At 49.2% G+C, this 60948-nt stretch overlaps 1 protein-coding gene and 1 long non-coding RNA gene across 4 annotated transcripts; both read left to right on the top strand.

Moving 5' to 3' along the window:
• Positions 1-13152: 13152 nt before the first annotated feature.
• Positions 13153-19301, top strand: LOC142909408 (uncharacterized). Of its 2 annotated transcripts, none has more exons than XR_012932322.1 (6): positions 13153-13320; positions 14157-14181; positions 16809-16918; positions 17663-17737; positions 18526-18659; positions 18989-19301. It is a non-coding gene; the product is annotated as an uncharacterized LOC142909408 (long non-coding RNA). The 2 variants fall into 2 exon arrangements; XR_012932321.1 differs by having other exon boundaries at positions 13154-13320; positions 14157-14290.
• Positions 19302-22720: 3419 nt separating this feature from the next.
• On the top strand, positions 22721-29334 carry LOC142909403 (cyclin-J-like). Of its 2 annotated transcripts, none has more exons than XM_076059720.1 (7): positions 22721-22916; positions 24427-24550; positions 25065-25275; positions 25390-25502; positions 26515-26686; positions 27239-27398; positions 29039-29334. In XM_076059720.1, exons 2-7 carry the CDS (start codon positions 24485-24487, stop codon positions 29274-29276), a joined length of 960 nt encoding a protein of 319 aa, XP_075915835.1. In that variant the 5' UTR covers positions 22721-22916; positions 24427-24484; the 3' UTR covers positions 29277-29334. The 2 variants fall into 2 exon arrangements, with proteins under 2 accessions (XP_075915835.1, XP_075915836.1); XM_076059721.1 differs by having other exon boundaries at positions 26515-26741; positions 29039-29124.
• The last annotated feature ends 31614 nt before the right edge of the window (positions 29335-60948 follow it).

Here is a 60948-nt window from a genome sequence, read left to right as displayed (position 1 = left end):
GAGCAGGCTGGCCATGTGGCCAGATGACAAAGGTGTCATCAACGTACCTCTTCCATAAGGTCGGGCGTAGAGTGGCAGTCTGGATGGCGTCAGTTTCAAATTTTTCCATGAATACGTTGGCTACAACCGGAGATAGGGGGGAGCCCATTGGGGTGCCCTCAGTTTGTTTGTAGAAAGTTCCATTCCAGGTGAAGTATGTGTTGGTTAAGCAGTGTCTCACCAGGGGGGGTACATCAGTATGCAGTCCTTGATGAACCAGATCTGCAATGATAGCGATGGTGTCAGGTACCGGGACAATCAAAGGCATTTCCCTGTCCCCAGACGACCTGCTTGTCAGGTTTGATGTGGTGTCCTTGTTCACCAAAGTCCCGGTACCTGACACGATGCATCTTCGCTCTTGATACGGGCAGCCTCGAACCTCGTGAGGAGGCTGCTTATATGGGCCTCGGCGTGCCCGGGCCCCGCCCCGGCCACGCCTCCCTTCGAGAACCCTCTCGAAGCCCCCCTGCTGTCCACGTGCCCTCCGAGGTGCCCCCTAGGCCCCCCCGGCCCCCACTGGGGTCCAGTCATGTGTCCAGCCGGGGTCACAGAGAGTGCCACGGCCTCACACCACCCTCGTGGCCTCCCGAGCCCAGAACCGGCCCTGACGTCATTCCCGCCTCCAGCCGGGATGACGTCATGCATGTGTGTAGACCCGCGTGGACATGACGCTTCCCCGCATAGTGACGTCACGCTTGTGCGTGTGTACACAGTGATGCTACCATCACTACACATACACTGTACACACACACGGTGTACACACACAGTGTACATACACAGTGTACACACACACGGTGTACACACACACACAGTGTACACACACACAGTGTACACACAAAGTGTATACACACAGTGTACACAGTGTACACACACAGTGTATACACAGTGTACACACACACAGTGTACACACAATGTACACACAGTGTACACAGACAGTGTACACACACAATGTACACAGAGTGTACACACACAGTGTACACACTGTATACACATGGTGTACAAACAGTGTACACACCCAGTGTATACAATGTACAAACAGTATACACAAACACAGTGTACACACACACAGTGTACACACAGTGTACACACATACAGTGTACATAGAGTGCACACACAGTGTACATATAGGGTACACACTGTGTATACACACAGTGTACACACACACAGTGTATACACAATAATGTCCATGTTGTTGCTGAGCTCACACACCCAAGGGAGCAATGGAAAATGAATCTAAATAAACTTCAACTCTGTGACGTCACCACTTTGCATTACCTCATCGGCGTGAAACGCCAGGGGGAGGTCTACCTCGCTCGTGACGTCATGTCACCAAGGTATTCACCCCTCCCCCGTCCACCGCGCTCTTGAGCGTGACGTCACCTCCGCTCGGGTCACTGCCGATATCGTTCCAGTGGCAATCCTTATTTGGGCAAAGCTACGCCCAGTGACTGGTGGCTCATTAACATAATGTGTTCGTTAAAGCCGTCGCGAGTTTATTGCGACGGGTTCAGCGCCCACGCCCCCATCGCTCGACATATGGGCCGGCCTCATTAACATAATTTATTTAGTTACAGAGCCGCTCGTGGGAGGGAAGTGACGTCATACTACTTCCTGCTGTCGCGAGGCAACAGGAAGCTGCCGTGTGCGCGCTCGCACTGAAATCCGAGGTGAGAAATTCTCATCGTTGTGGTGGTGGTGGTCGTTGTTGTTTACCAAGGTAGAGCCTCGCTCTCTCGTAGGGATGTCAGTTGAGTAGCAGCGAGCATGGGAATCGATGTCCAGGTTGGAACTTTACAACGCGGGGCCTAGCCACGCGGGGCCTTGCCTCCTGCCCTCGCCTGATTGCGTTCACTTTAATTATCTCACTTAAGTTTAATTTGTCTTCACCCGGCTCGCCACTTTGTAACTTTGTTTTATTGTAAATATTCACGCAGTTTTCATTTTCATTTTTTTCACCAGGCCAAGCCCGCTTGAGCTGCTATACCGCTCTTGTTATCAGAAGCGACCTGCCCACAACAACACAAGGTGAGGCTTTGTCAACGTGTGTGAATGTTTTGACTTAAAACTTTGGTGACTGCAGGAATTAATATTCTTGGTTCTTTCGGTAAAGTCACGTAGATAGAAAATAAAATAAAAATAACAGATAATAATTTATCTTTTTTTTAAATGAAGCAAAACACCCCACAACGTTTCTACGGCAACATTAATGTTGAAGATGCGAGGGCTTACAGGAATGTTTGACATTTGCCCTCTCATTGCGTGCCATGACAGTGCTGTTTGCACAGTCACACATAGTCACTGTAAGATGTTTTTCTTGGTCGTGTTTTTGTTTTGTTGCTTGTTGTGGTTGCACCCGATTCAAGAGCCGAATGGCTCACGGGACTATAACCAAAATAAATCAAACTGAAAATCAAAAAAACTGAAACCGCGTGATGAATTTTGGGAAAGTTTTTCACTGCATCTCCAAATATATATAAAAGGCAAAGTTGTGATTGTGTGTGTCTGTTCAAAATGTTTAGCGTACTTCCCGACATGCAACAAACTGGAAATTTGCCATGTGGGTACTTTCCAGACTGTACACCGTGCAAACATACAAATACACTTTTGTGTTTTGTTAAGGGGGGGGGAGGGGAGCTCAATAATGCATTTATTTTTTACACGGCAAGTGAGCTGTGACGTCAAATCTGTCACGTGACCCTCGCATGTGGAAGCGTCACTCATTGTAGTGTAGCGGTTAGCGTTGTCTGTGTGTGTGTCTGTGTGTGTGTGTCTGTGTGTGTCTGTGTTTGCGTCTGTGTGTGTATGTGTGTGTCTGTGTGTGTGTGGAAGCGTAACGCATTGTAGTGTAGTGGTTAGCGCTACGCTACGAACCCGGCGACCCGAGTTGGATTCCCGCTCACGGCCACCACCGGTGACGATTATTTCAACCGCTTCTGGGCCTCCCCTGGTCGACTCAGCCTCAAACGAGTAACTGTTGTGGTGTGAACATCGCCACTGGGGAGACAAAGGCGGCCGAACGTGGTGAATCCAAGTCCCGGGCGAAGCCGGGTAGTACAGCTAGTCGTGAATATATGAATGAATATAGACATGTAAGTCACGTGTGACTGTATATATTCATTCCTCCATGGCTCGATACTGACGTGTAGATGGTGTGGATATTCTTATTTTCTGTCTGCAGCTGACGCTGGTCTGATGGAGCAACGGCCCTCAGCACACCAGCGCGGTACGACAATTCAACAATGCGACCAGCGTGCATACAGCACGGATCGGACTGGAAATTTGACACAGCACCAGAGAACTCGCACAGGAGAGAAACCCTTCAAGTGCACTGTGTGTGACAAGGCATTTGCATGGCCATCAGTTCTTGAGACCCACCAGATAACACACACAGGAGAGAAACCCTTCATGTGCAGTGTGTGTGGGAAGGCATTTCCAGATTCATCTAATATAAAAAAACACCAGAGAACACACACGGGAGAGAAACCCTTCATGTGCAGTGTGTGTGGGAAGGCATTTCCAGATTCATCTAATATTAAAACGCACCAGAGAACACACACGGGAGAGAAACCCTTCAAGTGCAGTGTGTGTGGGACGGCATTTTCATGGTCGTCTGCTCTTAAAACACACCAGAGAACACACACGGGAGAGAAACCCTTCAAGTGCAGTGTGTGCGGGAAGACATTTGCACATTCATAAAATCTTCAAGTACACCAGAGAACACAGAAGCATCAGAAGATCCTCAAGGAGTCGGAGTCTGAAATCAGCTTGTGAAAGTCAAAGTGCTGCAATGAGCCCATCCCTCATGAAACACGAACCAGAAGAAATTCCCAGCTTTGACACTGTAAAGGAACCGAGGTGAAATATGAAGAGGTGATGGTGAAATGTGAAGAAGTGATGGTGAATAGCGAAGAAGTGAAGGTAAAATGTTAAAATGAAGATTCAACTCCAAAATGGGACCTTCATATCGATGGAGGCAACGTGAAGCAGAAGGTGAATTCTGACTGAGGCAGAGCGAGGCAACTCCCAGCAGTTTGTGGAAGTGGAGGTGTGGGTGGACTTGCTCCTAGATAATACAAAGTCAAGTGGAGACCCGGTAGATGTGTAAGCCAGAGATGATGTCGCTACAATAGATGCATCTTTGTCACAGGCATTTAATGACAAGAACGTGAAGTTGGACACTCAGTTCCTTGGTTCAACCTGCAGGGTAAGAGCGGCCAGTCTTTGTGGACCTGTGGGTTGGGTAGAACTTTAACCAGGAGCGAGAGACAATAAGCCCCCAAGCATTCACTATGTTATAATAATTGCATTTACACGGTGCTTGCTTAACCGCCTCAGCAACTCGGAGTTTTGTGTCGTACCTCGTCTGAAACACTCGAAGAGCATCCCTAAGTAGCAGCTGCCCCTGTGTGGCACCAGGTGGTGGCCCTGCACCAGCTTGCATGTGGACAAGAGCCTGTCAGTAGGGGGAGATGATTGATGCGTCATCTCAGTTGTGTAGTTTGTAGGCAAACTTGATTCGAAGCTTTCGTGACTGCAGGAATCCACACTCTTGAGTTCTTTCGGTAAAGTCACCACGTGGGTAGAAACATAACAGATCACGGCGTTTAGATCACAGCAGGAACAATCGTCATCAGGTGGGACAACCACAGCAAGAGAAACTGCTGAAGTAGTAGGCGCCTACTCCAGTAGTTTCTTCTTCTAGCTGCTGTGCTTGTCCCACCTGATGACGATTGCTTGTGTTGCCATCGAAACGCCGTGATCTATTTGTAGCGTAATGTTTTAAATTTGCTACATTTTGACCCAGACGCCAGCATGCAACGGCCTACTCGTTTTGAATGACGCAACAATAGTACGTTGTACATACACTGTTAAGCAGACGGTGCGTGTTTGTTAAATAACTTCTTGTTAATACGATGTAACGTGATGCAGTCAATTTCGCTGCAGTAATTCAATGTTAATATGCCCGTCAATGATTTAGAATGAATACTTGTCTGATTGTGTGCGTACGTGTAACATTTTGTATGAGGAACAAACATTGAATAAGTGATGTTAGGACAAAGTGTGTGTGTGCGTTTGGAAGTAACCTGTACAGAGAACTCGGGTGAGACCCGTTATTCTTGTGATGCAGGTCAAAGGGTACTTTTGTGTTTCACGAAGCGTCTCCCTCTGGAGCAACTCATCATCTTTGAAATAGGGAGCACGCTCGGATCATTCATCAGTTACAAGGCGTACCACTTAAAAGTGACACGTATAGGAGGAGGTACATTCTCTACAACACGAATTGTAGTTTTGTCTTACGTTTAACACGTAGGCTTTCGCGACCAATATTATTCATAATAAAGGTTTTTGGGTTAGATCGCGTTTATTTATAAATGTGTCGTAACCCTCCACCACCCGACACGGCCAATCAGCCAAAAAAGTGTCACGTTGACAAAAGACAAATAATTCACTACTTTAGCCCACCGGTGTGTTGAAGAGTGAATTATTTGTCTTTTGTCAACGTGACACTTTTTTTGCTGATTGGCCGTGTCGGGTGGTGGAGGGTTACGACACATTTATAAATAAACGCGATCTAACCCAAAAACCTTTATTATGAATTTGCCTTACGTGTTGACGTAGATTTTGTCTAACTGGGACTAGAAATGCTCCTTGCTGATTCACGTCTGGATGTTCGTAACCATCGGTTGAAGCAAACCCCACTGCTGTTGTTGAGACACTGTGCACCATTTAATGGTCCAACACATTGACGGCCTTCAGGCCAGGAAAGTCACAACATTTGCACACGAAGGACGCATTCACGCAAGTACCCCATGCTCCGTTTTGAAGTTTTAAAATGAAACATCTTTGACTTGTGTTGTGTTTTGAATTAGATTATTTTATTTACTCATTAAAAGCTTGTATCAATTTACATCTGGAAGACTTCATTGAAAAGGAGATTTCGTGTGAATTTTCTCTCAACGTTAAGTAGATGGCCTTGCCGGGGGTTCGGTTCAATGCGGACGCAAACAGTGTACACACACACACAGTGTACACACACACAGTGTACACACACAGTGTACACACACACAGTGTATACACACATAGTGTACATACACAGTGTACATACACAGTGTACACACACACAGTATACACACACAGTGTACACACACAGTGTACACACACACAGTGTACACACAGTGTACACACACACAGTACACACACACAGTGTACACACACACAGTGTACACACACAATGTACACCCACACAATGTACACACAGTGTATACACACATTTTATACAGTGTACACACAATGTACACACAGTGTACACAGTGTACACACACACAGTGTACACACACACAGTGACACACACACAGTGACACACAGTGACACAGAGCGACACACAGTGACACACAGTGTATACACAGTGTACACACACACAGTATACACACAGTGTATACAGACATAGTGTACACACACACAGTGTATACACACAGTGTACACACACAGTGTATACACAGTGTACACGCACAGTGTACACACACAGTGTATACACAATAATGTCCACGTTGTTTTAGCTGGGCTCACACACCCAAGGGAGGGAGCAATGAAAAATGAATCTAAATCAACTTAAACTCCAACTCTATGACGTCACCACTCTGCAATACCTCATCGGCGTGAAACGCCAGGGTGAGGTGTACCTCGCTAGTGACATCATGTCACCAAGGTATTCACCCCTCCCCCGTCCACAGCGCTCTTGAGCGTGACGTGACCTCCGCTTGTGTCACTGCCGATATCGGTCCAGTGGCAATCCTTATTTGGGCAAAGCTACGCCCAGTGACTGGTGGCTCATTAACATAATGTATCCGTTAAAGCCGTCGCGAGTTTATTGCGACGGGTTCAGCGCCCAGCCCCTACCCCTCGACATATGGGCCGGTCTCATTAACATAATTTATTCAGTTAGTGAGCCGCTGGTGGGAGGGAAGTGACGTCATACTACTTCCTGCTGTCGCGAGGCAACAGGAAGCTGCCGTGTGCGCGCTTGCACTGAAATCCGAGGTGAGAAATTCTCATCGTTGTGGTGGTGGTGGTCGTTGTGGTGGTGGTGGTTGTTGTTGTTTACCAAGGTAGAGCCTCGCTCTCTCTCTCGTAGGGATGTCAGTTGAGTAGCAGCGAGCATGGGAATCGATGTCCAGGTTGGAACTTTACAACGCGGGGCCTAGCCACGCGGGGCCTTGCCTCCTGCCCTCGCCTGATTGCGTTCACTTTAATTATCTCACTTAAGTTTAATTTGTCTTCACCCGGCTCGCCACTTTGTAACTTTGTTTTATTGTAAATATTCACACAGTTTTCATTTTCTTTTGTTAGCAGGCCAAGCCCGCTTGAGCTGCTATACCGCTCTTGTTATCAGAAGCGACCTGCCCACAACAACACAAGGTGAGGCTTTGTCAACGTGTGTGAATGTTTTTACTTAAAACTTTGGTGACTGCAGGAATTAATATTCTTGGTTCTTTCGGTAAAGTCACGTAGATAGAAAATTAAATGAAAATAACAAGAAAAATAAATAAATGTAAATAAAGCAAAAAAAACTCACGTCGTTTTGATCGCAACACAAGTGGTCTTTATTTAATGTAATTGTATTATCAATTATTGTTATTTTCTATCTACGTAACTTTACTGAAAGAAACAAGAATACGTGTGTCAATGTCTATCGGCCTGGTATACTTCCTGTATACCAGGTGAGGTAGTTAACATCTCACCACGGAGAGAGACACGCAAACTCCAGTTAGCCTCGGCTATGTTCGTTGATCCTCAATTAATTACTTGGTGGAGTGAGGAAGCATTCATGCCAAGCAGATGAAGGTGGCCAGGCATGATTCTAGACAGGCCACCGCCTGTTTACCCAGTGACAGTGTACAGTTTGTGTTTGCATTAACGTCTATTAACTCTGTTGAACACGGAGGTTATATCGTAACAATAGTTTATTTTTGTTTTCCTCTGGAACTCTTTATATGAATGGAAACAGGAAGTTAACACAGCACACACATTCAGCTGAAGTCGGAACTGTTCATCCCAGCATTCAAGGACATCTGAGCCTGGATTCACACCTCTAAGTTGCGATTGAACATTAATTTATGCATTTCTGCCTAACACAAATAGTATTGTTTTCAACACCCTTTGCTATGTCAGCTGAATTTAGCTCTCATAAATATTCCTTTTGTAGTCAGACAGCTGAAATTGTGTGCTTGGAGTTTTGAGTTAACATTCATTTTGAAGATACGAGGTCTTCCAGGCATGTTTATAACCATTTGCCCTCTCATTGTGTGCCATCACAGCCCGTGTGATGCATTTGGGACACTTTTTCACTACATCATGAATATATGAATGAGTATAGACGTGTAAGTCACGTGTTACTGTGTATATATGCATTCCTCTGTGCATCGATAGTGACGTGTCGATGGTGTGGATATTATTTTTTTCATCTGCAGCTGACGCTGTTCTGATGGAGCAAAGGCAGTCGGCGCAGCTCTGTACGACAAGTCAACAATGCGACCGGTGTGCATACAGCACGGATTGGGCTGGAAATTTGACACAGCACCAGAGAACTCGCACGGGAGAGAAACACTTCAAGTGCAGTGTGTGTGTCAAGGCATTTGCACGGCCATCTGCTCTTAAAATGCACCAGAGAACACACACGGGAGAGAAACCTTTCAAGTGCAGTGTGTGTGTGAAGGCATTTTCACAGTCATCTGCTCTTGTAACACACCAGAGAACACACACGGGAGATAAACCCTTCAAGTGCAGTGTGTGTGTGAAGGCATTTTCACAGTCATCTGCTCTTGTAACACACCAGAGAACTCACACGGGAGAGAAACCCTTCAAGTGCAGTGTGTGTGTGAAGGCATTTTCGCAGTCGGTTGCTCTTGTAACACACCAGAGAACACACACGGGAGAGAAACCCTTCAAGTGCAGTGTGTGCGGGAAGGCGTTTGCACAGTCAGCTGCTCTTATAGTACACCAGAGAACACACACGGGAGAGAAACCCTTCAAGTGTACTCTGTGCAGGCAGATGTTTGCAACTTCATCAAATCTTCAAGTACACCAGAGAACACAGAAGCATCGGAAGATCTGCAAGGAGTGGAGTCTGAAATCAGCTTGTGAAAGTCAAAGTGCCGCAATGAGCCCATCCCTCATGAAACAAGAATCGGAGGAAAATCCCAGCTTTGACACTTAAAGGTATCGAGGTGAAATGTGAAGAGGTGATGGTGAAGAGCGAAGAAGTGAAGGTAAAATGTGAAGATGAAGATTCAACTCCAAAATGGGATCTTCATATCGATGGAGGCAACGTGAAGCAGGAGGTGAATTCTGTGAGGCAGAGCGAGGCAACTCCCAGCAGTTTGTGGAAGTGGAGGTGTGGGTGGACTTCCTAGACAATACAAAGTCAAGTGGAGACCCGGTAGATGTGTAAGCTTGAGATGATGTCGCTCCAATAGATGCACCTTTGTCACAGGCCTTTAATGACAAGAACGTGAAGATGGACACTCAGTTCCTTGGTTCAACCTGCAGGGTAAGAGCGGCCTGTCTTTGTGGACCTGTGGGTTGGGTAGATCTTTAACCAGGAGCGAGAGACAATAAGCTCCCAAGCATTCACTATGTTATAATAATTGCATTTACACGGTGCTTGCTTTATCGCCTCGGCAACTCGGAGTTTTGTGTCGTACCTCGTCTGAAACACTCGAAGAGCATCCCCAAGTAGCAGCTGCCCCTGTGTGGTACAAGGTGGTGGCCCTGCACCTGCCTGCATGTGGACAAGAGCCTGTCAGTAGGGGGCGATGATTGATGCGTCATCTCAGTTGTGTAGTTTGTAGGTAATGTTTAGAATTTGCTAAATTTTCACTCAGATGCCAGCATGCAATGGCCTACTCGTTTTGAATGACACAATAGTATGTTTTACACTGTGAAGCAGACTGTGCAACTTTTTTTAAAAGCTTCTTGTTAATACGATGTAACGTGATGCAGTCAATTTCGCTGCAGTAATTCAATGTTGTTAAAATGCCCGTCAATGATTTAGAATGAATACCGTGTCTGATTGTGCGCGTGCATGTAACATTTTGTCTGAGGGTCACACATTGAATAAGTGATGTTAGGACAAAGTGTTTGTGTGTGTGTTTTGGAAGTAACCTGTACAGAGAACTCAGGTGAGACCCGTTGTTCTTGTGATACAGGTCAAAGGGTACTTTTGTGTTTCACGAAGCGTCTGCTTCTGGAGCAACTCATCGTCTTTGAAATATGGAGCACGCTCGGATCATTCATCAGTTACAAGGCATACCACTTGAAAGTTACACGTATAGGAGGAGGTACATTCTCTACAACACGAATTGTAGTTTTGTCTTACGTGTTGACGTAGATTTTGTCTAACTGGGACTAGAAATGCTCCTTGCTGATTAACGTCTGGATGTTCGTACCTATCGGTTGAAGCAAACCCCACTGCTGTTGTTGAGACGCTGTGCACCAATAAGGGACCAACACATTGACGGCCTTCAGGCCAGGAAAGTCACAACATTTGCACACGAAGGACGCATTCACGCAAGTACCCCATGCTCCGTTTTTAAGTTTTAAAATGAAACATCTTTGAATTGTGTTGTGTTTTGAATTAGATGATTTTTATTTCTTCATTAAAAGCTTGTATCCATTTACATCTGGAAGACTTCATTGAAAAGGACATTTCTTGTGAATTTTCTGTCGTCATTAAGTAGACAGCCTTGCCGGGGGTTCGGTTCAATGCGAACACAAACAGTGTACACACACAAAGTGTACACACACACAGTGTACACGCACACAGTGACACAGTGACACACACAGTGTACTCTGTGTGTGTACACTGTGTGTACGCACACAGTGTACACACACAGTGACACAGTGACGCACACACACAGTGACAGTGTACAACAACAACCGCCATTCGCCACTAAGTGACGGTGACGTCACCACGACGCTTGTGCCAAGCACAGTGACACACACAGTGACACTGACACACAGCGACACACAGTGACACAGTGTATACACACAGTGTACACACACACAGTGTATACAAACAGTGTACACACACAGTGTACACACACACTGTACATACACAGTGTGCACACACAGTGTACACACAGTGTACACACACAATGTACACACACAGTGTACACACACAGTGTACACATACACAGTGTATACACAGTGTACACACACAGTGTACACACACACAGGGTATACACAGTGTACACACACAGTGTACACACGGTGTACATACAGTGTACACACACAGGGTACACACAGTGTATATATACACACACACAGTGTACACACAGTGACACACAGGGTATACACAGTGTACACACACACAGTGTATACAGTGTACACACACACAGTGTACACACACAATGTACACACAATGTACACACACAGTGTACACACACAATGTACACACACAGTGTACACACACACAGTGTACACACACAGTGTACACACACACAGTGTACACACACAATTTATACACAGTGTACACATACGCAGTGTACACACACACAGTGTATACACATAGTGTATACACACAGCGTACACACACAGTGTACACACACACAGTGTATACACATAGTGTACACACACAGTGTACACACACAGTGTATACACAATGTACACAATGTACACACACAGTGTACACACACACAGTGTACACACACACAGTGTACACACACACAGTGTACACACACAATTTATACACAGTGTACACATACGCAGTGTACACACACACAGTGTATACACATAGTGTACACACACAGCGTACACACATAGGGTACACACACAGTGTATACACACACAGTGTACACACACACAGTGTATACACATAGTGTACACACACAGTGTACACACACAGTGTATACACAATGTACACAATGTACACACACAGTGTACACACACAGTGTACACACACACAGTGTACACACACAATTTATACACAGTGTACACATACGCAGTGTACACACACACAGTGTATACACATAGTGTACACACACAGCGTACACACATAGGGTACACACACAGTGTATACACACACAGTGTACACACACACAGTGTACACACACACACAGTGTACACAGAGTGTACACACACAGTGTACACTGTACACACAGTGTACACACAGGGTGTACACAGTGTACATACACACAGTGTACACACACAAAGTGTACACACAGACAGTGACACAGTGACACACAGTGTACACACAGTGACACACACAGTGTATACACACACAGTGTACACACACACAGTGTATACACACACAGTGTACACACACACTGTATACAGTGTACACACACAGTGCACACACACAGTGTATACAAACAGTGTACACACACACACTGTACACATAGACACCTGGGAGCCAGAAATCTTTCTGATGGGTCAAATACTCATTTCACTCATTAAAATGCAAATCAATTTATAACATTTTTGACATGCGTTTCTCTGGATTTTTGTTGTTATTCTGTCTCTCACTGTTCAAATAAATCTACCATTAAAATTATAGACTGATCATTTCCTTGTCAGTGGGCAAACGTACAAAATCAGCAGGGGATCAAAATATTTTTTTATTATTTTATTGTTTCCATTCTACGTGGTGACTTTACCGAAATAACCAAGAAGATGAATCCCTGCAGTCACGAAAGCTTTAAATCGAAATTTGAATTGCAAGTGCTTTGAGTGTGTGCACGTGCCGTGTGGAAACAAATTGTACAATACGCTTATGTTGGATATGATTATGTAATATCGTAGTATCGCCATATCGCGATAACTTTCGGAGTTAAATGTTGTACAATTCTGCAAGAGCGTTCCGAACTTTGATCGCGTTGTGTGAACGTCATCATTTGGAACGAACCAACTTACCGCTTTAAATAGGGGGGGGGGTCGCAGACGCAGTAATATTTTTTTAAAATATATATATACATCTCCAACAGCAATACAATGACTGAGCGACCGTGACTATCACAGTAGATTATTCAGCATATATTGTTTGAGTAAATACGATTCAAATTATGTGATGGAAGTGAAAGTATAAGATTGATAGTTTGAGCGTCAACCCTTGGCTGGGAGTGGTAGCTCCCAAGTGCCAATGGCTGACGCCTCTAGCCCGGCTCCCAGGACGCTTCTAAACTGTTCGGAACATAACGACTCACCACCCCCACCCACCCCTAAACTTGCACGAACAATTCCTCTCGCCCCTTAAAACTCTGAGCAGGATTGAACTCACGCGAACCGGTAAGTGGGTAAGTGGGTGTTTTGGTTTAAAAATTTTGACCACAAAAAAATCCGGTGTTGTGTGACCCCCGTTGCGGCGGTGACACCGCAGGCTGTGGTTGCTCCCCGCCGGGGAAGGCGTCTCCTTCTCGGTAGGCAATCCAGGCCATTCAGGCCCTCCCTGGCGTCTCGGGCCTAGTCTGTCACAAAGAAAATAAAGAATTAGACATGCTTTGTGGAACTGTTTTCACAGTAAGATACACAGGCAGCAGTCGTAAGAAGAAAGGCTGAAATACAATCGTCAGTAACAGAGGCGTTATGAAAAAGGGCCATTGCCCGATTATGCACCACAGAATTTACACTTAAGGGCAGTGTTATTGGTAAATATGTAGGGGTTTTTTTCTCTCGTGATATACCCGTCTTTGTATTTGTCCTCATGCTTTGGGTTTCGGGCTGTTCCACGCGAGTTTGAAGCCTTTGGTTAAACGAGGTAACACAACCACGGGTCAAGTTATCTTTTGATGCATCACAGCTGTCATAACCCGTACGGTTTACCCCGTATTCTTGTACAGAGACATTGAGTTTTCACGCCCATACGGGGTACAGCCGTTTCAATACGGGCAAAAAAACATGCTTTGGTAACAGTATTGTCTATTTGTGTTTCTACATTGTGATGGGACTTCGCAGGACGAACGTTGATATTCATAAAGACACGTGGTGGCCGATATGGTCTGAATTGATCTGTAATAAGGTAGGGGCACTGATAGAGGTTGACAGCTACGTGGTGGTGAGTGTACTCGAAGTGAATCTCTATTTGTGTGTTTCTCCCTTGTGATGGGACTTTGTTGTTGTTTTAGGCGGCTGCGGGACTGTGCAACGTTGGTGAGTGGCATAGGAGCGGTGGGGGCAACATCCATTGTAGAGTACAATGTCACTACGCTCCCACGTCTACGCTACCCTCCTCCACCAAGCCGCCACACGGACGAGCGTGGTGAAGTATGGTCAAATCATGACCCGGGGCGGCGTGGGGAGACCCTCGTCCGGCAATGGATTAACAAATTGGCTCTTACTGTTTATCTCCATATATATAAAAATATGCAAGGTTGTGATTGTGTGTGTTGTCTGTTCAAAATGTTTAGCGTACTTCCCGACATGCAACAAACTGGAAATTTGCCATGTGGGTATTTCCCAGACTGTACACCGTGCAAACATTATACAAATACACTTTTGTGTTTTTTTTAGGGGTGGGGAGGGGAGCTCAATAATGCCTAGATTTTATGCACGGCAAGTGAGCTGTGACGTCAAAGCTGTCACGTGACCCGTGCATGTGGAAGCGTCACGCATTGTAGTGTAGCGGTTAGCGTTGTCTGTGTGTGTGTGTTGTGGGGAGCGATAGTGTAGCGGTTAGCGCGCTGCGCTATGAACCTGGCGACCCAGGTTCGATTCCTGCTCACGGCCAACACCAGTGACGATTATCTGAACCGGTCCCGGGCCTCCCCTAGGTCGACTCAGCCTCAAATGAGTACCTGGTGCGGTGTGTAAACATTGCCACTAGGAAGACAAAGGCGGTCGAGCGTGGTGCTGGCCACCCACCCCCTCGTGTACCGTCCCGGCCTTCATAGGTGCTCGCTAACAGCACTTGCTCCTACAGTCTGTTAAGGCTATATGGGGGATCTTTTTGTGTCTGTGTGTGTCTGTGTGTGTGTCTGTGTGTTTGTGTCTGTGTGTGGAAGCCTAATGCATTGTAGTGTAGTGGTTAGCGCTACGCCGCGCTACGAACCCGGCGACCCGAGTTCGATTCCCGCTCACGGCCACCACCGGTGACGATTATTTGAACCGGTCCTGGGCCTCCCCTAGGTCGACTCAGCCTCTAACGACTAACTGTTGTGGTGTGAACATCGCCACTGGGGAGACAAAGGCGGCCGGGTGTGGTGAATTCAAGCCTGGGTAGTACAGCTAGTCCTGTATATACCTACACAGCCTACATACAACAGAATAAGTAGTATCTCTTGGCCCTGTAGTTGTATCTACTGACTGTACAGTAGTATCTACTGAGCCAGTAGTAGCTACTGACTGTTTAGTAGTATTTACTGACTGTAGTAACTACTGACCGTAGTAGTATTTACTGGCCCTACAGTAGTGTCTACCGACTCTATAGTAGTAACGACTAACTGTATAGTAGTATCTGCTGACTCTATAGGAGTATTCACTGACTATAGTAGTAACTACTAACTCTATATCAGTATCTACTCACTCTATAGTAGTGCCTACTGACTCTAGTAGCTACTGACCGTAGTTGTATCTGCTGACTGTAGCAGTATTTGCTGACTGTAGTGGTATAGTCTGACTGTTTTAGTATCTACTAACTCTATATAGCGGTATGTACCAACTCGATAGCATTATTTACTATTACTACAGCAGTGCATACCGACTGTGGTGGATCCTGCTCTCACTACAGCAGTGCATACTTACTGTGGTGGTAACTGCTATCACTACAGCAGTGCATACTGACTGTGGCGGTACTTGCTATCACTACAGACCAATTTACTCTGACAGAGACCCACAGACTCACACAGAGACCCATAGACTCACACAGAGACAAATTTACTCTGACAGAGACCCACAGACTCACACAGAGACCCATAGACTGATAGACTCACACAGATACCAATTTACTCTGACAGAGGCCCACAGACTCACACAGAGACCCATAGACTCACACAAATACCAATTTACTCTGACAGAGGCCCACAGATTCACACAGAGACCCATAGACCCACACAGAGACCAGTTTACTCTGACAGAGACCCACAGACTCACACAGAGCCCCATAGACTCACACAGAGACAAATTTACTCTGACAGAGACCCACAGACTCACACAGAGACCCATAGACTCACACAGATACCAATTTACTCTGATAGAGGCCCACAGACTCACACAGATACCCATAGACTCACACAGATACCAATTTACTCTGACAGAGGCCCAAAGACTCACACAGATACCCATAAGCCCACAGACTCACACAGAGACCCATAGACTCACGACACAGGCGGTCCCCACGAGGTGGTCGTCAGCCGTGCCCGGCGGCTGAGCATTACTCACCCCCCCCCCCCCCACCACGTCGCTGTCTCCACAGCTGCCGTGATGAGTGTCGCTGTCTTCCTGCTGTCTCCACAGCTGCTGTGACGAGTGTCGCTGTCTTCCTGCTGTCTCCACAGCTGCCGTGACGAGTGTCGCTGTCTTCCTGCTGTCTCACAGCTACCGTGACGAGTGTCGCTGTCTTTCTGCTGTCTCCACAGCTACCGTGACGAGTGTCGCTGTCTTCCTGCTGTCTCCACAGCTGCCGTGACGAGTGTCGCTGTCTTCCTGCTGTCTCCACAGCTGCCGTGACGAGTGTCGCTGTCTTCCTGCTGTCTCTACAGCTGCCGTGACGAGTGTCGCTGTCTTCCTGCTGTCTCACAGCTGCCGTGACGAGTGTCGCTGTCTTCCTGCTGTCTCCACAGCTGCCGTAATTAGTGCCGGTGACTCCAGGTTGTCTCTGGCCGCTGCCGTGATGAGTGCCGGTGACTCCAGGTTGTCTCTGGCCGCTGCTGGAGCTCACAGGAACATTCTGGTGAGTCGCTTTTAGGGGGGCTCACCGGTGCTCTGTGTACTACTATACACTGTACACCACTATACACTGTACGCTATACTATACACTGTACGCTATACTATACACTGTACACTATACACTGTACACTATACTATACACTGTACACTATACTATACACTGTACGCTATACTATACACTGTACACTATACTATACACAACTATACACTACATTACTATACACTACACAACTATACACTGTACACTATACACAACTATACACTACATTACTATACACTACACAACTATACACTGTACACTATACACAACTATACACTACAATTACTATACACTACACTACTATGCACTACATTACTATACACTACACTACTATACACTACACTATACCCTACACTACTATAAACTACAGTACTATACGCTACTATACACTATGCACTACTATACACTACAATGTAATATACACTACTATACACTACAATCGGTCCTGGGCCTCCCCTAGGTTGACTCAAAAGAGTAGCTGGTGTAGCGGTGTGTCGTAGTAAACAAAGCCACTGGGGAGACAAAGGCGGTTCGGCGTGGTGCTGGCCACCCACCCCCTCATGTGCCACAGTGCCGGCAGCCTTGATAGGTGCTTCTCTTCGCTAACAGCACTTGCCCCTATAGCCTGCCGTGGCTACACGGGGGACCTTTGTGTCTGTGTGAGTGATGACATGTGGCTCCGTGATGCCTCTGTCCGCTGGGATGCAGCTGAAGCCGGTGCCTGCGATGCTTCGTCTGCTGCAGTCGGTCGGTGTCGAGGGCGACACATTCACGTGGGAGCAGGTGGGTCCCATCACGACCACCAACACCATCATCATCTGCGTGGCTAGGAGATGTTGACTACCTCGCCTGGTGTACAGGAGGTCGTGGGACCCACCATCATCATTATCAGGGTGGCTAGGAGATGTTGACTACCTCGCCTGGTGTACAGGAGGTCGTGGATTCCATCGCGAACCTGACACCTGCTGTATAATTTGGATTTGCAGGATTATCACACATGGCTACGTGCGGTGCGAAAGAAGTTCAACATAGTACAGACGTTACACTCACCCACCCACTCACCCAACCACTCGTCCACCCACTCATTCACTGACCTACTCACTCAGCCACCCACTCACCCAACCACTCACCCACTCCATTTACCCACACACTAACACTCACTCATCCAACCACTCACTCATCCACTCACTCACCCAACCACTCACTCGACTCACCCTCTAACCCATCCACTCACCCTCTAACCCATCCACTCACTGACTAGTCCATCTCTTCCGCCCATGCCACTAAATCACTGATCCACCCACCCACTCACTGATTCTCTCACTGATCCACACACCCACTCACTCACCTACTCACTCACCTACCCACCCACTCACCCACTCAATCACTCAACCACCCACTCACCTACCCACCCACTCACCCACTCAATCACTCAACCACCCACTCACTAACTCATCCACTCACTCACCCACTCACTCACCCACCCACCTACTCACCCACTCAGTCACCCACTCGTGTGTGTGCATGCATGCGTGTGTGCATGTGTGTGTGTGTGTGTGCGTTCCACGTAGGCGCACCACTACGTGGGACAATACATCAAGCGAAGACAACTTTACGATGTAGAGAGGCCGTACCTGGTGAGGTGTGGCGGGGACCCCCTGGGGGAGGTGTTTGGTGTGGAGGGATTCTCACTCAGAGATCCCAGGTGAGGGAGATACAAAGAGGGTGGAGAGAGAGTGGGTGGGTGAGTGAGTGTGGGTGAGCGGATGAGTTATTTAGTGAGTGAGTGGGAAGGCGAGTGGGGGCGTGAATTATTGAGTGGATGGGTGAGCTGTTTAGTGAGTGGGCGAGTGATTGAGTGGGTGAATATTCTTTGGTTCTTTCACTAAAGTCACGTAGATAGAAAAATTATAATAAAGAAAGTGAAATAAAAATAAACAAGCACAAGAGAGAGAGGGGTGGAGAGAGAGAGAGGGGCGGGAGATAGAGCCTGCATCCAAACGCAGCCTGGATCTCCCTGTCTCTCTCTTCCAGACACTCGGTGGCAGCGCTGTTCGTGAAGTCATTCTCCATAGTGACGGCCGACAGCAGGCGAGATGAAGTTCCCCTCCCTCCTCCTCACTCCCTCCCTCCTTCTCACTCCCTCCCCGGGTTCATAGCGCGACGTAGCACTAACTACTACTACACTACCGCTACCCATATACAGTCACACACTCACACACTCACACATTCACTCACTCACTCTCTTCTTTTTCTTCCCCTTCAGCCGGTGCCAACGTCACCACCACCTCCACCACTTCCTCTCCATCTTGCGCTCCAACCGGTGGCGGTGCTGTTGGTGTGGGTGGTGGTGGTGGTGGTGTGCGTGGTGGTGTGGGTGGTTGTGGTGGTGGTAGTGGTGTGGGTGGTGGTGGCGGTGGTGTGGGTGGTGGTTGTGATGGTGGTGGTGTGGGTGGTGGTGGTGGTGTTGGTGTGGTTGGTGGTGTTGGTGTGGGTGGTGGTGTTGGTGTGGGTGGTGGTGGCAGTGGTGGTGGCGGTGGTGTGGGTGGTGGTGTTGGTGTGGGTGATGGTGGTGGTGTGGGTGGTGGTGTTGGTGTGGGTGGTAGTGTTGGTGTTGTTGGTGTGGTTGGTGGTGTGGGTGGTGCTGGTGGTGTGGGTGGTGCTGGTGGTGTTATCGTGGGTGAGTGCGTGGTATGCCGGAGTGAGCCGCGTAGCTGCACGTTAGTTCACGGCGACAGCGGTCACCTTGCCACGTGCCGCCGCTGCGCCTTGGAGCTGCAGCGGCGTGGCATGGCCTGCCCACTCTGCCGCAGGGAGATCCACTCTGTGGTGCACACGTTCCTGTCCTGACACGACACACAACAGACACACACAGACACACACACAGACACAACAACAACAACCGCCATTCGCCACTAAGTGGCGGTGACGTCACCACGACGCTTGTGCCAGGCTATGTGTACCCTGAGGCAACGTGAAGTGCAGAACGTCCGCTGGCAGGTCACAGGGCAGACCCAGGTGCCACGGGTCGACTGACTGAGATGACTGGCTGATGCACCACCTGTGCCTCCTACTGTGCCAACCTGCTGTGCTTTAGCCACCCGGCGCTCCGCTCGTTCTGAGCGTCGCTCCTCCGCCCTCCGTTGTTGTTGGAGTGCGACTACCTCTAACTGCCCAGTAGCATCCTTCACGAGCCTCCTCCACAGAGGCCGATCTTGGCACCGCTGGTACCAGTCATCGGCAAGTCCACTCAGCTCCACGTCCTCCTGTACCACATCACTCCATCTCTTCTCTAGCCCGTGCCGCGCCCGCTTAGCCCCCTCAATCCGGCCAAACAAAAGCTGTTTCGGCATGCGGTGGCTGGGCATGCGGGCTACATGACCCAGCCATCGCAGCCTTGCCTGCCGGAGGAGCTCACCGATGGGACCCTGCCCAGATCTTTCAAGGATTTGTGAGCTCCTCACACAATCCAGTCTGGTTAAACCCAGGATGGATCGTAGGCAGGCCAGCCTAAATGTTTCCAACCGGCGAAGATGTTCCATTAGGGGGGTCCACGTTTCGCAAGCGTAAAGAAGGGAGGGAATGACCGTGGCCGAGAAAACCTGAAGCTTATTGCGGAGCGACAGACCAGGTAGCTTCCACACAGCGTTACGCAACCGATGAAAAGATATTGCCGCTCGACTGATTCGGAGTGAGACCTCTGCTGTTAAACTGGAGCCAGTCATAAGCACACTGCCCAGGTATGGGAAACTCTCCACTCTCTCCACAACTGCCCCATCACCGATTGGGAGTTGTGGGGGTGGAGTGTCCGATGGTACAAAATACACAGACATACACACACAGACACGCACACACACAGACATGCACAACAATAACAACAACTGCCATTCGCCACTAAGTGGCGAATCGCGTCACCACGACGCTTGTGCCAGGACATGTGCACCTTGAGGCCACGTGAAGTGTCGAACGACCGCTGGCAGGAGGTCACGGGGCAGACCCAGGTGCCACGGGTCGACTGACTGAGATGAGATACACACAAAGAGATACAGAGAGACAGATACACAGACACAGATACACACAGACACACACAGACACAGATACACAGAGAGACAGAGAGAGACAGATAGATACACAGAGAGCGTTTGTTAATTTATGTCTCCTTAAGGACAATTTAATGTTCATGTTTTTACCTCAGAATGTAAAAAAAATGTTCCTCGTAATGTTCAAAATATTTTTTTGTCTACCTCAGAATGTTTATAAAAAAAATTAACCTCAGAATGTTATTTTTTTACCTCAATGTAAAAAAGATTTGCTTTTACCTCAGAATAAAAAAATGTTTACCTCAATGTAGAAATTCTATTTTTTTACCTCACTCGCACTCTTGAATGCGTTTATTGCCGTTTAATATATTAAACTTTTGCACATTTTACCTCATCGTTTCCTGTCATCACTTTACGAGTTCACCGTGTGTGCACTGTGTGTGTGGGGAGCGTTGGTGCGGCAAAGCAAACCCCTCCAGTGAAGGCCCCCCGTGTGGCATCTAACAGACTGTAGGGGCAAGTGTCTCTTAGCAGCTCGCAGCAGCTGCGACCACCGTCACGACAAAATTATCTTACATCCACGTCCACCCTCTGTGAATATTCACACGCATGTGGGAGACGCGCTAACCCATCCCTAGCGATCCGAGCGGTGCGTCTTAAGAGTGCGAGGATTATTCTCCTGGCCGCTCTAACGCCGTTCCCACGTGACGAGCGACCTGACGGAGCTGCTTTCACTTGGTGCAGGGCAGGCCGCTCGCGTGGACCAAGATTGGCACAGCAGCTCAGTGAGGGGCCCCCTTACACCCTGGTGGCAATACACTTAGTTTAGTTTTACTTAGGGTCTCTGTTAGTGTGGGTCTCTGTGGGTATCTGTGTGGGTCTCTATGGGTCTCTGTGGGTCTCTATGAGTATGGGTCTCTGTGGGTATGGGTCTCTGTGGGTCTGTGTGGGTCTCTATGAGTATGGGTCTCTGTGGGCCTGTGTGGGTCTCTATGAGTGTGGGTCTCTGTGAGTCTATGTGGGTCTCTGTGAGTCTGTGTGGGTCTCTATGAGTATGGGTCTCTGTGAGTGTGTGTGGGTCTCTATGGGTCTCTGTGGGTCTATGTGGGTCTCTATGAGTATGGGTCTCTGTGGGTGTCTGTGTGGGTCTCTATGAGTATGGGTCTCTGTGGGTGTCTCTGTGGGTCTGTGTGGGTCTCTATGAGTATGGGTCTGTGGGTCTATGTGAGTGTGGGTGTCTGTGGGTCTCTGTGAGTCTATGTGGGTCTCTATGAGTCTCTTTGGGTGTCTGTGCGTCTCTATGAGTCTCTGTGGGTGTCTCTGTGGGTCTCTATGAGTCTCTGTGGGTGTCTCTGTGGGTCTCTATGAGTCTCTGTGGGTGTCTCTGTTGGTCTGTGTGGGTCTCTGTGAGTCTGTGTGGGTCTCTATGAGTATTGGTCTCTATGAGTCTGTGAGTCTGTGTGGGTCTCTGTGGGTCTCTGTGGGTCTCTATGAGTCTCTATGGGTCTGTGTGGGTCTCTATGAGTATGGGTCTCTGTGAGTATGGGTCTCTGTGGGTCTCTATGGGTCTGTGTGGGTCTTTCCCTCCCCCCTCTTTATCCCCTGGCCGTCGCCTCCCCCTCGGGTGCGGCCACGCCCACACCTCATCCAATCAGGAGTCTCTGGCTCACGGATGACGCGTCACCTCCGGCTTCCGGCGCTCAGCAGCACTTCCGGGGGCGTGGAGAGTCCTGGGAGTCGGCGGCTGCGTCACGTGACGACTCCCACGTGGCTGCGTGCTGCCCGCTCCGTCCGTAGTTACCGTGAAAGACTTGAGACTTGCTGTATTTAGACTATATCGTGACATATTGAGGCGTTTAAACAATCACGGTTTGTTACTTGAACGATTTCCCTTCCCGCCGTGTAATAATGGACAGTGTTTGGTAAGACTTTGTTTTATTTTTCATCATAACGGGACACATTTTTTACATTATTCCACATGCATAGCGGGGGGTAGGGTGTGAGCTTGAGACGTTTGGAAGCCGGTTTAGCATGAGCACTTTTAAGATTTCGTCAATAATGTAATCGGTGTTGCTCAAGCAAATGCATTATGAAGTTTGCACACGTGTCAATAACAAATTGCATTTATTTTTTACACATGGGAAAATGTGTTCATTTTTTTTTGCAGAAAATTGCAAATGTAGTTTCTTTTCCAAGTGTTGTGAAAATTCTGCCTTTATTCTTAATGCTCTGTTGAGCACGAAGTGCCCGTGGCGTAACCTGTGGTAATCTCCATATATATGAAAGGCAAAGTTGTGATTGTGTGTGTTGTCTGTACTTCTCCACATGCAACAAACTGGAAATTTGCCATGTGGGTACTTTCCAGACTGTACACCATGCACAAATTATGAAAATACACTTTTGTATATTTTTTTAGGGGGGGGGGCTCAATAATGTATTTATTTTTTGCACGGCAAGTGAGCTGTGACGTCAAATCTGTCACGTGACCACTTGTGTGCACCCAGCACGTGCCTGTCCGAGTAATAAACTCCACTTGTGAACACTTGTGTGTACCCAGCACGTGCCTGCCCAAGTAATAAACTCCACTTGTGTGTACCCAGCACGTGCCTGCCCGAGTAATAAACTCCACACGTGAACACTTGTGTGTACCCAGCACGTGCCTGCCCGAGTAATAAACTCCACACGTGAACACTTGTGTGTGTACCCAGCACGTGCCTGTCCGAGTAATAAACTCCACTCGTGAACACTTGTGTGAACCCAGCACGTGCCTGTCCGAGTAATAAACTCCACTCGTGAACACTTGTGTGAACCCAGCACGTGCCTGTCCGAGTAATAAACTCCACTCGTTAACACTTGTGTGTGTACCCAGCACGTGCCTGTCCAAGTAATAAACTCCACTCGTTAACACTTGTGTGTACCCAGCACGTGCCTGTCCAAGTAATAAACTCCACTCGTTAACACTTGTGTGCGCCCAGCACGTGCCTGTCCAAGTAATAAACTCCACTCGTGAACACTTGTGTGAACCCAGCACGTGCCTGTCCGAGTAATAAACTCCACTCGTTAACACTTGTGTGTACCCAGCACGTGCCTGTCCGAGTAATAAACTCCACTCGTGAACACTTGTGTGAACCCAGCACGTGCCTGTCTGAGTAATAAACTCCACTCGTGAACACTTGTGTGTACCCAGCACGTGCCTTTCTGAGTAATAAACTCCACTCGTGAACACTTGTGTGTACCCAGCACGTGCCTGTCCGAGTAATAAACTCCACTTGTGTGTACCCAGCACGTGCCTGTCCAAGTAATACACTCCACTCGTGAACACTTGTGTGTACCCAGCACGTGCCTGTCCGAGTAATAAACTCCACTTGTGTGTACCCAGCACGTGCCTGTCCAAGTAATAAAATCCACACGTGAACACTTGTGTGTACCCAGCACGTGCCTGCCCAAGTAATAAACTCCTGAGCACGAGGCGCGAGCGACTAGCCAAGACATGGACAGAAGCGAGTGGTGGCAAGGCGAGTTGGCAGACGACGTCTACCGCGTCCTTCGAGAGAAGGTATCCGCCTCTCTCATTAATAGGCCTCCTACACGCAGACGCAAATCCCACGAACTGATTTACACGGCACGTACGTTTGAGTGCTCGACTCGCAGTGGGAAAGTTGCAAGTTCAATCCTGGCCAGCGGGTCGACCCGGCCCCCTATCTCTCCGGGGACTATAACACGAGCGATATGGTACCTTGTGGAAGAATAAAAGTGGCTGTGCTTTGGAGGTACGGATCTCCACACCTTATGGTTTTTTTTCATCATAGGCTGAGGACTACCGAATGAGTTCTTCGCCATCTTTCACTCGCTTGAACAGGGAGACAATTTGGCCCGTGGCTTTTGTCACTCTTGGTTTGCGTGACGGCGAAAATTAACTGCTGTGGCCCACCGTAACCGGGCACGTCGCCTCCTTAGACCCCCAGAATAATCTATTATCGTTTAAAAACACCTCTTGACCTCTTGACCCAACTCTACAGCGTCCCAACTGCTCTCCCAACCCCGTGTCCTCTGTTTTTTCCCCCTCGCAGGAGCTGTCGCTGCCTCGGTTTTGCGCACGCTCGCCCCAGCTGCACCTCCGTCGCCACTTCGTCGACCTCCTGGCAACTCTGAGCGAGCAGCTGCAGCTGGGTGTGGCCACGCACCACCTGGCCATCCCGATGTTAGACGTGTTCATGGACCGCCACAACATCACCGTCCGCTGCCTCTACACCTGCTCAATCTGCTACCTCATTATAGCAGGTCGGTCAATCGCTCACGTGACCCACCCACCCACCCGATCACTCGCTCATCTCTCGCTCGCACGCTTGGTCGCTTGTTCACCGTCGGCATGCGTGTCCCTGACACCCTGCGCAGCCAAGTTCGAGGAGATGGGTGAGCAGGTGCCGCGACTGGACTGGGTGAACCGGCTGGAGGTGATGACCAAGCAAGGGCTGAGTCTGTCCAAGGAGGAATTGCAGCAGACGGAGGTAGCTGCATGCCCATATTAATTTGGCATGCAATGTTTCACCCCAGAACCGTTCCGTGCATTGTCATGATTCAAGGTCGCGATTTGATTCAAGAAACCAATTGTTTTGTCTTGTTACTTTACAATCTTACTCTTTGGGTCTGTCGGTAAAGTCACGTAGATAGAAAAATAATTTTAAAAATCTCGACGTTTCGATGGCAACACAAGCAGTCGTCCTCAGGTGATTGCTTTTGTTGCGATCGAAACGTCAAAGACCCAAAGAATATGAACACATCATCTCTGTTTCATGCCAACTAATTATTCTGTAGACAATTTGAATGTACAGCCCGAATTTGAATATAGAAGCGTGTCTTCTTACTAGATAACAGGAAGGCAAAAGCTGCAGAATAACATTACCACAGCAGACCTGACGAATGAACGTGGAGTGGTGCTCATTTATTTGTATGGCACTGGAACAAGTGCAGGAAATTCTCCCATCCTATGGTGGGGCTCAGTCTCTCCATAAAACAATCACCCCGTGACGATTTGCTTGCGATGCGATGGAAACGTCGTGATATTTTTTTATTAATTTTTCAAATCTACGCGGCTTTACCGACAGACCCAAAAGAATATGATGGTCTTCTTTGGTTCTTTCGGTAAAGTCACATAGAATGAGAATAAAATAATAACTCGATAAAATAAAATAACACAATAATGAGAATATTATTGTGTTATTTTATCAATTTATTATTTTATTCTCATTCTACGTGACTTTACCAAAAGAACCAAAGAAGATGAATCCTTGCAAGTCACGAAAGCTTCAAATCGAAATTTAATATGATGGTCATTGCATTTACCCGTGCAGACGAAGGGCCGAGTTGACTCCTTGACCAGACATTTGAACTGTTTTGCGAGCCATGCACCAAATAAACCCTCCAGGCAACACGCAGCAGCGTGGCGGACTGAATGCTTCACGGAGTGGTGGCAGCTGTGCCGTGCCAGCCCACTCTCCCGTCTGCCTCCCCCCTGCACAGTTCCTGCTGCTGCGTACACTCGACTGGAACCTGTGCACGCCCACAGCGGCGCACTTCGTGGACCACTTCCTGTGGCTGTCGCGGCGTGAGGACGCCCCGGCTGGAGGCTCGTCCTACCGGCACGCGTACACCATCAAGTACACGGCCCACTTCCTTCAGCTCGCCCTGCAAGGTGCTCGCAGAGCTGTAGAGGAGCGCTTCGTAGGCACCGGCCTTGCAGCGCTAAGGTGACCGGCGACAGAAGGGGCAGTGCCTGAAACGTCACCGAATATATATATTTTTGTCCAACGTCGGAATGTTTGTTCAAATGTTCAGGGTGCCGTTGGCCCAACGTTCCTCATTCACTGGGTGCTTGTGCGTTTAAGCGTCTGTGTGCCTGCCTGTCATTCCTGTGTGCAGGGTAGAGGTGGCGTAGCGGTTAGCGCTACGCTGCAGCTACGACCCTGGACACCCTGGTCCAACGCCCGCTCACGGCTATCACCGGTGACGATTATCTGAACCGGTCCTGGGCCTCCCCTAGGTCGACTCGGCCTCAAATGAGTAACTCAATGCGGTGTGTAAACATCGCCAGCACTGGGGAGACAAAGGCGGCCGGGCGTGGTGCTGACCGCCCACCCCCTCGTGTGTCGTGCCGACCTTCATAGGTGCTGCTACTCGCTAGCAGCACTTGCCCCAACAGTCTGTTAAGGCTAAACGGAGGGTTATTGTCTTTGTGTGTATGCAGACCACGTATTCCTGAGTTTCCGTCCATCCGTGGTGGCGGCTGCAAGCATAGCATTGGCCCGTATAGAAGTGAAGCTGCCCTCTGCGTGGACTCTGTACATGCAACACTTCACTGGCCTTGCCTGGGAGATGATCCTGCCATGCGCGGAGCAGCTGATTTGGTGATTTGCACGACAAACAACACAAAGCTCTCCTAAGTGACCGTTTAAGAGACCTATTAAGGCTGAGTTGTGGCTCACGAGGCAGCAACGTGCTCTTTTCTCTCCACAATTTATGTTTACAAACCATACCGGTTACCCGTTAAAGCCGAATTTACCCAAGGGAAATTGAATACAGGTTATGCATCGCTGCCCAAACCATCACTGCTGCCCAAACCATCACTGCTTTAAGATTAACTGTTAGTCACAGGAAGGTGAAAGTGCCTCCCAGATCAACTGAGCAATGTCGGTGGGACCAAGGTAGTCATGTCGATTCAACATTCACACGGTGGAGGCCAGTATCTCCAGAGGACAAATACTGTTGTCAAGTTGGCATGACGAGAGACTACTAAAAAAACCAACGAGTATGCCATTGTGCAACAGATGGCAAATATTTTAAACAATATCCATGACGACTAAATGAAGCTGATATGTGGATTCCTGTGCGTGCGAATTTCACGTCCTAGTCCATCACGGATGCCCTGAGACTCGGTGAGGGGCCCCAGCATTACCCATGGTGCCTTGTGACTCATTGGTAGATGGGCCCTTATGGTTGAGGTTTCTCATCACCTTGCTGAATTAAATAAGCAGATGAACGCTAAACGAGTAGACATTCTTACGGTGCTGTTGCTGGCTTCTTAGCATTTTGGGCCTGTGCTTAGCGACCGTTATTTAAACTTAACAACATTAAGTTGCACACTCTTAATTTTTAGAGATTGGGAAGTATGCTTTTCAGATTTTGCCCCAGGGTTTTTTCCACTTATGCTATATTGAGGACAAACTACTACAAACGACAGTACTATGCAGTGGTGTTAATTACTGCAGTACATCCCATGTGTTTTTATTGATGTCAAATTATTATATTGCTGTCAAGGGCACGGTGTGATATTGGGTTCAAGGATTACAAGATGGCTTGAACCTAACATGATTAGACACACAGGCATGGACCTGTGTGTGTCAAGATGGGCTTGAACCTAATATGATTAGACACACAGGCATGGACCTGTGTGTGTCAAGATGGGCATGAACCTAACATGATTAGACCCACAGGCATGGACCTGTGTGCGTCAAGATGGGCTTGAACCTAACATGATTAGACACACAGGCATGGACCTGTGTGTGTCAAGATGGGCTTGAACCTAACATGATTAGACACACAGGCATGGACCTGTGTGTGTCAAGATGGGCTTGAACCTAACATGATTAGACCCACAGGCATGGACCTGTGTGTGTCAAGATGGGCTTGAACCTAACATGATTAGACACACAGGCATGGACCTGTGTGTGTCAAGATGGGCTTGAACCTAACATGATTAGACCCACAGGCATGGACCTGTGTGTGTCAAGATGGGCTTGAACCTAACATGATTAGACCCACAGGCATGGACCTGTGTGTGTCAAGATGGGCTTGAACCTAACATGATTAGACACACAGGCATGGACCTGTGTGTGTCAAGATGGGCTTGAACCTAACATGATTAGACACACAGGCATGGACCTGTGTGTGTCAAGATGGGCTTGAACCTAACATGATGAGACCCACAGGCATGGACCTGTGTGTCTGTTCTAACTCTACGTCCTCCCCCTGTGTTCGAACTCTTCAGTAAATACAACTTCAACAGGAAGCAGGTCATGGAGCTTCAGGAAAATCCTGCTGTCCACTCTGAGCAGCCCTCCCACTCAGCCTCAGCCATACCACGTGTGCCTCGTCACCAGTCAACTCAACAGCAGCAGCAGCAGCCACAGCCACTACAGCAGCCACAGCAACAGCAGCAACAGCAGCAGCAACAGCAGCAGCCACAGCAGCAGCAACAGCAGCAACAGCAGCAGCAGCAACAGTAGCAACAACAGCAACAACAGCAACAGCAACAACAGCAACAGCAACAACAGCAACAGCAGCAGCAGCCACAGCAGCAGCAGTCACAGCAGCAGCAACAGCAGCAACAAATGATGCAGCAGCAGCAGCCACAGCAGCAGCAGGAGGAGCAGAAGCACTGAGTGCCCACGCCGTGCCCCCCACGCCGTGCCCCCCACGCCGTGCCCCCCACGCCGTGCCCCCCCCCCCCCCACGCTGCCTCGTGCCGGCCAAGCATCTGGTGCCCAAGTCGGTGCAGACGCCACCTGTGGAGGTGGGTCAGGAGATGGAGTCGTCGTCGCCGCCGCTGCCGCCGCCGTTCAGCAAAGAGACCCTTGGCAACATTTGGGATGACCACGATTTGGCCGCGCAAGCCGCGTGTCAGCAGGAACCTGGCCATCGAGCCGCACAACAGATATATCGGCGGGCTGTGCGGCGCTTGATGTTGCGTTTTCGGCAGGGCACTGATTTCAGGAATGCAGAACGCGGAGCGAGTTGTCGGTCAAAGCTCAGCTCGTCAGAGCTTTGGTCGGCAAGCTGGGGGGGTGGGGGGTGTTCAAGGGGGCTGTAGATTACCGGCAACGAAAGCGTCACAGAATCTTCGTGACGGTTGCAAATTTCAATTAATGAGGTGTCGTGCCGCACGCAATCCCGCGAATATCGCAAACCGACTTCCGCTGGTCAAGAGGCCAGCCGAACGCCGACAAATAGTGGGTCGGCCTGCAGTTAAAAGCCACGCTGTTGGGGCCCGGCTCCGCTCTGGCCATTTTATGTTTGGCCATGAATTCAAATGGCCAAAGAGACATAGTAAGAATTGTCTTCAAGCCTAAGTGAGCATTGGTTGATGCTTATTTTCACGGGAGTTTCTCAGCCAATGAAGGTATTTTTTAAGGACATGTCTGTGAAGCGATCGTTGCCGTTCCACAAAGCGGTACTTACTGCGTCAATCCCGGAGGAATAATTGGTCGCGAAAGCCTACGTGTTAAACTGGAATAATTGTAGAATCCACCTCTGTGTGCGAATTGAACTGGTGACTATCTGGTTATAGGTTGGACACTTTTATCACTGCGCTACACTGAACAACATTACCAAATACACTGAACATAATGTGCCATCTGTTTAGCCGTTAAAAGAATTGAGGAGAAAAAAATAACCATGCGTGGAATTTGTACCAATCTCATGTCTCTGTTGCGGGGCATAGTGTTAGCCCAAAGCCACCCAGACACTTCCATTAAACAGTGCGAACTCTCTGCTACTTGTTTTTATATATTGCGACCTTGTCACTTATGCATCTCTCAGAAAGAATGTGTATTAATGAAATTACGTGAAATTGTAGGGATGGCAAAGTCAGGTTCGCAGTTTTCTACATCGACATGTGAAAGATGCTGCTACGGACAGGTGTAATGCTGTAATTTCATTGTGGATAATTATGTACACTTTAAATGGGCACATTTAATCCTGTGTGTGACTGGGTGACAGCATTTAGATTCAGAATTATCTCTTGCATGTGAGACAAGGGAATCATTCATTGTTTTAGACTATTAATCTAGAGAAAATTGTGTTACTGATAAAACTGTCTTCCTGCTCAAACGATCATGGCATGATATTCGTATTTGTGGTCCTGATCCAGTGTTGGTAATTCCTTTAATATCACCATCAAAGACTAGTTAAACCTGCAATTGACGAAAAAATCCGATCATAACAGCGCAGGTTGTAAAATCATGTTTTACTTGCGAATAAACACCAACGGTTTCTTCTTAAGCAGTGCATTGTGGTTCTCTTACCTTTGGTCACTGTCAAAATAAATCTGAGCAAATCTGACCGACTGTCAGGTAGCACCAATACAGAGATGGGTAACTCTAGGCCCATTTAGTCATTGATCAGACTCATCAGTGTGGTATCATCACCAATACAGAGATGGGTAACTCTAGGCCCATTTAGTCATTGATCAGACTCATCAGTGTGGTATCATCACCAATACAAAGATGGGTAACTCTAGGCCCATTTAGTCATTGATCAGACTCATCAGTGTGGTATCATCACCAATACAGAGATGGGTAACTCTAGGCCCATGTAGTCATTGATCAGACTCATCAGTGTGGTATTATCACCAATACAGAGATGGGTAACTCTAAGCCCATTTAGTGATTGATCAGACTCATCAGTGTGGTATCATCACCAATACAGAGATGGGTAACTAGGCCCATGTAGTCATTGATCAGACTCATCAGTGTGGTATCATCACCAATACAGAGATGGGTAACTCTAGGCCCATGTAGTCATTGATCAGACTCATCAGTGTGGTATCATCACCAATACAGAGATGGGTAACTCTAGGCCCATGTAGTCATTGATCAGACTCATCAGTGTGGTATTATCACCAATACAGAGATGGTTAACTCTAAGCCCATTTAGTGATTGATCAGACTCATCAGTGTGGTATCATCACCAATACAGAGATGGGTAACTAGGCCCATGTAGTCATTGATCAGACTCATCAGTGTGGTATCATCACCAATACAGAGATGGGTAACTCTAGGCCCATGTAGTCATTGATCAGACTCATCAGTATGGTATCATCACCAATACAGAGATGGGTAACTCTAAGCCCATTTAGTGATTGATCAGATTCATCAGTGTGGTATCATCACCAATACAGAGATGGGTAACTCTAGGCCCATGTAGTCATTGATCAGACTCATCAGTGTGGTATTATCACCAATACAGAGATGGGTAACTCTAAGCCCATTTAGTGATTGATCAGACTCATCAGTGTGGTATCATCACCAATACAGAGATGGGTAACTAGGCCCATTTAGTCATTGATCAGACTCATCAGTGTGGTATCATCACCAATACAGAGATGGGTAACTCTAGGCCCATGTCATTGATCAGACTCATCAGTGTGGTATCATCACCAATACAGAGATGGGTAACTCTAGGTCCATTTAGTCATTGATCAGACTCATCAGTGTGGTATCATCACCAATACAGAGATGGGTAACTCTAGGCCCATTTAGTCATTGATCAGACTCATCAGTGTGGTATTATCACCAATACAGAGATGGGTAACTCTAAGCCCATTTAGTGATTGATCAGACTCATCAGTGTGGTATCATCACCAATACAGAGATGGGTAACTAGGCCCATGTAGTCATTGATCAGACTCATCAGTGTGGTATCATCACCAATACAGAGATGGGTAACTCTAGGCCCATGTAGTCATTGATCAGACTCATCAGTGTGGTATCATCACCAATACAGAGATGGGTAACTCTAGGCCCATTTAGTCATTGATCAGACTCATCAGTGTGGTATCATCACCAATACAGAGATGGGTAACTCTAGGCCCATGTAGTCATTGATCAGACTCATCAGTGTGGTATTATCACCAATACAGAGATGGTTAACTCTAAGCCCATTTAGTGATTGATCAGACTCATCAGTGTGGTATCATCACCAATACAGAGATGGGTAACTAGGCCCATGTAGTCATTGATCAGACTCATCAGTGTGGTATCATCACCAATACAGAGATGGGTAACTCTAGGCCCATTTAGTCATTGATCAGACTCATCAGTGTGGTATCATCACCAATGGTCACTGCAGTGAAGACTGCCTCTGGCAAGCCACACATGTAGAGTTACCACTTTCACACCGCGGGGTCAATTAGCTGGGCTAAATCAAAGCTGCTTGAGAAAAATACAATACAAACTCAGCGTCTGATGTCACGCTACTGCTAAGGCAAGATGAGCCTATCATAATAGTAACACTGTGTGTCTGTGTACACCTATGTTAATCACACTGTGTGTGTACACCTATGTTAATCACACTGTGTGTATACACTATGTTAATCACACTGTGTGTGTACACCTATGTTAATCACACTGTGTGTGTGTACACCTATGTTAATCACACTGTGTGTACACCATGTTAATCACACTGTGTGTGTACACCTATGTTAATCACACTGTGTGTGTACACCATGTTAATCACACTGTGTGTGTACACCATGTTAATCACACTGTGTACACCACGTAGAAGGGAAACAATAAAATAATAAAAATATAAAACAATAAAATTCTCACGACGTTTCGACTGCAACACAAGAAGCAATCATCATCAGGTGTGGACCAATCAGTTTGAAGGACAATGCCACGTAAATATTATCATAGTGTTTGTGTTTTGTTTACATTTTGACTGCAGGTATTGTGGTTAATGTAGCGACATGAATCCTTGTAAAAAGGTTTCAGTTTTGTTGCCAGAAAAAAAGGGGAACCCCCCCACCCCTATTATTGTTATTATTATTGTTATTATTATTGTTGTAATTATGATGATGATGCAGTGATCACCTTTGTGTTGGGTGGTTTTGACTGTAGCCGCGGCGAGGATGACCCAGAGTCTGCGTGAGGGGTTTATGGTCCTCCTGCATAGACCCAGATGTTGATGAGGCCTGTCAACCCCCTTGCCAGCACCACCATCACCACCATCACCACCACCACCATCATCATCACCATCATCATCACCACCATCACCACCATCACCATCATCATCACCACCACCATCATCACCACCACCATCACCATCACCCTCACCACCATCACCACCACCACCATCATCATCACCATCACCACCATCACCACCACCCTCACCACCACCACCACCATCATCATCACCATCACCACCACCCTCACCACCATCACCACCATCCTCACCACCCTCACCACCATCACCACCACCACCCTCACCACCACCATCACCACCACCATCACCACCACCACCATCATCACTACTACCACCCTCACCACCACCATCACCACCACCATCACCACCACCCTCACCACCACCATCACCACCACCACCATCACCACCACCACCATCACCCTCACCATCACCCTCACCACCACCATCACCACCATCACCACCACCCTCACCACCATCACCACCATCACTACCACCACCCTCACCACCACCACCATCACCACCACCCTCACCACCACCATCACCACCACCCTCACCACCATCACCACCACCCTCACCACCACCACCACCCTCACCACCATCATCATCACCACCACCATCATCACCTACACCACCATCACCACCACCACCCTCACCACCCTCACCACCACCACCCTCACCACCATCACCACCACCAAGTCTTTGACAGGCTATGATGTACACATTCAGACTGTTACACAACGCTGTTGCACAAACTCCTTCCTGTGTGCCCAGCCCTGGCATCATTAGCAGGCGCTAAATATCAACGTGCGTTATTAAAGTTACACAACTGTATTTGTGTTGAGTGGACTATTTGATGTTTCTCTCAACAAGCTGGGAAGTTCTGTTAATGAAGGAAGCTTCCAATGAAGATGACACTATGAACACGGTGAAAATTCGCACGGTTTCATTCTAAATCCCAGCCTTGAGGAACAACGCACACACACAAGACACACAATCTTTAAGAATTGTACTCAATACGTGTTGTGGCACAGCCTTGTTGACACGACGGCTTAGTATAAATCATTAACTCTTAAACAGCCCTGAGTGGGGGGCACTGACGTCACACCCCACCCGCTCGCGGGGAGGGGGAGATCAGCCCCCCCCCCCACACGTAGTGGGGAGGGGGAGATCAGCCCCCCCCTCCTCGTAGTGGGGAGGGGGGAGATCAGCCCCCCCCCCCACACGTAGTGGGGAGGGGGAGATCAGCCCCCCCTCAAGTAATGGGGAGGGGAGAGGGGGAGATCAGCCCCCCCCCACGTAGTGGGGAGGGGGGCATTAGCCCCCCACAGATGCCTCTTTGCCAGAGGCTGCATACAAATGTGAATCTCTTAACGCTCATCAAAACTCTGGTTAGCTGAAAGATAACGCTTTATCATGTTACTTGTACAAAATTGTAAAAAATAATTACACTACAATTAACTACCAACTCTGCCTTGCACTAACGACATTGCCACTCTACAAGAGTGAAATGTGTAACAGCCATAATAAATACAATCACCCAGCTCTGTCGTTAGTGCTGCTAACGCGGCACGGATTGGTTGAAGTGTGTCACGTGACCGGAACGAAGCAGCCAACCAGAGGTACGTTTTCACCAAAATTGTACGTTGCACGGATTGGTTAAAGTGTGCCACGTGACCGGGACAGCCAACCCAGAGGGTGCGCCCCTCACCAAACGTGTACGTTGCACGGATTGGTTAAAGCGCGTCACGTGACCGGGACAGCAAACCAGAGGTGCGCCCCTCACAAATGTAGGTTGCACGGATTGGTTAAAAGTGTGTCACGTGACCGGGACAGCCAACCAGAGGTGCGCACCTCACAAATGTAGGTTGCACGGATTGGTTAAAAGTGTGTCACGTGACCGGGACAGCCAACCAGAGGTGCGCCCCTTCCCCAACACGCGCAGTCGTTGAGCGCGCGAGCCGAGTTCGACTCCCGCTCACGGCCACCAGCAGCAGCAGCACTCCTGGGCCCTTCCCTAGGTCGACTCAGCCTCAAGCGGGTAAGTTGGTGCTGTGACGTCAAATTTGTCACGTGGTCCTTGCACGTGGAAGCGTAACTCATTGCAGTGTAGCGGTTTGCGTTGTCTGTGTGTGTGTCTGTGTGTGTCTGTGTGTGTGTCTGTGAGTGTGTGTCTGTGTGTGTGTGTCTGTGTGCCGGGAAAGGTCCTGGCAAGGATTATTCAGCATCGCCTTGCCAGGCACGCTGAGGAGAGGCTTGCGGAGCCCCAATGCGGTTTCAGGATAGGGCGGTCCTGCACAGATGCCATATTTTCTGTCCGTCTGCTACAGCAGAGGTGTAGAGAATTCCAACAAGACCTACATCTCTGCTTTATTGACCTGGTCAAGGCCTATGATACCATCAGTAGGCCTGGGCTCTGGGTTGTGCTTCGTGCTTTTGGAGTACCTGACCCTCTGCTCACGATCATTAAGGACCTTCATGATGGTGAGCGGGCCCGGGTAAAACTACGTGGCCGGGAGTCAGAGCCATTCTTTGTACACCTTGGGGTGCGACAGGGGTGTCCTCTGGCTCCCACATTATTTAACATCTATTTTGACCACGTAGTTCGTGAAGCCTTCAATAGCTGTACCGGGGGAATCTCCATATGGTACAGATATAATGGAAGGCTGATCGATGCCCGGGTGCGGTCAAGGGATGGCTCCCTATTGCTCAACCACGTTATGTATGCTGATGATTTGGTAATAGCTGCTCAGTCAGAGGAGGAGTTGGAGACGCTGCTGCTGGGACTGGAGCGTGCCACTAAGAGGTGGGGCCTTACCATCAGCCCCACCAAAACTAAGCACCTGCCTGGGTATTTTGTACCATCGGACACTATCACCCCCACAACTCCCAATCGGTGATGGGGCAGTTGTGGAGAGAGTGGAGAGTTTCCCATACCTGGGCAGTGTGCTTATGACTGGCTCCAGTTTAACAGCAGAGGTCTCACTCCGAATCAGTCGCGCGGCAATATCTTTTCATCGGTTGCGTAACACTGTGTGGAAGCTACCTGGTCTGTCGCTCCGCACTAAGCTTCAGGTCTTCTCGGCCACGGTCATTCCCTCCCTTCTCTACGCTTGCGAAACGTGGACCCCCCTAATGGAACACCTTCGCCGGTTAGAAACATTTAGGCTGGCCTGCCTGCGATCCATCCTGGGTTTAACCAGACTGGATTGTGTGAGGAGCTCACAAATCCTTGAAAGATCTGGGCAAGGTCCCATCGGTGAGCTCCTCCGGCAGGCAAGGCTGCGATGGCTGGGTCATGTAGCCCGCATGCCCAGCCACTGCATGCCGAAACAGCTTCTGTTCGGCCGGATTGAGGGGGCTAAGCGGGCGCGGCACGGGCTAGAGAAGAGATGGAGTGATGTGGTACAGGAGGACGTGGAGCTGAGTGGACTTGCCGATGACCGGTACCAGCGGTGTCAAGATCGGCCTCTGTGGAGGAGGCTCGTGAAGGACGCTACTGGGCAGTTGGAGGCAGTCGCCCTCCAACAACAACGGAGGGCGGAGGAGCGACGCTCACAACAACGAGCGGAGCGCCGGGTGGCTAAAGCACAGCGGGTTGACACAGTAGGGGGCACAGGTGGTGCATCAGCCAGTCATCTCAGTCAGTCGACCCGTGGCACCTGGGTCTGCCCCGTGACCTCCTGCCAGCGGGCGTTCGACACTTCACGTGGCCTCAGGGTCTACATTGCCTGGCACAAGCGTCGTGGTGACATCACCGCCACTTATTGGTGAATGGCGGTTATTGTTATATGTGTTTGTCTGCGTGTGTATCTGTGTGTGTGTCTGTGTGTGTGTGTATGTATCTGCGTGTGTATCTGTGTGTGTACGTGTGTTTTGACGATGATGGCGATGTTTGTGACGGTACGGGAAGCGTGTGTGGGCCGAAGCGGCATCCAGAGGAGCGCCATGGAGAGGGGAGGGGGAGCGAGGAGAGGACGCGGCAGGGAGGAGGAAGCGAGGCGAGGGGGAGAGAGGGGGGTCGAGAGGGAGCCGAGGAGAGAGCCGGCTGCTGCGGGCGTGCGGGCCCGACAGGGGCTCATCGCAGACAGGGACCAGTGGCGGAGAGAGATGCCCGTGAGGAGGCTGGTGAACCGATCGGTGCCCCGCGGGGAGGACGTGGAGATGGCGATGCCCAACGCGGAGAGAGCCAGGCTGCTGACGGCGTGGGTGAGACGAGCCATTGGCGAAGAGAGGACACTCAACAGGGAGGAGGCGGGGAGAGAGAGGCTGGAGGCGGAGAGGGCTGCGTGGGACAGACAGGCAGACGCGAGGAGGCGAGTGGATCAGAGGGTCGGCGACTCGCGGCCAAGGACCGAGGCGCAGCAAGCTCGGTTTGATATTGCCGCGAGGGAGAACGAGAGGACGGTCGACAGACTGGTGGAGAGGGCGGTGGAGGCGACGAGGCGAGAGGTGGGGAGAGCGAGAGAGGGAGGCCGCCGGGACGTGGAGGGGGGGCGGCCGCAGACGGGGGCGGCGGCGGAGCAGAGACGGACGCTGCGGCAGATCGCCGCGGCCGTGGGCGCCGTGGGGCTGCCGGGAAGGGTCGTGCCGATTAGGAACCGACAGGGAGAGAGCGGGAGGGAGGGCGGGAGAGGAGGTGGAGAGAGGGAGGGCGGGAGAGGAGGTGGAGAGAGGGAGGGTGGGAGAGGAGGTGGAGAGAGGGAGGGCGGGAGAGGAGGTGGAGAGAGGGAGGGTGGGAGAGGAGGTGGAGAGAGGGAGGGCGGGAGAGGAGGTGGAGAGGGAGAGAGGCAGAGGGGTCTGTTGAGATTGTTGGGGAGATTCGTTCCGATTAGGAGCCCTGAGGGAGGCCAGGAGAGGGAGGGAGGGAGAGAGTGAGAGGGACACGGGGTGCTGTAAGGAGAGGGTGAGCGGGGGGGAGGGAGGGAGAGGTGTGGGGTAGAAATGAAGGAGAGAGTGAGAGGGCTGGATGTACGAGAGGAAAGGAGCGCGGTAGCTGTGGCACACTGCAGGTTCACTTCCCTGCAGAGTGGTGCTCACTTTAGTTGTGATGTTGATGGGCTGAGTCAACCAGGGATTGAATCTGGCCCCCTTTTCCACTGAGCCACTTTGCCGGTGTTCATTGTTAACTGCTCGTTCACCGTTGGTTCTTCACGGGCGATCATATTTTAATATTTTGACTTGAAGAGGATTTGTCATTCCTTTGCCGAACACGACGATTGTGCGTATATCCGCCGTGTGATGATCCGTAGCGAGAATCGTAATTTCAGAGTTAATTTTACAAACTGCAACTCGATGCCGGGATGTTTAATTGTATTTACTTAATGTTCATTGTAAAAAAAAAATGTTTTATCATTTCCACCGCCCTCTGCGGGACATCGACCGCTCAAACCGAAAGCGAGATAGACACAGACAGGGAGACAGAGAGAGACACGGAGAGACAGAGAGATACATGGCCACACAGAGAGACGGATAGGGAGAGGCATGGGGAAAGAGATGGGGAGAAATACAGAGACACAGAGACAGTGGAGACACAGAGAGACAGAGAGATACATGGCCACACAGAGAGACGGATAGGGAGAGGCATGGGGAAAGAGACGGGGAGAAATACAGAGACACAGAGACAGCGGAGACACAGAGAGAGAGAGATACATGGCCACACAGAGAGATGGATAGGGAGAGGCATGGGGAAAGAGACGGGGAGATATACACAGAGAGACACAAAGAGACAGAGAGAGAGACGATGTTGATGATGTTGAAGATGGTGTTAATGATTTTGATGTTGATGATGTTTTGAATGTTGTTAGTGATGTTGATGATGGTGTTGATGCAAGGTAAATCAACACCCGTTCATAATAAAAATTCATCCATCCACCACTACCACTGCTGCTTGTTGCCTGCTCCTGGTGGTGTGATTCCAACCTTCTGCAGTCCGAACCAGAAATTGCCATTGGCCTGCGAGAGTGCCGAGGCGAGTGGGGGGAGTTGAACACCCGGTCAGCCTATCCCTTGGACAATAAGTTAATGCGCACTTGTTATCGGTGTGCGACTCAAGTCTCCATTTGTCACGAGTCTTAACTTTATCACAAACTCTTAGCTTAGTGCAGTACACCTTCTTGAGGTCCTTGACTCTGCAAGTGACTCGAAATATTAAGAAAAAATAAAATAAAACTTTCAGTGATACTTCATCTGCTTGAGCAATAACTGGACTCTTAATTGATCAGAGCTTTTGCTTCTGCAAATCTCAACTTAAGGCTGATTGCGAGTACTACTCGGAATCTGTCTGTGCAGGACTGACGAATGTGAAGTTTGTACACGGTACCTGTTATGTAGGAATTTCTACCTTGCTTAATTAATTCTCTTAGACGCATCAAAAGCTCAAAGCTCCTGCCACTTTCACGCCTCCTGAGGATTCATGGGGCCAGCCTTGGGTCATCTTTGCTTCTGGCTCCACGGACCTCCTGGCGTTTAATGTCATCAACCCCCCCCCCCCCCCCCCCCCCGCTAGTATTCTCCCTCCGGAGGTCGTCCCAAAAAACTTGTGTAGATACAGGGCCACTGAATTGCCCCTTGGAATGTTTTTCAACTCATTAGAGCGAGCCCCCGGATGTGGTGTGTTTGTGTATGATGTCACAAAGCAGTCCTTATAAGGGCCTCAATGCACGTTGGTGTATGACGTCACAAAGCAGTCCTTACAAGGGCCTCAATGCACGTTGGTGTATGACGTCACAAAGCAGTCCTTACAAGGGCCTCAATGCACGTTGGTGTATGACGTCACAAAGCAGTCCTTACAAGGGCCTCAATGCATGTTTGTGTATGATGTCACAAAGCAGTCCTTATAAGGGCCTCAATGCACGTTGGTTTATGACGTCACAAAGCAGTCCTTACAAGGGCCTCAATGCACGTTGGTGTATGACGTCACAAAGCAGTCCTTACAAGGGCCTCAATGCACGTTGGTGTATGACATCACAAAGCAGTCACGAGGCCGTCCCCCGGCGCGACAAACGAGGTTTCCTCCTCCTCCACCCCCCCCCCCCCCACCGAAATCTTTGGCCTTTTCGCGGTGAGAGCGTGGAGCAGTTTTGCAATTTTTGCAAAATTTGGGCACAAAGCGGCGGTAATATGACAAATCTGCAAACGTCACCCACCGACGTGGGGGTTGGCCATGTTGCGCACGCACGCAGTTTTGTTGGGGTCCGTGGCTATCCCCGGACTCGCTGACGACGCGCCCCAAGTAGCGAATTGATGTCTGCAGGAGGTGACACTTGACTGTGGTTTAAACGTAAGATTGGCCGCCCGAACTTTGAACAAACACCGATCGCGGCCGCTGCTCCTGGAACGTGCGTCCGAAGACGATCACGTCGTCCAAATAAACGAGGCGCGAGTCCCATTGGAGGCCTGCTAGGACCAGCTGCGTGAGTCGCTGGAACGTGACAGGAGCCGAGTGGAGTCACATCGGGAGACAATTAAACTGGAACAGAGCCCGAGGTGTTCTTAGCTCTTTCGGTAAAGTCACCACGTTGAAGGGAAACAATAAAATAATAAAATATATATAATAAACAATAAAAATTCTCACGACGTTTCGACCATAACACAAACTGATGATGACCGTTTGCGTTATGGTCGAAACGTCGTGAGAATTTTTATTATATATATATTTTATTATTTTATTGTTTCCCTTCAACGTGACTTTACCGAAAGAGCTAAGAATATGAATCACTGCAGTCACGAAAGCTTTAAATCAAAATTTAGAGCCCGAGGTGTTCAGAACACAGGATTTGGTTTAGAGCTCTCATCAAGAGGCAACTGCCAACACCCCGACGACAAGTCAAGTGTGGTAGAAAACCCACACAGCCGACAGGGCATCCAATGAATCGTCCATCCGTGGGAGCGGGTGTGCATCTGCCACGGAGACCTTGTTCAATTGGCGGAAATCCGCGCGAAGCCGCAGACTCCCATCGTGTTTCTTAACGGGAACAACGTGAGCTCCCCTCGTCGACCGCAGTGGCGAACGTGGTCCTCCTCCTGACGACTGAGCCCGTGTGAATTCTGGCGTACGGAAGCAGCGTTGCCCGTGTCAATGCGGTGCTGCCATCAGGGACGTGCGGCCAAAGTGTCATATTTACCCTGACTGAAAATGTTTTGAAAATTCGCCCCGCCGCTCGCCGGATAAAATCGGAATTCTTGCAGCGCAGCGCGTCCATCCATGATTCGCCCGGCTCGCTCCTCCACTTCACCGTGGCCACGAGACATCTGTGGTCGCCTCGCCGGCCTTCCCGCGACACGCGGCCACTGCGTGGGCCAGAACGGTGCCCGCCTGGACGACCGCAGCACCCAGGCCGACGTTGAACACTCTGAACGACTACGTATGCATAGTCACACCGTTAGTGTCAGTAGCATAACTCTCAACCACTTATCAGTGCCCTACCTTATTGCAGACCAACTCAGACCTTACTGATCACCCCGTGGCCCTTATAAATCTCAACGTTCATCCTATACATTATACTACACTATACACTACACAGCTGTCAACCCCTTATCGGCGCTCTGCCTTATTACATACCAATTCAGACCTTGTCGATCACCCCGTGCCCCTTATAAATCTCAACGTTCATCCTATACATTATACTACACTATACACTACACAGCTGTCAACCCCTTATCAGTGCCCTACCTTATTACAGACCAATTCAGACCTTACTGATCACCCCGTGCCCCTTATAAATCTCAACGTTCATCCTATACATTATACTACACTATACACTACACAGCTGTCAACCCCTTATCAGTGCCCTACCTTATTACAGACCAATTCAGACCTTACTGATCACCCCGTGCCCCTTATAAATCTCAACGTTAATCCTACAAAGTCCCATCACAAGGAAGAAACACAAACAAATCGACACGGATTTGTATTGTTGTTTGCCCGTATTGAAACGGCTGTACGCCCGTACGGGCCTGAGAACTCACTTTGCCTGCGCAAAGACCACGACGGGGTAAAAGCGTGATGGGCTTCTACAGCTCCGCAATAGTCGAGTGTGAATAGTCGCCTAATAGTCGCTATTGGCTATCAGAGGTTCTCCCCAACAACCAGTCAAACAACGTGTGGGCGGTCATCTTGGGTAGGGGGGTGTGTGGTGGCTTTTCCCTTACCAAGATGGCAACCCCCCTCCCACCACGAGTCACGTGGTGTTGATATTTTGTGGGTGTTTTTTAATTGGTCAGCTCCATTGTACGTGACATTGAACTTTATTTCATAGCCCAGATTAAGGCCCATGGTAAATAGCATAGACTAGATAAGGCGCTGCTGCGTTTCCGACTATACCAAGTATAGCCCGGAGAGGGGGAGGGGGATGAAAAGCATCAACTCAAGACGAGCTGAATAAATGTAGCGAATTTGTTTGATGTTTAATTATTTCATCCATAGCGACAAGAAGCAAGAGGGGCTCGCTAGCGTTAGTGAAAGGTGGCGTTTGCTGTGTACCCCCCTAAATTAAAACAATTTAAGTTCGCCGGTTACATTCACCCCTTCCTCGCCTGCTGCTCGCGTTGGTTTCGCCCACACGACCCTCTCCCTCCACCACCAAAGTGTCGCGTTTTGGCGGGAGAAGGCGGCTGTGTGTTCTGAGGAGACTAACAACCAGCACCACCATCACCACAACATCTATAATCATAAGTATAACTACTATAATAACAACATCTACAATCATAACTATAACACTAATAATAACATCAACAACTTACAACAGCAATAATATAAACAATTACAATAGTAAAAACATGAACTGCTATAATAACTAATACTGTAATATCAACAACTACTACGACTATAATAAAACAAAAACGTGAACGAGAGCGGGCGACACAACGAGGGCGGTGAGTGAGAGAGTGGAGCCGACCTCTCGCCCTCACAGCCTGAGGCCCACAAAGACGCGCGGGCTCTGTCAGCCTCACGCAGCCCGTCAGGGAGACTACACGGGGAGACATTTGTGTTGTGTCTGTGTGTGTGTCTGTGTGTGTCTGTGTATGTGTCTGTGTGTGTGTCTCTGTGTGTGTCTCTGTGTGTGTGTGTCTCTGTGTGTGTGTTGTGTGTCTGTCTCTATGTGTGTGTCTGTGTGTGTGTGTCTCTGTGTGTCTGTCAGCCTCACGCAGCCCGTCAGGGAGACTACACGGGGAGACATTTGTGTTGTCTCTGTGTGTGTCTCTGTGTGTGTGTGTCTGTGTGTGTGTATCTGTGTGTGTCTCTGTGTGTGTGTGTCTCTGTGTGTGTGTCTCTGTGTGTGTCTCTGTGTGTGTCTCTGTGTGTGTGTCTTTGTGTGTGTCTCTGTGTGTGTCTGTCTCTGTGTGTGTGTCTGTCTCTGTGTGTGTGTCTCTGTGTGTGTGTCTCTGTCAGCCTCACGCAGCCCGTCAGGGAGACTACACGGGGAGACATTTGTGTTGTGTCTCTGTGTGTGTCTCTGTGTGTGTGTCTCTGTGTGTGTTTGTCTCAAGTGGGGAGCGATAGTGTAGCGGTTAGCGCGCTGCAATATGAACCTGGCGACCCGGGTTCGATTCCCGCTCACGGCCAACACCAGTGACGATTATCTGAACCGGTCCCGGGCCTCCCCTAGGTCGACTCAGCCTCAAATGAGTACCTGGTGCGGTGTGTAAACATTGCCACTAGGGAGACAAAGGCGGTCGGGCGTGGTGCTGGCCACCCACCCCCTCGTGTACCGTTCCGGCCTTCATAGGTGCTCGCTAACAGCACTTGCCCCTACAGTCTGTTAAGGCTATATGGGGGATCTTTGTCTTTGATCTTTGTCTCTGTGTGTGTGTCTCTGTGTGTCTCTGTGTGTGTGTCTCTGTGTGTGTGTCTCTGTGTGTGTGTCTCTGTGTGTGTGTCTCTGTGTGTGTGTCTCTGTGTGTGTCTCTGTGTGTGTGTCTCTGTGTGTCTCTGTGTCTCTGTGTGTGTCTCTGTGTGTGTGTCTCTGTGTGTGTGTCTGTGTGTGTGTGTCTCTGTGTGTGTGTCTCTGTGTGTGTGTCTCTGTGTGTCTCTGTGTGTCTCTGTGTGTCTCTGTGTGTGTGTCTCTGTGTGTGTGTCTCTGTGTGTGTCTCTGTAAGCCTCACGCAGCCCGTCAGGGAGACTACACGGGGAGACATTTGTGTTGTGTCTGTCTGTGTGTGTGTCTGTGTGTGTGTTGTGTCTGTGTGTCTGTCTCTGTGTGTGTGTGTGTCTGTAAGCCTCGCGCAGCCCGTCAGGGAGACTACACGGGGAGACATTTGTGTTGTGTCTGTCTCTGTGTGCGTGTCTCAGTGTGTGTGTGTCTGTGTGTGTTGTGTGTCTCTGTGTGTGTGTCTCTGTGTGTGTGTCTCTGTGTGTTGTGTCTGTTGTGTCTGTGACTTTAATGCCCGAGTTGGTCATGATACTGGCACCTGGTCTGGAGTGATTGGAGGGCATGGGCTTGTAATTACCAACACGCTGTTCCGGCATCGGCGCATCCACACAACATCATGGATGCATGCCGGGTCCAAGCAAGAACATCTGCTGGACTACATAGTGACGGACCAGCGGATGCGAGCCCATGTCCTTGACACCAGGACCTACCGTGGAGCTGATCTGCCCTCTGACCATCGACTAGTCATCTGTAAGATGCGCCTGCCATTCTTCCACTCCGGTGGTGGGTGTACACCCAGGACCCCATTCCGACCTGAAGTGGCCTGGTCTCAGTTATCTGATGAAAGTTGCAAGCGAGAATTTCATCATCGCTTGCGGCTGGGATTGGCATCGTCCCCGACTCCTCCTGATGTCGAGGGTAAATGGGCGAGGTTTAGGACTGTGACTCATGCAGCTGTAATGGCTGCTTTGGGTACGCGGTCCAGACCTCCCCAGAGACCCTGGCTGACAGAGGAGGTGTTCAGGATGGTTGAGAAAAAGCGACAGGCCCACTGCCATCGGCTACAGAATCCCACGTCAGAGAATGAGGAGGCTTACCGCAGCCTTCGCTCGGAGGTTCGGAGAGCCGTGAGGCGCTGCAAGGATGGGTGGTGGTCGCGGGTTGCTGAGGAGATAGAGTCTGCCTCAGTGGCCCGTGATCACAAATCTCTATTTAACTCCATCAAAAAAGTAACCTGCAGCGCCACACCTATTACCATCATTAGGGGAAAAAACGGTGATCCAATCTCCGACCCCCAGGAACAGGTTTGCAGATTTGCTGAGCATTTCTGTGAGGTCCTGGGGGAGGGAAAATCCCTCAGCCAGGAAAACATCGTGGCACAAAGTGAGGATGACCCTGCTGAGGCTGCGGTGCCTCATATTGGAAGAAGTCACCCCCTGTGAGTGGCTGGTTGAGGTGCCATCTGTTGAGGAAGTACTGAAGGCGATCCGGAGTCTGAGACCAGGAAAGGCAGCGGGCAGAGATGATCTCCCAAGCGAAATGCTGAGGGAGGGTGGCGTTTGTGCACAGACTGCCCTATATGTCATCATAACAACAGTCTGGACCACTGGACGGGTTCCGCAGGATTGGAAGGATGCCCTGGTGGTCCCCCTTTTTAAGAAGGGGGACCGCAGAGACTGTAACAACTACAGGGGCATCTCAATCCTCAGTGTGCCGGGAAAGGTCCTGGCAAGGATTATTCAGCATCGCCTTGCCAGGCACGCTGAGGAGAGGCTTGCGGAGCCCCAATGCGGTTTCAGGAAAGGGCGGTCCTGCACAGATGCCATATTTTCTGTCCGTCTGCTACAGCAGAGGTGTAGGGAATTCCAACAAGACCTACATCTCTGCTTTATTGACCTGGTCAAGGCCTATGATACCATCAGTACGCCTGGGCTCTGGGTCGTTCTTCGTGCTTTTGGAGTACCTGACCCTCTGCTCACGATCATTAAGGACCTTCATGATGGTGAGCGGGCCTGGGTAAAACTACGTGGCCGGGAGTCAGAGCCATTCCCTGTACACCTTGGGGTGCGACAGGGATGTCCTCTGGCTCCCACATTATTTAACATCTATTTTGACCATGTAGTTTGTGAAGCCTTCAATAGCTGTACCGGGGGAATCTCCATATGGTACAGATATATTGGGAGGCTGATCGATGCCCGGGTGCGGTCAAGGGATGGCTCCCTATTGCTCAACTACGTTATGTATGCTGATGATTTGGTAATAGCTGCTCAGTCAGAGGAGGAGTTGGAGACGCTGCTGCCACTAAGAGGTGGGGCCTTACCAACAGCCCCACCAAAACTAAGCACCTGCCTGGGTATTTTGTACCATCGGACACTCGACCCCCATAACTCCCAATTGGTGATAGGGCAGTTGTGGAGAGAGTGGAGAGTTTCTCATACTTTTGCAGTGTGCTCATGACCGGTTCTGGTTTAACAGCAGAGGTCTCACTCCGAATCAGTCGAGCGGCAATATCTTTTCATCGGTTGCGTAACGCTGTATGGAAGCTACCTGGTCTGTCGCTCCGCACTAAGCTTCAGGTCTTCTCGGCCACGGTCATTCCCTCCCTTCTCTACGCTTGCGAAACGTGGACCCTCTTAATGAAGCATCTTCGCCGGTTAGAAACATTTAGGCTGGCCTGCCTACGATCCATCCTGGGTTTAACCAGACTGGATTGTGTGAGGAGCTCACAAATCCTTGAAAGATCTGGGCAGGGTCCCATCGGTGAGCTCCTCCGGTGGGCAAGGCTGCGATGGCTGGGTCATGTAGCCCGCATGCCCAGCCACCGCATGCCGAAACAGCTTTTGTTCGGCCGGATTGAGGGGGCTAAGCGGGCGCGGCACGGGCTAGAGAAGAGATGGAGTGATGTGGTACAGGAGGACGTGGAGCTGAGTGGACTTGCCGATGACTGGTACAAGCGGTGTCAAGATCTGCCTCTGTGGAGGAGGCTCGTGAAGGACGCTATTGGGCAGTTGGAGGTAGTCGCCCTCCAACAACAACGGAGGGCGGAGGAGCGACGCTCAGAACAACGAGCGGAGCGCCGGGTGGCTAAAGCACAGCAGGTTGGCACAGTAGGGGGCACAGGTGGTACATCAGCCGGTCATCTCAGTCAGTCGACCCGTGGCACCTGGGTCTGCCCCGTGACCTCCTGCCAGCGGGCGTTCGACACTTCACGTGGCCTCAGGGTGCACATAGCCTGGCACAAGCGTCGTGGTGACGTCACCGCCACTTAGTGGCGAATGGCGGTTGTTGTGTGCGAGCGTGTGTACTGTGCGTGTGTGTGTACTGTGTGTGTGTGCACTGTGCGTGTGTGTGTGTACTGTGTGTGTGTGTACTGTGCGTGTGTGTGTGTGTGTACTGTGCGTGTGTGTGTGTAATGTGTGTGGCGGTAGTCTAGCGGTTAGTGCGCTGCTCTACGAACATAACGACCCGAGTTTGATTCCCGCCCACAGCCAACACCCAGTGACGATTATTTGAACCGGTTCTGGGCCTCCCCTAGGTCGACTCAGCCTCAAGTGAGTACTTGGTGCGGTGTGCAAGCATCGCTACTGGGGAGACAAAGGCGGTCGGGCACGGTGCTGGCCACCCATTCCCTTCGCGTGCCGCGCCGGCCTTCATAGGTGGAGCTGATACTTGCTAACAGCACTTGCCCCAACAGTCTGTTAAGGCTACACGGGGGATCTTTGTCTTTGTATCACCACCCAGGAGTCACGGAGCTTTTGAGGCTCCGAGCCACGTGGGGATCCACAACAGCGTGAGGCGGTGCCACTCACAGGTGAGACTCGGGGATATGTGATTTCTAATCGATAGCCATCCGTCGGTTAACCCATCGCAACTGCTGAGTCTGTCACGCGACTTCCTCCTTCCAGCGAGCTTTTGATGCTTCACGTGGCCTCAAAGTGTACACAGTGTGTACGTATACACAATAATGTCCACGTTGTTGTTGAGTTCACGCACTCATGGGAGGGGGCAATGGAAAATGAATCTGAATCAACTTAAACTCCATCCCCATAACCTCATGAAGTGCCAGCGGGAGGTGTACCTCGCTAGTGACGCCATGTCACCAAGGTATTCACACTCCCCCAACCCCCGTCCACTGCGCCCTTGAGCGTGACGTCACCTCCGCTTGGGTCACTGCCGATATCAATCCAGTGCCAATCCTTATTTGGGCAAAGCTACGCCCAGTGACTGGCGGTACATTAACATAATGTATTCGTTTAAACCGTCGAGAGTTTATTGCGACTGGTTCAGCAGCCACGCCCCATCCCTCGACATATGGGACGGACTCATTAACATAATTTATTCAGTTACAGCCGCTCATTGTGGGAGGGGCGTGTCTCTTAACCCGGAAGTGACGTCATGTCACCAGCTTACCCGCGTGACGTCGCGAGGTAACAGGAGGCTGCTGATCCGCGCTTGCACTGAAATCCGAGGTGAGAAATTCTCATGGTTGTGGTGGTGGTGGTGGTTGTTGTTGTTTACCAAGGTAGAGCCTCTCTCTCTCTTGTAGGGATGTCAGTTGAGTAGCAGCGAGCATGGGAATCGATGTCCAGGTTGGAACTTTACAACGTGGGGCGTAGCCACGCGGGGCCTTGCCTCCTGCCCTCACCTGATTGCATTCACTTTAATTATCTCGCTTAAGTTTAATTTGTCTTCACCCGGCTCGCCACTTTGTAACTTTGTTTTATTGTAAATATTCACGCAGTTTTTATTTTCATTTTTTTCACCAGGCCAAGCCCGCTTGAGCTGCTATACCGCTCTTGTTATCAGAAGCGACCTGCCCACAACAACACAAGGTGAGGCTTTGTCAACGTGTGTGAATGTTTTGACTTAAAACTTTGGTGACTGCAGGAATTAATATTCTTGGTTCTTTCGGTAAAGTCACGTAGATAGAAAATAAAATTAAAATAACAATAAAATAAAAAATTGAAAATAAAGCAAAAAACCCACGACATTTCGATCGCAACACAAGTGGTCTTTATCTTATTAAATTTAATCTGTTATTTTTATTTTCTATCTACGTGACTTTACTGAAAGAACCAACAATACGTGTGTCAATGTATCTATCGGTCAAAGACGCTAAGCGCGTGCCGCTGTTGACTCTGAATGTGTGGAGGGGAACACCTTCACCACGGGGAGAGAGAGAGACACGGATAGCCTCGGCTATGTTGATGATCCTCGATTCATTACTTGGTGGAGTGAGGAAGAATTAATGCTGAGCAGATGAAGGTGGCCAGGCATGGTTCTGGTCACACCGCCACCTGTTTACCCATGGCAGTGTGTGACAGTGTCAAGTTTGTGTTTGAAGTAAAGTCTATTAACTCTGTTGAACACGGAGGTTATATCAAAACTATAGTTTATTTTTGTTTTCCTCTGGAACTCTTACTAAGAATGGAAACAGGAGGTGAACACAGCACACACATGCAGCTGAATTCGGAACTGTTCATCCCAGCATTCAAGGACATCTGAGCCTGGATTCACACCTCTAAGTTGCGATTGAACATTAATTCATGCATTTATGCAAACCACAAATAGTATTGTTTTCAACACCTTTTGCTATGTCAGCTGAATTTAGCTTTCATAAATATTCCTTTTGTAGTCAGACAGCCAAATTTGTGTGCTTAGAGTTTTGGGTTAACATTCATCTTGGAAGATATGAAGGCTTCCAGGCATATTAATGACATTTTCCCTCTCATTGTGTGCCATAACAGCCCGTGGAGAGAAACCCTTCAGGTGCACTCTGTGCGGGAAGGCGTTTGCACGTTCATCAAATCTGATGAATTTGGGAAACTTTTTCACTACATCATGAATATATTAATAAGTATAGACGTGTAAGTCACGTGTGCATTCCTCTGTGCCTGACGTGTAGATGGTGTGGATATTCTTTGTTTCTGTCTGCAGCTGACGCTTCCTCTGCAGAATTGGTCTGATGGAGCAAAGGCACTCAGCGCAGCTCGGTATGACAAGTCAACAATGCAACCAGCGTGCATACAGCACGGATCGGACTGGAAATTTGACACAGCACCAGAGAACTCACACAGGAGAGAAACCCTTCAAGTGCAGTGTGTGTGAGAAGGCATTTTCATGGTCATCTGCTCTTAAAAAACACCAGAGAACACACACAGGAGAGAAACCCTTCAAGTGCAGTGTGTGCGTGAAGGCTTTTGCACAGTCATCTGATCTTGTAAAACACCAAAGAACACACACAGGAGAGAAACCCTTCAGGTGCAGTGTGTGCGTGAAGGCATTTGCACAGTCATCTGATCTTGTAAAACACCAGAGAACACACAGGAGAGAAACCCTTCAAGTGCAGTGTGTGCGTGAAGGCGTTTGCACAGTCATCTGCTCTTGTAAAACACCAGAGAACACACACGGGAGAGAAACCCTTCAGGTGCACGATGTGCGGAATGGCGTTTACACAGTCATGTAATCTTGTAACACACCAGAGAACACACACGGGAGAGAAACCCTTCAAGTGCAGTTTGTGTGGGAAGGCATTTTCAGATTTATCTACTCTTAAAAAACACCAGAGAACACACACAGGAGAGAAACCCTTCAAGTGCAGTGTGTGCGTGAAGGCATTTGCACAGTCATCTGATCTTGTAACACACCAGAGAACACACACGGGAGAGAAACCCTTCAGGTGCAGTGTGTGCGTGAAGGCATTTGCACAGTCATCTGATCTTGTAAAACACCAGAGAACACACACGGGAGAGAAACCCTTCAGGTGCACGATGTGCGGGATGGCGTTTGCACAGTCATGTAATCTTGTAACACACCAGAGAACACACAGGAGAGAAACCCTTCAATTGCACTGTGTGTGGGAAGACATTTTCAGATTCATCTACTCTTAAAACACACCAGAGAACACACACGGGAGAGAAACCCTTCAAGTGCAGTGTGTGTGGGAAGACATTTTCAGATTCATTTGCTCTTAAAACATACCAGAGAACACACACAGGAGAGAAACCCTTCAAGTGCAGTGTGTGTGGAAAGGCATTTTCAGATTCATCTGCTCTTAAAACACACCAGAGAACACACACGGGAGAGAAACCCTTCAAGTGCAGTTTGTGTGGGAAGGCATCTTCAGATTTATCTACTCTTAAAAAACACCAGAGAACACACACAGGAGAGAAACCCTTCAAGTGCAGTGTGTGCGTGAAGGCATTTGCACAGTCATCTGATCTTGTAAAACACCAGAGAACACACACGGGAGAGAAACCCTTCAGGTGCACGATGTGCGGGATGGCGTTTGCACAGTCATGTAATCTTGTAACACACCAGAGAACACACACAGGAGAGAAACCCTTCAATTGCACTGTGTGTGGGAAGACATTTTCAGATTCATCTACTCTTAAAACACACCAGAGAACACACACGGGAGAGAAACCCTTCAAGTGCAGTGTGTGTGGGAAGACATTTTCAGATTCATTTGCTCTTAAAACATACCAGAGAACACACACAGGAGAGAAACCCTTCAAGTGCAGTGTGTGTGGAAAGGCATTTTCAAATTCATCTGCTCTTAAAACACACCAGAGAACACACACGGGAGAGAAACCCTTCAAGTGCACTGTGTGTGGGAAGGCATTTGCACAGTCATCTGCTCTTAAAAAACACCAGAGAACACACACGGGAGAGAAACCCTTCAAGTGCACTGTGTGTGGGAAGGCATTTGCACAGTCATCTGCTCTTAAAAACACCAGAGAACACACACGGGAGAGAAACCCTTCAAGTGCACTGTGTGTGGGAAGACATTTTCAGATTCATCTGCTCTTAAAACACACCAGAGAACACACACGGGAGAGAAACCCTTCAAGTGCACTGTATGTGGGAAGGCATTTGTACAGTCATTTGCTCTTAAAACACACCAGAGAACACACACGGGAGAGAAACCCTTCAGGTGCAGTGTGTGTGGGAAGACATTTTAAGTCATCTGCTCTGAAAACCCACCAGAGAACACACACGGGACAGAAACCCTTCAGGTGCAGTGTGTGTGGGACGACATTTTCAGTCATCTGCTCTTAAAACACACCAGAGTACACACACGGGAGAGAAACCCTTCAAGTGCAGTGTGTGCGTGAAGGCATTTGCACAGTCATCTGATCTTGTAAAACACCAGAGAACACACACGGGAGAGAAACCCTTCAGGTGCACGATGTGCGGGATGGCGTTTGCACAGTCATGTAATCTTGTAACACACCAGAGAACACACAGGAGAGAAACCCTTCAATTGCACTGTGTGTGGGAAGACATTTTCAGATTCATCTACTCTTAAAACACACCAGAGAACACACACGGGAGAGAAACCCTTCAAGTGCAGTGTGTGTGGGAAGACATTTTCAGATTCATTTGCTCTTAAAACATACCAGAGAACACACACAGGAGAGAAACCCTTCAAGTGCAGTGTGTGTGGAAAGGCATTTTCAGATTCATCTGCTCTTAAAACACACCAGAGAACACACACGGGAGAGAAACCCTTCAAGTGCAGTTTGTGTGGGAAGGCATCTTCAGATTTATCTACTCTTAAAAAACACCAGAGAACACACACAGGAGAGAAACCCTTCAAGTGCAGTGTGTGCGTGAAGGCATTTGCACAGTCATCTGATCTTGTAAAACACCAGAGAACACACACGGGAGAGAAACCCTTCAGGTGCACGATGTGCGGGATGGCGTTTGCACAGTCATGTAATCTTGTAACACACCAGAGAACACACACAGGAGAGAAACCCTTCAATTGCACTGTGTGTGGGAAGACATTTTCAGATTCATCTACTCTTAAAACACACCAGAGAACACACACGGGAGAGAAACCCTTCAAGTGCAGTGTGTGTGGGAAGACATTTTCAGATTCATTTGCTCTTAAAACATACCAGAGAACACACACAGGAGAGAAACCCTTCAAGTGCAGTGTGTGTGGAAAGGCATTTTCAAATTCATCTGCTCTTAAAACACACCAGAGAACACACACGGGAGAGAAACCCTTCAAGTGCACTGTGTGTGGGAAGGCATTTGCACAGTCATCTGCTCTTAAAAAACACCAGAGAACACACACGGGAGAGAAACCCTTCAAGTGCACTGTGTGTGGGAAGGCATTTGCACAGTCATCTGCTCTTAAAAACACCAGAGAACACACACGGGAGAGAAACCCTTCAAGTGCACTGTGTGTGGGAAGACATTTTCAGATTCATCTGCTCTTAAAACACACCAGAGAACACACACGGGAGAGAAACCCTTCAAGTGCACTGTATGTGGGAAGGCATTTGTACAGTCATTTGCTCTTAAAACACACCAGAGAACACACACGGGAGAGAAACCCTTCAGGTGCAGTGTGTGTGGGAAGACATTTTAAGTCATCTGCTCTGAAAACCCACCAGAGAACACACACGGGACAGAAACCCTTCAGGTGCAGTGTGTGTGGGACGACATTTTCAGTCATCTGCTCTTAAAACACACCAGAGTACACACACGGGAGAGAAACCCTTCAAGTGCAGTGTGTGTGAAGGCATTTTCACAGTCATCTGCTCTTAAAACACACCAGAGAACACAGAAGCATCAGAAGATCCACAAGGAGTGCAGTCTGAAATCAGCTTGTGAAAGTCAAAGTGCCGCAATGAGCCCATCCCTCATGAAACACGAACTGGAAGAAAATCCCAGCTTGGACACTTTTGAAGGTATCGAGGTGAAATATGAAGAGGTGAAGGTGAAATATGAAGAGGTGATGGTGAAATGTGAAGAGGTGATGGTGAAGAGCGAAGACGTGAAGTTAAAATGTGAAGGTGAAGATTCAACTCCAAAATGGGACCTTCACATCGTGAAGCAGGAGGAGAATTCTGACTGTGAGGCAGAGCGAGGCAACTCCCAGCAGTTTGTGGAAGTGGAGGTGTGGGTGGACTTCCTCCGAGACAATACAAGTCAAGTGGAGACCCGGTAGATGTGTAAGCCAGAGACGATTTCGCTCCAATAGATGCACCTTTGTCACAGGCCTTTAATGACAAGAACATGAAGTTGAACACTTTGTGGGCCCATGGGTTGGGTAGATCTGTAACCAGGAGCGAGAGACAATAAGCTCCCAAGCATTCACTATGTTATAATTGCATTTACACGGTGCTTGCTTTATCGCCTCAGCAACTCAAAGTTTCGTGTCGTACCTCGTCTGAAACACTCGAAGAGCATCCCCAAGTAGCAGCTGCCCCTGTGTGGCACAAGGTGGTGGCCCTGCACCGGCCTGCATGTGGACAAGAGCCTGTCAGTAGGGGGCGATGATTGATGCGTTATCTCAGTTGTGTTGTTTGTAGGTAATCTTGATTCGAAGCTGTCGTGACTGCAGGAATCCACACGCTTGAGTTATTTCGGTAAAGTCACCACGTGGGTAGAAACATAACAGATCACGGCGTTTAGATCACAACACAAGCAATCGTCATCAGGTGGGACAACCGCAGCAAGAGAAACTGCTGAAGTAGTAGGCGCCTACTCCAGCAGTTTCCTCTTATTGCTGCTGTGCTTGTCCCACCTGATGACGATTGCTTGTGTTGTGATCTAAATGCCGTGATCTATTATTTGTAGCGTAATGTTTTAAATTTGCTACATTTTGACCCAGACGCCAGCATGCAACGGCCTACTCGTTTTGAATGACGCAACAATAGTACGGTGTACATTCACTGTTAAGCAGACGGTGCGTATTTGTAAAATAACTTCTTGTTAATACGATGTAACGTGATGCAGTCAATTTCGCTGCAGTAATTCAATGTTGTTGATATGCCTGTCAATGATTTAGAATGAATACTTGTCTGATTGTGCGCGTGCATGTATCATTTTGTCTGAGGGTCACACATTGAATAAGTGATGTTAGGACAAAGTGTGTGTGTGTTTCGGAAGTAACCTGTACAGAGAACTCGGGTGAGACACGTTGTTCTTGTGATACAGGTCAAAGGGTACTTTTGTGGTTCACGAAGCTTCTGCCTCTGGAGCAACTCATTGTCTTTGAAATAGGGAGCACGCTCGGATCATTCATCAGTTACAAGGCATACCACTTGAAAGTTAAACGTATAGGAGGAGATACATTCTCTACAACACGAATTGTAGTTTTGTCTTACGTGTTGACGTAGATTTTGTCTAACTGGGACTAGAAATGCTCCTTGCTGATTGACGTCTGGATGTTCGTTACCTATCGCTTGAAGCAAACCCCACTGCTGTTGTTGAGACGCTGTGCACCAATAAGGGTCCAACACATTGACGGCCTTCAGGCCAGGAAAGTCACAACATTTGCACACGAAGGACGCATTCACGCAAGTACCCCATGCTCCGTTTTGAAGTTTTAAAATGAAACATCTTTGAATTGTGTTGTGTTTTGAATTAGATGATTTTATTTCTTCATTAAAAGCTTGTATCAATTTACATCTGGAAGACTTCATTGAAAGGGACATTTCGTGTGAATTTTCTCTCGTCATTAAGTAGATGGCCTTGCCGGGGGTTCGGTTCAATGTGGACACAAACAGTGTACACACACACAGTGTATACACACACAGTTTATACACAGTGTACACACAGTGTATACACACAGTGTACACACACACACACAGTGTACACACACACAGTATATACACAGTGTACATACACAAACAGTGTACACACAAAGTGTACACACAAACAGTGTACACACACACTGTGCACATACAGTATACACAAACTGTACACACACAATGTACACAGTGTACACACACAGTGTATACACACAGTGTATACACACACAGTGTACACACACAGTGTATGCACATAGTGTACACATACACACAGTGTACACACACAGTGTACACACACTGACACACACACAGTGACGGACGCACAGTGACACAGTGACACAACAACAATCGCCATTCGCAACTAAGTGGTGGTGACGTCACCACGACGCTTGTGCCAGGCACAGTGACACACACACAGTGACACACACACAGTGACACACACAGCGACACACAGAGCGACACACAGTGTACACACAATGTACACACACAGTGTACACACAGTGTACACACAGTGTACACACACAATGTACACACACAGTGTATACACAGTGTACACACACAGTGGACACACAGTTTATACACACAGTGTACACACACACAGTGTACACACACAGTGTATACACATAGTGTACACACACACAGTGTACACACACAGTGTATACACATAGTGTACACATACACAGTGTACACACACACAGTGTATACACAGTGTACACACACAGGGTATACACAATGTACACACACAGTGTACACACAGTGTACATACAGTGTATACACACAGTGTACACACACAGGGTACACACACAGTGTATATATATATACACACACACAGTGTACACACACGCAGTGGCACAGAGTTTATACACAGTGTACACACAGTGTACACACAGTGTACACATACACTGTACACACACAGTGTACACACACACAGTGTATACACACACAGTGTACACACACAGTGTATACACAGTGTACACACACACAGTGTACACACACAGGGTATACACAGTGTACACACACACAGGGTATACACAGTGTATACACACACAGTGTACACACGGTGTACATACAGTGTATACACAGTGTACACACACAGGGTACACACAGTGTACACACACAGTGACACACACACAGTGACACACAGTGACACACACAGTGACACACAGTGACACACACAGCGACACAGTGACACAGTGTATACACATAGTGTACACACACACAGTGTACACACACACAGTGTATACACAATAATGTCCACGTTGTTGCTGAGCTCACACACCCACTGTGTGTGTGTACACTGTGTGTGTGTACACTATGTGTGTACACTGTGTCACTGTGTCGCTCTGCATTACTTCATCGGTGTGAAACGCCAGGGGGAGGTGTACCTCGCTAGTGACGTCATGTCACCACGGTATTCACCCCTCCCCCGTCCACCGCGCTCTTGAGCGTGACGTCACCTCCGCTTGGGTCACTGCCTATATCGTTCCAGTGGCAATCCTTATTTGGGCAAAGCTACGCCCAATGACTGGTGTACCATTAACATAATGTAGCCGTCGCGAGTTTATTGCGACGGGTTCAGCCTCATTAACATAATTTATTCAGTTAGAAAGCCGTTCGTGGGAGGGAAGTGACGTCATACTACTTCCTGTTGCGCGGGGTAACAGGAAGCTGCCGTGTGCGCGCTTGCACTGAAATCCGAGGTGAGAAATTCTCATCGTTGTGGTGGTGGTCGTTGTGGTGGTGGTTGTTGCTTACCAAGGTAGAGCCTCGCTCTCTCTCGTAGGGATGTCAGTTGAGTAGCAGCGAGCATGGGAATCGATGTCCAGGTTGGAACTTTACAACGCGGGGCCTAGCCACGCGGGGCCTTGCCTCCTGCCCTCGCCTGATTGCGTTTGGTGGTGATGTTGGTGGTGATGTTGGTGGTGGTGATGTTGGTGGTGGTGGTGTTGGTGGTGGTGATATTGGTGGTGGTGGTGATGTTGGTGGTGATGTTGGTGGTGGTGATGTTGGTGGTGATGTTGGTGGTGGTGGGGATGTTGGTGGTGATGTTGGTGGTGCTGGTGATGTTGGTGGTGGTGGGGATGTTAGTGGTGGTGATGTTGGTGGTGGTGATGTTGGTGGTGATGTTGCTGGTGGTGATGTTGGTGGTGATGTTGGTGGTGGTGGGGATGTTGGTGGTGATGTTGGTGGTGGTGATTTGGTGGTGGTTATGGTGGTGGTGATGTTGGTGGTGATGTTGGTGGTGGTGGGGATGTTAGTGGTGGTGATGTTGGTGGTGGTGGGGATGTTGGTGGTGATGTTGGTGGTGGTGATGTTGGTTGTGATTTTGGTGGTGATGTTGGTGGTGGTGGGGATGTTGGTGGTGATGTTGGTGGTGGTGGTGGTGATGTTGGTGGTGATGTTGGTGGTGATGTTGGTGGTGGTGATGTTGGTGGTGATGTTGGTGGTGGTGGGGATGTTGGTGGTGATGTTGGTGGTGGTGATGTTGGTGGTGATTTTGGTGGTGATGTTGGTGGTGGTGGGGATGTTGGTGGTGATGTTGGTGGTGGTGATGTTGGTGGTGATGTTGGTGGTGATGTTGGTGGTGGTGATGTTGGTGGTGATGTTGGTGGTGGTGGGGATGTTGGTGGTGATGTTGGTGATGTTGGTGGTGGTGATGGTGGTGGTGATGTTGGTGGTGATGTTGGTGGTGGTGGGGATGTTAGTGGTGGTGATGTTGGTGGTGGTGATGTTGGTGGTGGTGATGGTGGTGGTGGTGGGGATGTTGGTGGTGATGTTGGTGGTGGTGGTGATGTTGGTGGTGGTGGTGATGTTGGTGGTGGTGATGGTGCTGTTGGTGGTGGTGATGTTGGTGGTGGTGGTGATGTTGGTGATGTTCGTGGTGGTGGGGATGTTGGTGGTGATGTTGGTGGTGGTGATGGTGGTGGTGATGTTGGTGGTGGTTATGTTGGTGTTGGTGGTGATGTTGGTGGTGGTGATTTTGGTGGTGATGTTGGTGGTGGTGGGGATGTTGGGGGTGATGTTGGTGGTGGTGATGGTGGTGGTGATGTTGGTGGTGATGTTGGTGGTGGTGGGGATGTTGGTGGTGATGTTGGTGGTGGTGGTGTTGGTGGTGGTGGGGATGTTGGTGGTGATGTTGGTGGTGATGTTGGTGGTGGTGATGTTGGTGGTGATGTTGGTGGTGCTGGGGATGTTGGTGGTGATGTTGGTGGTGGTGGTGATGTTGGTGGTGGTGGGGATGTTAGTGGTGGTGATGTTGTTGGTGGTGGTGATGTTGGTGGTGGTTATGGTGGTGGTGATGTTGGTGGTGGTGGTGATGTTGGTGGTGGTGGGGATGTTAGTGGTGGTGATGTTGGTGGTGGTGGGGATGTTGGTGGTGATGTTGGTGGTGGTGGTGTCGGTGGTGGTGGTGGTGATGTTGGTGGTGGTGGTGGTGATGTTGGTGGTGGTGATGGTGCTGTTGGTGGTGGTGATGTTGGTGGTGGTGGTGGTGATGTTGGTGATGTTGGTGGTGGTGGGGATGTTGGTGGTGATGTTGGTGGTGGTGGTGGTGATGTTGGTGGTGGTGGTGATGTTGGTGTTGGTGGTGATGTTGGTGGTGGTGATGTTGGTGGTGATGTTGGTGGTGGTGGTGTTGGTGGTGGTGGGGATGTTGGTGGTGATGTTGGTGGTGATGTTGGTGGTGGTGATGTTGGTGGTGATGTTGGTGGTGCTGGGGATGTTGGTGGTGATGTTGGTGGTGATGTTGGTGGTGGTGGGGATGTTGGTGGTGATGTTGGTGGTGGTGGTGTTGGTGGTGGTGGGGATGTTGGTGGTGATGTTGGTGGTGATGTTGGTGGTGGTGATGTTGGTGGTGATGTTGGTGGTGCTGGGGATGTTGGTGGTGATGTTGGTGGTGGTGGTGATGTTGGTGGTGGTGGGGATGTTGGTGGTGATGTTGGTGGTGGTGGTGATGTTGGTGGTGGTTATGGTGGTGGTGATGTTGGTGGTGGTGGTGATGTTGGTGGTGGTGGGGATGTTAGTGGTGGTGATGTTGGTGGTGGTGGTGATGTTGGTGGTGGTGATGGTGCTGTTGGTGGTGGTGATGTTGGTGGTGGTGGTGGTGATGTTGGTGATGTTGGTGGTGGTGGGGATGTTGGTGGTGATGTTGGTGGTGGTGATGGTGGTGGTGATGTTGGTGGTGGTGGTGATGTTGGTGTTGGTGGTGATGTTGGTGGTGGTGATGTTGGTGGTGATGTTGGTGGTGCTGGGGATGTTGGTGGTGATGTTGGTGGTGGTGGTGATGTTGGTGGTGGTGGGGATGTTAGTGGTGGTGATGTTGGTGGTGGTGGTGATGTTGGTGGTGGTGATGGTGGTGATGTTGGTGGTGGTGGGGATGTTAGTGGTGGTGATGTTGGTGGTGGTGGTGATGTTGGTGGTGGTGATGGTGATGTTGGTGGTGGTGATGGTGCTGTTGGTGGTGGTGGTGGTGATGTTGGTAGTGGTGATGTTGGTGGTGGTGAGGATGTTAGTGGTGGTGATGTTGGTGGTGGTGGTAATGTTGGTGGTGTTGATGGTGATGTTGGTGGTGGTGATGGTGCTGTTGGTGGTGGTGATGTTGGTGATGTTTGTGGTGGTGATGTTGGTGGTGGTGATGTTGGTGGTGGTGATGGTGCTGTTGGTGGTGGTGATGTTGGTGGTGGTGGGAATGTTGGTGGTGATGGTGGTGGTGGTGGTGATGTTGGTGGTGGTGGGGATGTTAGTGGTGGTGATGTTGGTGGTGGTGGTGA

The sequence above is a fragment of the Petromyzon marinus genome, unplaced genomic scaffold (assembly GCF_048934315.1).
Source record: "Petromyzon marinus isolate PM22_M1 ecotype Great Lakes invasive population unplaced genomic scaffold, UKy_Petmar_22M1.pri1.0 PM_G_Scaffold_119, whole genome shotgun sequence".
NCBI classification, from domain to species: Eukaryota; Metazoa; Chordata; class Hyperoartia; order Petromyzontiformes; family Petromyzontidae; genus Petromyzon; species Petromyzon marinus.
The sequence above is the reverse complement of the archived record's forward strand: the minus strand, read 5'-3'. Positions and strand labels throughout refer to the sequence as shown.

Bases quoted from the DNA above. Each gene is read 5' to 3' on its own strand.
- LOC142909403 (XM_076059720.1), top strand. From the start codon at position 24,485: ATGGACAGAAGCGAGTGGTGGCAAGGCGAGTTGGCAGACGACGTCTAC. The intron at 24,551-25,064 runs GTATCCGCCTCT...TCCCCCTCGCAG, and splicing joins ACCGCGTCCTTCGAGAGAAG to GAGCTGTCGCTGCCTCGGTT. The intron at 25,503-26,514 runs GTAGCTGCATGC...CCCCCTGCACAG, and splicing joins AGGAATTGCAGCAGACGGAG to TTCCTGCTGCTGCGTACACT.